The sequence below is a fragment of the Phaenicophaeus curvirostris genome, chromosome 14, assembly GCF_032191515.1.
Source record: "Phaenicophaeus curvirostris isolate KB17595 chromosome 14, BPBGC_Pcur_1.0, whole genome shotgun sequence".
In the NCBI taxonomy this organism is placed as follows: Eukaryota; Metazoa; Chordata; class Aves; order Cuculiformes; family Cuculidae; genus Phaenicophaeus; species Phaenicophaeus curvirostris.
Window position 1 is genome coordinate 8,335,103 of NC_091405.1, and position 57,304 is coordinate 8,392,406.

The following is a 57,304-nucleotide window of genomic DNA, read 5'->3' on the forward strand; positions in this document are numbered from 1 at the left end:
GCCGGGGGCGGGACTAACGGGGCGCTGTGATTGACAGGTCGCCGAGGCCCCGCCCCCGCGAGCGCGGAAAGGGGCGGGGCGGAGCCCGCCGACAGCCAATCGCCAGCAGCGAGCGGCCGGCCGGGCCAATCAGCGGCGCGGTGGGCGTGGCCGGGCGCGGGGTCAGGCCGGGAGCGAAGGCGCTCGGTCGCTCCTTCCTCTCCGGCTCCCCCCTCCCCCCCCCCATCTCTCGCTCGTCTCCGCGACTTCTCACCGCCGGGATCCCTCCGCCGTGGGCCGTTGGGGAGCGCGAGCGCGCGCGCGCGAGCGCCCGTCCTCCTCCGCCTCCTCGCCGAGGGATTATTTCCCGCGGTTGTGGCGGCGGCTCCGGTGGCGGCGGCGGCGGGACGGGCTGGCGCGGAGCATGGCGGCGGCATGAGAGAAGAAGGAGCCGCCTCGTGAGGGAAGCGAAGGAGCGCGGAGGCCTGCGCGGGCCGTGCCGGGCGGGGACCCCGCGTCTCCAGGCCGCGCCTCGGCGCTCAGGGGTGGCGGGGGCCTGGCCGCCCGGCCCGGGGCCGCCATGGTGGAGAAGCGGTGCCCGCGGCTGCAGCGGGACGGCGTGTACCGGTGGTTCTCGGAGCTGCCTTCCCCGCAGCGAGTGGAGTTCCTGTGCGGGCTGCTGGACCTGTGCATCCCGCTGGAGCTGCGCTTCCTCGGAGCCTGCCTGGAGGACCTGGCCCGCAAGGATTACCACTCCCTGCGCGACTCCGAGATCAAGGCCAACAACCCCGCCGACCTGGGCAGCCTCACCAACCTGACGGACGAGGTGGTGCGCAGCAAACTTTTGGTCTCGCTCGCCCTGCTCGGGTCTGCGCACCGGGAGGCGGCGGGGGTCCTGTTCCGCACCCTCACCCACATCGATTCCGTCATCAATAACTACGGGCTGCAGCTCAACGAGGGCCGCACGGGGGATGAGTTCCTGTTGCTCTTCACCATGGCATCCAACCACCCCGCTTTCAGCTTCCACCAGAAGCAGGTGCTGAGACAAGAGCTCACCCAGATCCAGAACATCATGGCCAGCACCAGCAAGAATCCCAGCACCTCTACCCTCAACACCATGGCAACCTATCCTGGCTGCCATAAGGTGGGTATCCCGCGTGTGCACAACGCGATGGTTACTGCTGGGGTGTGTCTTCAGCGGTGGTTTTAAGCCTTTCTTTCAGGACGGGTGTTCTAGTGATAAATAGCAGCCTAAGAGACTGGGAGAAATGGCTTGCTTGGTTGATGATGGGGTTGGCTATCTGAAGGTGAAGTGGTGCGTGGAGTTTTTAGGGGTTGGTGACCTTTAAATGAGAAGGGGTTCACAAGATGATCAACAGGCAGCAATATGAACCTTAACTGAGCGCATCTGCTGAGAGAACAGCCCCGCCAGTTGTATGGAAGACCAGTGATTCAGTAAGGGAAACACATGTAATATCTCTAGGTTCAGGAACAAGCATCTGTTTAAAAGTTTCCTTGGAAGAAGCTGAAAGGGAGGATCAGCTTTGAGAGTAGCTGTCCAGTGGCAAAGGCATCTTGGTGATTCTGGGTTTTGTTTAGACGAATGTGTTTTCAGTTTATGATACTAAACTTAAAGAAATGTTGTGGTTGCCCGTCACCCTGAATCTCTTGGGTATTGATTTGGGTGTCAGTGGTTCACCGTCATTAACTTGATGTTCGTTTATTCAATTGCCAGCAATTAAGCTAGACAGTAACATTTTAAGAGGTGCTGTTAGTAATTAGATCTGTTACTGACGGTTTAAGTGCTCTTAGCCTGCTACAAATTAGGGAGTCAAACTGTCCTCTTGACTGCATTTAACCTGCTTGGAAGTTTAAACTAAGTAACAGCTAAGCGGGTGCATGAGTTAACAGGCTGTAGCATTTGAGGATGTAAGGACTCAGTCAGTGAATAACTTCTTACCCTTCCACTGGGAAAGATGGTGTATAACTAAAAGCTACAAAAATCCCTGTGTTGGAGTAATATCCTAAATAAAGCTGTTCCTGAGGGCTCAGTACAGATTCCATGAAGCATTGAATTTCAGACAGAGACAGAAATCTATGCTCTGTCTTCCCCCAAATACAAATTTCCTTCCAGTTTTGTGTTTCTTTTAATACCACTGCTTTAATTGTATGATTTAGATGAGTATCATTGAACTTTACATTTCTCTCAGTCTTTCCTTCTAAGCCTTCAAACAGTGCTTGTTCCTGACCTTTTAAGGGGAAAGAAGAAGGTATGGGAATACCTTTTTGTTCAGTTTAAACCTCTATATGAATAAAACATAGAGAGAATATTTAACATAGAATGTAGAATGGTATAATCAAAACCAGAAAAAGCTTTCTTTCAGATGCTCACCTACTTGCAACTTCCGTTACTGTAATGTGTGCACTCTAGGTTTGGAAGGAAAGGCTGTACACCGTATACAAGTTTTCTCAAAATAAAGTGAGGAAAAAAAACAAACCACAAAAAAACCCAAAACCCAAAAAACCAAAATTACGCAGGCAGGAACATTTTTAAGAGTGCTTTCAGAGCTTCACAGCTAGTGCACAATTTATGTAGCCGGAAAACTCCGGCACTCTTTATGTCAATCTAAGATGGATGGAGAATCCATCCTACCATTTATTTGTGCCAGCAGTAAGGCATACAGGACAGTCATTTGATTTGTTTTTATCTTCTGAATTCATTGAAGGGCTGTCTCTTTGAAAATACATCTTTTTAAAGAAATTGGTGTTCAAGAATACTGGTTGCTGAATACAGAGTAGTTGAGAGGGAACAAAAAAAGGTGACTGCTTTCACAGTCACTTGAATGTGGACGTTGTTTGAATAGATTTCCTTTTTTTAAGATTGTTGCTTTTTTGCAATGTTGATAGCTGGGTAATTTTGCTACTTTTAAAGTAAGCTGTTGGCTTAAAACAGGAGTTGGATGAAGCAAGTGGAAAAAACAATTCTTTCTCCATTCAGCCCTGTTTAAATATGCACAAATAAATTCCAACGCTGTGGACTTGGATCTTTGTGATGTTACCAAGTTATGTTGTGACAATACTTGTGTTGTAACATCACCTAGAAAAAAACAATGCAGATGTCAAGGGAAAGTGAGCTGTACTGGGCTGCTGCCTGCCAAGAGTCCCGTGCTCTTCATCCTCCTCAGAATTGGAGGAGAATTTCTTGCCCAGAGCCAGCGCTTTCTCATGGCTCATGTTGCTTTGCTACAGCTTGAGCCTTTGCTAAGTTGGTACTTGAAGTCAGCACTGAATTGTGTAAATGCTGCTCCTCAGTTCTCAAGTGCAAATGTCTTTAAGCTCATCCTTAGAAAATGAGTTGGAGAAGTGGTCAACGTTTGAGGTCCTGAGAAGCTTTCGGAAGCTGGAATGGAGTGGATGTGTAATGGCATGCAAATAGGGAGCTCTTTGTGATGTTGTCCTTCAGCCTTTCCCTTGTGCCGAGTGTGGGACTAGGGACTAACACTTTTGTGACCACCTGTTTTTCTGTGTAACTAGAAGTCCGATACGTCTTCTGATTATTTAAATCTTTTTTTATGCAGGGAGATGCAATAGAAAAGCTGAACAGTGTTCATTGTTCTCTTTGCAAAAAGAAATGGAAAAATATGCTGCTTCTGCTTAGTCAGCCCTATTAACATATGATCCAACATGATGTTAGCTACAACTTTTTCCAGGGAATTGGTGCTTGCAATCCTCTTCTCATCTCCTCTCTCTTTCATATCTATGAAAGAGAAGTATCTCAAAGATGAATTGTGTATAATAGTGAAAAGACCGAACACTTAATACAGAATTACTTATAAATGCTTCCTGATCTTGAAGCAGCTTTGGGTAGGTGAACACATTTGAAGTTGGTTAGTGATGCCAACCACTGCTTTTTGCTCTTGTCTCTTACTTTCTGCTGCAATTGCTGACTACAAGAGGCTCAAAACAGCTGCTGATATATTTTCTAACTTGTACTTTTTGAGATTATTCTTGGGTTATATGAATCTTAACTTCACAGGAAAAGGTGGCCATGTCTGACTTTAAGTAGGTCAGTAATTATTAGATTCATGGTTTCTACTTGATAGTACAGAATGAATGTTAAGTTCCCTTGCCTTAAGCAGGGATAGCACTGCCCTCTCTACAGCAGGGTATTGCTTTAGTCTCTGTAAAGATGATCACTTCTGCCTCTTGTCTTGGCTTGTATTTTCTTCTGATTTTGAATGGTGCCAATGCTTGCAGGACTAGAGTCCTTTTTGCTTGTAGGCATAAAAGCTGAGGTGATTGGGCAGCTTTCAAAAACTGGAACAGTGCATATTGTCTTCAGATGAAGCTTGGGCATATATCTAAAGAATCAGGTCTTTAAAAACTTTTATTGCTGGGATTGACCACCATGGACTTGTTTTTAACTGGAAATGATGCAGCTGAGTTTTCAGGCTGGTTTTGTACCTTAAGATGCCTATTCAGCTGTCTTTTGAACCTTTGCCACGAAGGAGGTAGAATAGTTTTCTGGCCAGCATTTAGAGCCTGGCATCTGAAGGCTTATTTCTGTGCTGAGGTACAGTGCTTAGAGCTGCAAACTGCTGCTCTCTTTGTAGGGGAGACGGAGCTGGAGGCATCGGGGCACATGAAAACCGGTAGCCAAATGTTTCTTGCTGTGGCTGTATGGATCTAGGTGCTCAGATAGGCAAATTGCCACTGCTGAATTTGTGACCCACAGAAAAGGGAGAAATGTCTCAAAACCATTTCCCAACACTACAAACCACCCGTTGGGACTTATGTGCAGCTTGTGACAACGAGCATCTGGTTTTAGCTATAGCTGAAAACTTACTGTATTTATTCATTCTTGGTTGCTTTGGGCTGTAGTGATACTGTCTTTACAGAACCCCGTAGATTTCTGTCTTGTAGACAATGACATGCCGAGACTGACTTGTATAGTGGCGCTCGTCTAATAGGAATCTCTGTGCAGGATAACTTTTTCTGTTAAGAGGTCTATGTGTTAGTAACACTGGGGACATAACTTCCAGGACTGGAGAAGGTATTCACGAATCTCTGCCACCTTGTATTTCTTGGAATTGTTTCACCTAGTCATCGAGATCATTCTGTAAAAACAGGAAAATAAGATAATGCTAGGGCTGCTCAGCGCCTGCTCTGCTAGCTGCCTGACAAGAACTCTTCAGTGCAGTTAGTGCCAAGATCTGGTTGTGGCTTTAGCTGCAGAACCAGGGTCATAAATAGTCAGTCTGACTGCAGTTTGTTTGCAGCTGAAAGGAAATCAGAGTCACTGCCACTGTAGTTTTGTGGCTGTTTCAGGTTGATGTCTTGTGAATGGAAAAGGGTTTGGCCTAGTCAGCTTCCAAATACTGCGCCAATGGCTATTTCAAGTTTATAGCATAAGGTGCTATTTTTCACCCATGCTAATTCCATAGGCTTATCTAAAACTTAGAAATAACTAAGACTATGTATATGGAGCTGTGTAGAGCTGATGTTCCAAGGGGTTCATTTCAAATACCTTTATCTTTCTGCACTGTTTGCTACAGGTGATTGAAATTATAGATGCCATCTTCAGAGATACTCTGATTATTTCATCTGTGGAATGATGAGTTGGAAAAAATCTGTTACTTGTTGGTTTTGAACAGTCATTAAGTCCTCACAGAGTAAGCGATCTAGCTGTTAAGTGATCTATGTCAACTGCTTTTATGGCTTTTTTTTTTTGCTGGCTTTGTAAGGATAGAATAAATAATGAAAAACCCTAATTTTTAGCTTCCTAACCCGCTGAATGTATTTTGTAGCTTTAGCATATTACCATGTTAATAGTAGTTGCTAGCTGTGATTAGGGGTGTTTACTCACTGATATCAGTACTTGCTGCGTTGGGAATGACCTCATTTTCAAAACCAGATGAAACTAAACCCCTGGAGCTGTAAGGGCAGGTCTGGTAGCTTCCAGTTGGTGACGTGCCAATCTTTGCACCTTCTTTTAGTATTTTGGGTACCCGAGGCCACATGGATTACACAGTTAAGAAATGTGAGGCTTCCCATTCTGGTTTGTTTCTTGCCAATACTCTTGTTTGAAAGTTTTTGTGAATCTGATAGAATGGTTTGGTCTCAAACCTGCAGTTTTTTTCAGCAATGAGCTTAGGGATCCTTGAAAGGCAATGATCTTATGTAGTTCCAGGGTTAATTGCCACCAATTTTACTTTGCCTAATCTTATGTTACGTGATTAACTTGAATTCAGGATCATAAATTAGTTTGTTTGGGAAATGGACTGTACATCTAAACATCAGGGACAGAGCTGCCAAAAAATTGTGTTGAGCTAATATTGATGTTGTTTTCTCTGTGAGCCATTTTCCCATGCAGGCTGAATGAAGTTTTTGTTTTAAGAGTGCATTCTACTTCACTTTTTTTAATGTACTTTTTTTTCTTTTTCCTATTGATTACCTTGAAACTTCTAGTTGTAAGTAACTGACACTTAAGTAGGCTTCATCTCTTCTGGAGTAAAAATGCGTATTGTAAGGTGTTGGACGTCTTGAACTGTACCAGACTTGAAACCATTGTAATTGAGTCAGGGTACAAGCTGTATGCAGATCCTGCTTGGAGAAGCAGAGCCAGCAGTAGTTAACCACACCTAACAAGCATTCCAGTGTCTGACTTCAAAGGTACTGAACAGCATCTTTGTTTGGAAGTATTTAACCATTTGGTTTAGCAGGGGGTGTTAAAATGTTTGAATTGCTGAAACTGAGGTCTTGTCATCTTTTAGCTGGATATTGGATACAGTGCTGCCTCTTCCTAGCAGGGTAGAACTCTGGTTCTTCTGTGGACTTAGTGCTGCAGTACTGTGATACGTTTCCCTTAGGTGTGCTCTGGTAAAGGGACATCTGTAGTCATTTCTATATTCATATGCCACAGTGTCTATTTTACTGCTTGCTCTTGAGTGCTTCTAAAAAGGACAACAAAAAAGGCAAATATAGTAAATACAGATATCTTATTCCTGAGAATATAGATAAGGGTATCTGTGAATCTACAGATTCTTATTACAGAAATGCTCAATCAAATTAGTCTCTTGAAATGAGAACCATTGTCATGCTTAAACTAGAATTTTACTTTATTCTTTGATGAAAGAATTGGAGCAAGTTGAATTGAAGTTGCTCCCTGTTTAGATTTGAAATGGGTATTAAATCTTGCAAAGAGATGTTGATATGGTCCAGATCTGCATTGCTTTGCATGGCTTTTGTAATGAGCAAACATCTAAATTCCTTGCTTTTGCCTCACGCTAAAATAGAATTTTTCCTTTGGTTCCATTGTTAGGATTATTCAGTAACAAGTGTTGGAAGGTATAAACCCTTTAACAGGTGTTCTGGCCAATATAGGGTTTTAGGCCTGTTCTAAATAGCTGAAGTGATCCAGAAATAATAAGATCAATTACTTAAAAGTAAGATCTTAATTTTAATTAAAGTCCTGCCAAGTCATGATGATAAATACTGAAAGTGAACATTTTTCATGTGTATTATGAACTCTTTTCCAGTGTCTTGCTTTTTCCGCCATAAATAGTTTTATTACACCCAAGCATTTACTTAAGTGGCTGTTGAGGAGGGGAAGGAGGGGGAAGTTAAATTCAGTGAATTTGTGACTTGTCAGATTAGTGCTGCCAGCCTTGTTAATTTGTGAATTGTTGCAGAAGGGACCGGAGTGGCAATGAAGTGTCTCACCAGAGAAAGGCTTATAGTACCGTTGCTTGGATTATACCACAGCAGGTTTTAGAATTGCCTCTTTGCCAGTCCTTTTACCTCCTAAATATATGCACTGGTCCCCTGGGGGCAATTTCCCACACATGTGTTGGCAACATAAATATGGTAACTCTAAAAGCACCATAGTATTAAGGTTTTAAAGGCTTGTGTAGCAGGGAAGACCATGCTATACTGTACCTTACACTTCTCAAGATAATTCAATCTTCTCTTCTGGTGGCCATGCTTTTAGCTGTTGGTAGTGTTCAGGTGAAGGAACAGGGACCAGGAAATGGAACAGTCGCATCTCGTTCAAGGTCTGGTTATAAGCAGTTACCTGCTTTGATTTTGACGTGTTTTTAATTATTGATTTGTAAAATTTGGATTTTTATTTCTTTTTTGTTTTGAAGGAAAAATTAGATATCTATCTTGTCATCTGCCTCTTGCACTATGTGTGATGTACCCTAAGTCTAGAATGAAAGTACCTTGAATTAGCAAAGTGTGAGCGAAGTGGCGGCACTTGCAGCCTGCTCAGTGAGCTATAGTGGCTGTGGAAGATCAGGTAGATGAAACAAGCTGTTGTGTTGTAGCTTGTTGTATTAATACTTGGGTGTTTTTCTGTTGCATTTTATAGAGGTTTTTTCTTTAGGGTTCAAACTTCAACTCAGCGTATCTCTTCAGCGGGAAATCCCATGTATGCTGCCCTTTTGGCAAGCTTGTACGTTTGACTTGTATGTTGGAGACTGTGAAGTGGTGGCAGAAAACATTGCATTAGATAATACGAAAGAATTCTGAAGCTTCTTTGCACAGCTTCATGTCTTCGCCTTAGAATGAGTGCACATCTTTGCACAAACCAGAGCTGCTGAGTGTTTGCAAGTACTGCTTTTAACTCTGTCTTGAATGGCAGACATGCAGCACAGTGCAAGTCCAGTTACTCTATAGTAGATTTATGTTCCTAGTATTAACAGTGTAGTCACAATTCTTTAAGCAAAGGATTTTTAGTGGAAATGACTTAGTCTGGAAAATATAACACAGACTTTTTTGGTCCATCCGCTCTACTGAATTTATAATGGAGCCCTGTAGCCAGTGTGATTGTCCCATAGCACTGAAGTACTGCACGGCTCATTTCATTCCAGTAATAGTCTCAGAGGACCAAAGTATCTGATCTATTATCCCATTTCACTGTGAATTGCCTCTCACCCTTTGAGTTTAAGGATGGATACCTTTTAACCAACTTCCTATCAGAGTAGGTGTGGGACCTTTTGTAGCTTTGAAACATGGACACACCTGACTTGCACCTGGCATCTTCAGCTTTTCTTGGTAGACCCTGGCTGCATGGATTTCTAGCAGAAACCAAACACTTCCAGTTGCATTCGTGTCCCAGTCCAATAAAGCAATTAAACGCATCTTAAGTGTTGGGCAATGCTGAGGACTTTAAGAGGTACGTGAAAATTTGGTTGTGTTTGTAAGTGTTCCTTAAACGTCTTTGTGGAAGGGTGCAAATCTTCCAAAGGATGCCTTTAATCTTGTTCCTGTAGTGGGAGCACAGTCAGGTATTTGCATGTATAAGTAAATGCAGAACTGGTGCCTGAGGCTATAGTTTCACAAGCAGTGGGGCAGACTAATGGCTTGTTGCTCCTGAGAGGAAGATATTTGCTCAGTCTTGCTCCTCCTAGTTTTATAGTCGCAGTAGATTTAGAATTTCAGGCCCTTGCACTGGTTGCTCTTGTTTCTGGCTCATGCCTGTCCTATTGTACAATCTCATGTGTCTGTAGACTGAAATCTGAGTGTTAGCGATGCTTTCCCCCCCAGTTGTTTGGGCACCTGAGTTACATACATGTGTTGGGAAATACAGCCCCTGCCTAAGCATGTAGGGGCTGTATCCTTGCCATCAAGCTTCTGCTGGACCATTTTTGCAAACAGGATTACGCTGTGTTAAAGACCTTGGTGTTAACCTCAAAATAAGCTGCTGTTAATACTTACTAATATGAAACTGGCAGGGGCGAATGGAGATGACCAATGTTTCCCCCCTTGAGACTTCACTACTCCAGTTCCCGAATGCACTCTTCCATGTCAGTTGCATGAGTCTAAGTGTGGAGGTCAGCTTATGATTACAAAAAACCTTTTTTAATGGAGATTTCCAAAGCAACTATAGGTAGAAGCACTTCTGTGTGGGCTTTCCCAGTATATTATTGGGTGCTTTTGAAAACTGAATGTCCTGTGAAGAAGTTTTCCTGCATGATCAATGGGCGATGGGTTTGTATGGCTTTTAGCTGCAGACCTGTTATCTCTTTTCCTGTGTAATGCATTACCTAAATTTCATGCCTAACTAGGTATAGAAATCATATTTTATTCCCTTGGATCCTATATCATTGTTTCCTTAAATTATAAGTCATGTTACTCTCTAGATAGCAAGCTACGTTTATTTGTTAATATTGGCACCACTTCAAACCAAGTCAGCAAATACTTCACTATTAAACCACGTATTCTCTGTGTTCTATTTAGTTATTTTTAAAAGGAACATATAATTGCTGTTCTGGTAAAATTCTTACCACATTAAGTTTGACTTCTGTCAGTCTTGTTATTTTTATGAAAGACTTTGCTATGTTAATTGTTAGGCATTGTCCCCAGGGGGCAAAGCTAACGGATACTGAGTCTGGCTTCACAGATTGACCATTTTCCATATTGTCTTCCACTGCCTTGGACAGTGGCAGAACCACTTCAGGTAGCAGTGGCTGAAAGGGAGACATCACCTGTTGAAGTAACTGTTTCCTGTGATTTTGTTGTGACTTCCCCCGCCCCGTGTGTGCTTTTTGATGGAGTGCTAAGAAGAGTTTCACCTGGTAGTACATCTCGGATGCCGAGAAGAAAATCACTGCACTGCTGAAAAGATGTTATGGTTTGACAGCAGGTGAAAAGAGGAAAAGTGAGATCATGACTGAATTTCTAGCAAGATACCTTTACATATTTGTCCTTCATCCCAGAATCAAAGCAATTGTTTCTCTGCCTTGTTAACTTCTGGGGGTGAAGGGCTTCAGGGTGTCATTCTGTGATCCTTCTGTCCAATGCTTGTTGGGAAGGACGTGCTCTTCAGTAGCTAATACCAGTTTTGATACTGTCTTACTATGGAGAATGAGGCATAGGAGAATTCAGTCTGAGCCTCAGTTAGTCATCAGGTAGTGATGAATCGTCTTTGTTATTTTCAGTTATGGCTACAACTTCAACTCAAAATTCAAGAGAGAATCTGTGTTTTAATCCAAAAAATCAGAAGTTCATCTGTGAGCCAGATGCTTTGCTATGGAGGGAGTAGGCGCAACGTCAGAGTTGAAGAAAAATAGTTTAAGAATCTCTTCTGCACCCATTTGAGTGATGCATCTTCTGGAGTCATTGAATAAGCCTGCAGGCCACTCTTATTAAATAACAGTTTATGAATAATCTGATGAAACTCTGGATAGGTGCAACAAAGGGCTTTTCTTCTCCCTGGCCCTCTACAAAATCATCGAATCATAGAATGGTTTGCATTGGAAGTGACCTTTAAGGGTCGTCCAGTCCCACCTATCTGCAGTGAGCAGAGACATCTTCAGCTAAGATTAGGCATAGTGAAGAATATTTCTATTGCTTTAACTCTCTGGGATTGCTGTTGTATTCGATTAGTCTTCACAACATTAGTTTCTGCTGATTTCTCAAATAATTTCAGTTGTAAAATCCAGAGTCTTCTGTTGACGTGTCTGGTGCTGTGCCCTTGAATGATTCCTGAATTATTCTGTATTTATAAAATGTTACTTCTGTGGCTTGTTATGATACATAGCCTGAACGTTTATGGTTTCTGTGATGCTGTCCACCTGTTACTGCTTTAGAAAACAAGCTTTTAACAGTTCTTGAACAGCAGATGCTTATTCTTTAATGGCATCTGAAATTTCTTGAGAGATGTTACAGATTGTGAAAGGTCCAAAGCAATTTGCTTACAACGTCTCAATCTGTATCTCACTGGAATGCCTTATTCTTTATTCAGAATCTAGGAAGTACTTACTAGCAGTTGTTTGTGCCGAGTACCAGGACTGCAGTAGTGTTCAGATGTGGTGAACATTTCTTTCAGAGTTTACCTGATGTTGAGTTTTTGCAGTTGAATTTGGACAAGTCCTTTGTGAGCATCTACTGTTAAGCTTTTGCCAGTGGTTCTCTCAGTCTTCGCAGGACAGTTTCTTCTGCAGTTCATAGCTGATGGGTTATTGTTCCTCTGTTTTTTGCTTGGCCTCAAATAAAAAAAAAAAAAGAAAAAGACTGTTACTGTTTTGGAAAAAAAACCTTTGATTTGCGAAACATTTTTCATTATTTTATTTCTAAGCAAATCCAAAGCTGTGCAGTATTGGTATGTTTAAGTCAGTGGAAAAAATTATTAAAAATTTGGGCTGAAAGCTTTAAGCAGTCAGATTTTCACTGGTTGTAACACCATTCAGCTCACTAACAAAGCGCTCCATTTGGAACTAATCAGAGCTTTGTGGGTTTTCTAGGCCAATTTGAAACTGCTTTGCTTTGATGTGTGACTGAATCAGATAGTATAGGAGCTCAGTCAGTCAAGGCATATGGGCTAAATTAATCTTTACCGAGTATATAAAAATTAAATCTTTATGGAAAGAATTGAAGGTTATGTATAAACAAAATGCAAATTTTAAACTGCACGCAATGCTTATTGTAAGGATAGCAGAGAGGAGGGAATACGAGATAGGAGGCAATGTATTGTAACAAACTGCTTGGATCTTTCTGAAACCATGTGGCTCTGTTCTCACTCAGTTTCAAGTCCTGTTAAGTGTTTGTATTTGCTGATTGTTCTGAGTATTTGGAGAACCTGTTTGTGTTAGGATAACATAGTCTTGCCTGAATCTAATTTTCTAGCTGATCTGTTACTTGGTTGCTCTTCTGAAATCTCCCATTGCCAGGAGGGTGATGGTGTCACTGCTCAGTCCACTGGAACTTCCCCTCAGCAGCAATCCACTGGAGCGAGAGTTTAATGAGCTCCAGGAAAGAGACAGTGTGAAAAAAAATCTTTGGTAAAGACTGACTTTGGCAAGGAGATTTGTACTATTCCTCACCCTCCTCCCAAGGTTAAAATTGAACAGCGAGTCTGTCTTATGTGAAAGCTTAATAGTAAGTTTTTGGTTTGGTGGAAAGCTGTGCTGCAGAAGCATGCAAGTAAACTTTTTGATTGAAAAGTAGACTAACAGTGCTGAAAAGGTAAGCGGGTACTTGTAGTCTCGCTTTATTCTGACACTCATCTGTCTTTCTGGATTGATATCTTTGCACATACTCATTTTTTTATGGATGTCAAGTATACAAAGTGTTTCACTTGTGCTACTGCCTTAAACTGCCCATAAATCTATAAACGTTAGTCTTAAACTTGAGCTTACAATGGGTTATTGTATAGAAATAGGGATGTGCTATTTTTGACTTGGACTGTGTGTTCTGATTGATATATGGCCAACGGTAGGGTGAGCAAGGTATTGTTCTAAGCGTAAATTGCCCTAACTGATGGCACTGTCCCAGGTAATGAGGATCTGAGTGAGCCTTTTTCCTTACAGGGACCTGTAGTCGCTGGTATTAGCTACCATGAAGAAAGGATAACTTTTTTTGTTAGGTCTAGATGCACGTTTTCACCTGTGATTTGTGATAGGCTGAAATCTATGTTAAATTCTAACTACACTTCTCCATGCCAGGATTTCACATTGATTCAAAATATGGCAATTGAAATAAAAGTAATGCTTTAGTTAGTAGGAGTGCTTTTGTTAGTCTTAACTACCTTTTAAAAGCACGCTTTCCTCTTTAAGATACTTAAACCATTCTGTTGGGTACTGCTAATGTTAACTCTGCATCCACTTGTGCTTCTCATTACCTGAAAACAAGAGAGTAATTGCCTTAAGAGGCAGGCGTTGAATGTTATGCTACAAGCAATAGATGGTTTTATGTGTTGCTACACAATTGTGAATGCTCTGGTGGACAGCAGCTGAAGTGGATGCTGTTCTGTTCTTCTTTTTCTAATGACTTATACTTGTTTCTGTAGTTTTAAGTAATGGTGAAAATATGTTTTTTTAATGCTAAAGGCAGCTCTCAAGCTACATATTAGACCATGAAGCCTGTTTTGATGATGCAGCCTTCAGCTTGGGCATTTTTAGTGTGCGATTTTTCATTGAAATATGATCAGGGTAGCAGGCTTTGAAGTGGAAAAGAGAAGAAAATTAGTTTTTTGCTAAATTGGAATGCATTCAGTGTAGTCTGTGTGGAAATACTTTGAAACGCCTTGAATCTGCATCTGTGTAGATAAGTGACAAAACTGATATTTTCCAAGAGCCTCTGGATTTCTTTATAAAAAGTTAAGAACTGTAGTATGGAGAGTCTAAGGGTCTTGCAGTATCTCTGCAGTTGGCTGCTGTGTGACTATTGTTTAGAAAAGAATTATATTGTAAGTAGCTTTATAGATTAGCCAAGATAATCTAGATTTGTGAATAGCTGCTGACTAAAACAGCTTCCCTGAACAGTTACTTCTGAAATATCAGTAGTAACACCCCTTGGTTTGAAAAGAAGCAAACGCCTCCTAACTGACTTCACAGTGGTTCTGCAAGCTCCCGAGGAAGGTGTGATGTTTGCACATTCCCTCAGTTTATTTTATGGTATTTTTGTGTTTTTCATTTCCAGGTCACTCCAAGGTCCGAGACCCCCATCAACAGCGTCAGTAACAGTTTGGAAAATGTACTACATACATCAACACATTCCATTGAGGAGTCATTACCCAAGAGGCCTTCGGGGAAACACTCCAAAGGTGTGGCCTTTTCTGCATGCATACTTCCATTGGGGAATGAACTCGTATCACTTGATGGCAATTAGTGTTATTTTAATTGCGATTGGAGACTGGAAATGTAGTTCTTCTGGGTTGTGTTGAGCAAAGGAAGTCATAGAAGAAGTCATTTTTGTAGGACGTGTTAGCGTATCAGTGAAAAATGGTCAGTGAGAGACGAGCATGCTTATTCTTTTGTTGGGAAATAAGGAAGAAAATTCCTTAGGAGTTGAAATACCAGCTTATCTCTCATGAAATACTGTATTATCAAAGAGTGAATATCTCTGGCACTCCACCTTTCATCCTTATAGTAGCAGATTATTTGTTGAATGAAGTGTATAGTGATGACTGTTGTGTTACTGGGGAGAAGGTATTTAAAACAGCAATTAGGCTTCCACTTCCACCTTTCTAGGAGAGAGCTTGCACCTTTCTGAGCACACATGTGCACCCTGAATGTTGTTACAAAATAAGTATTTTGTAATATTATATTGCATGCTGACCTGGCTGAAAACTGGGCTTAGCAAATTTGAGTTAATAAACATGCATTCCATATCCGCTCTCCAGGCTATGATTACAAATGTTAAAATGTGACTAACAACATTTTTGTTTAATGCATACAAGAAGCACTGTTAAGTGAGGAAAGTATTTGAACTGTGAGGTGCTATTTGTGTAGAACAGCTTTTGGGCGCTCTTCGTGGTATTAATAAAAACAATTCTTTATAGGAGAACTAATGCAGGGGAAGTATACCGCTAGTATATTGCTTTCAAATGTCTTTAAAAATACTGTCATGGACTATATAAATTATTATTTTTTTAAAATTTGGAATTGACCTTCAGAATTCTGTTTCCTTCTCTGCCACTGGCTTGCTGCATAACCTTGCAAATACAGTTTAATAACACCTAAATTGTGATCAATAATTTCAAAGCACATCTTCACTCAGAGGAGCTGATGCAGATTGGAAAGGGTTAAACGTCCCAAGGAAATACTCTTAGCTACCTCCACCAGACCTCCTTTGCTGTGACATACCCAAGTATAATCCCAGTAGCTGTAAGTAGCAATAATTTTTTTACAGCAGAATAGTGCTGTAAGTAGCTATTTCTCCAGCTGTAAAAGCTATCAGGGTAGAAGAAAACGCAGCACTAAGCAGAAGCATGGCTAGGGTTGTGGCTTTCATTTGATTAAAAATGGGACAGGGTTCAACACTGTTTTCATTTGTACTCAGTGATTGCTATTCCACTACCATATATGCCAAGATTAGTCATGGTACACTGTGAAAATTAATTAGGTTTTCCTCTGATCTGTTTTTCTCTTATAGGATACCTGCTTAGTTTTCACAGAATTTAGTTTCTATGATTTATAGATTGCCTTAGTGATAGTTGGTAAAAGGAGCTGTGGAACAAATACAGTTTTCTTACTGATATTCTTCTTTCTGGTTCACCAGCAGCGAAGATTGTTGAGTTCTCTGTGAGACGTGATGACCTGTCTGGTAGGGAGTTCTGCTGCTTGAGGCTGCAGTACAACTGAAGAGTGTTTGCCAGGCTGGAGCCACCATTGGTTTCTTGCAGACTTCTGATTATCATAGCAAACACACATCTCAGTTTAGCAGGACTTGCTGACGTTTTGACTTATAAAAATGAAATTCAGCCATGAGAGTATGGGATGGACAGGTCGCTTGACTAGTTGTGTAATTCTTGTGTTGATGTTTTCTAGTGAGCCTTATTTCAGACAGTGGAAAGGGCAGGATTTCTTCTCATGTGCGGTCAGAAACCGTGAGCTGCCGAAGTTTGTCATTCTTCTCTTGACAAAGTACTGGAGCTGGAGCAGAAAAGTGAGAAAGCTCACGAAAGGTGCAGTATCCATTGTGCCTTTTTGGACTAGAGACAATTTGTATTAATCCAGTGAATGGGTTTAATCCTGTTTTGTAGAAACATCAGTAACAGAACACTCTGTATATAGCTGAACAGTGAGCAGGTTTGGTGTAGGCTTGGGCCTGAAAGCTATCGGTGGCTGTATTTTCCCTAATCCACACTTGAAAACTAGCTTTTAGCATACAGTACTTCAAGTTTCTACATGGGAGAGAGATGAGAAGGGTGGAGTATGTTGCTGAATGCTATTTAACGAACTGGTGGAAGTCTGTATGCACCTGTGTTTGGATTACACGGTTAACTGGAAGCATTCATCCCTGCTTCTTGTAGAGACTTGTCAAGTACGTAACTTCTGATTAACTTCACCATCCTATCTGCACAGAATATTGCTGCCTTGGGAAACAAATTTATGAAATGATTGTCAATCTGAGGACTCCCTAAACCTTTCCTTTTATCTCAGAGGTGTAGCTAACCATGGAACGCTGTCAGGCATTGGATCCATGCTGTAATGCCCACGTTGTTGGGAGTGGAGGTCAGCTGGGGGCAATCTTAAGGTTATGTAACAAAAATCACCAATATTTTTTTGTGCTGGCCCTTCAGTCTTACCTGAAGCCTCTTCTCCCTTCTGCTTTTATCAGTGGTAAAGCAGGATGAACCGGATGGTCATTTCTGCAACATAAAGAGTTGTGAAACTACAAAGGTCCTGTTCCTGTTGACATAAGCGTGTCAGGTATCTGTGCTTTATCTGGACTTCTCTTTTGTGGAATAGATTTGGCCTATACTAGTTTAGAAAAAAATCCCAACCCGGAAGTGACACACTAGGACGAGGACCTCTTCTGAAAAGTGTGATAGCTGTAATGAGCAGTAGAAATTGTGGGTTTTTTTTGTTTGGTGATTTAAGGTTGTCCAAACGTTTTTTTTGCAGATGTGGAAGTAATCTTAACTGGAAGTAACTTTGGAAACTGGAGACTCCCTAGTCTTATGGACTGTCTATAAGCTGCAGAGAGGCTTATTTACAGATTTCAAGACATTAATAGATCTCGATGGTCAAGCAGAACAGAGACAAATATGGATAGATTCCTGTGTTACGTATAACTGAAGTTCTAAGAGGGATGTGTTGCTAGATCTTCGTCTGTTTGTTTTTTTTTTTCCACTGTTTCAGAACCTGGCCAGGTTTTAACTCTGATTTTAACACTGATCTGAACAAAACAATCAAATTCAAATGAAAGCTGGGTATTTTATGCATACTGCCTGAGTTGAGTGCCACACTGTTTTCCTTGTGTTGCCCTGGGCTGCTTTCTGCAATATGACAAGAATTGAGCCAGTGCAAATACAGCTGCAGAAGGTGTCAGAGTCAGAAATGTTGATTCCATTCTCAACTTTAGCAACAGTGGAGCTGTGTACTGAAAATCCCTTCTATAGACAGATTCGTGTTCCCCAGCATAATGCCAACAAAGTAAGCCACCTTCCTAGGAGGTTCTCCTAAAGGCACCTGTGCTGGTTATCTGAAATTTAGGATATTACCCTACATTTTTTGGGGGGCCATCTCAGAGCCTTTTCCCAGAGTAAGCCGCCCAGGTGGTTAAAGAAGGTCTCTGGTTAAAGGTAGTATATTCACTAGCAACTTTTGTTTTGCATGTAGTCTTGTGCTGGTAGCTAGAGTAAATTCAGTTGTTGTGCCAAAGTCCAGAAGGAACTACAGGAAGTTCCATTAACAGAGCTAATTCGTAACAAGCCTATGGGTTGTTCTGACCTTGTGTGGCAGTTCCCAAAAGAAAAGAGTTACGGTTATCAAAGCTGGGTGAAAAATTCAGCTTATTTTGTATTTTTTTAAAAATATAGGAATTTCCCCATACACCAGAGATGTTACTCTTACAGCAGGGTTCTGAGCAGAACGATTTGGCCATTAGTTGGATAGCACTGTAGGCAAGTCCTGCTCTGTGCATGTGACATAGTTTAGCAATGCATTAAACATCATCTGTGACCACAGCATATTTTCCAAAAGCACAGTGGAATAAAGTACGTTAGACCAGATGTCGAAGTGCAGAACAAAAGAATCTTTATAATAAAGGCAATATAAGTCGTAAAACGTTACAGTATGAAGACTGTGCAGTCTTCGCACTGTAATTTCTCATAATACTGAGTAAAATTTTGATTTGTCACAGCCTCTGTTTTAAATTTTCTGCAGTGGAAGTTCTGTGTTGGCATTTGTAAGATGTTCATTACTGCTGTGGGGCTTTGCAAGTGGCCCTTACCACTGCTTTCTCCACAAAGCAGTCTGGAAGGTGGTTTCCTCGACTGAACAAGTCTCGTTTTCTGCAAAATAATAAAAATCCCCCTATTCTTGTTTCCTGTATATTTATCTTGCCTTTCCGCTGTTGCCACACAAAACCTCAAAATTGTCTCCAAGCCAGTCTGATCTCAAATGAAGCAACTGTTGAAATATGATCCTTATATAGTGAAGCTGAATCACAAGTCTTGGAACACATGCATCTAATCATAGGCACTCACTGCTTTCTGTGGACAGAGAGGAGTACACCTTTTAGACATCAAGTGGGCACAGTGGGTTTTATTCTGCAGTCTGTACTCCATTTAGTACTCCTGCTGAGCACAGTAAAACTTCTTGCTTAATTGAAGGTATGCTATCAGTGCACATACAGGGTTCTGCAGAGCCTCAGCAGCGTCCCAGGCTTGAATAAATACATAGAATAGCGCATGACGATGGACAAAAGGAGCTGCAGTCTGTAGACATGATAAAAATGAACTTCAGAGAAAATGCATCTCAGTAATGTATTGATTTAACTTTGGATTAATATTAGGATATAAAATATATCCTTGTTTGCAGTAATCCTGTTGACCTCAGGTAGGAAATGAGCTGCTGGCAGGTTAAGCTGATTGTTCAGTGCAGCAAGCTTTGGTATCTAAATTGTTTCATTACAATAGCCAGCAGAAACACGTGGTATAAGTGATCCAGAACTTTTAAGCACTATTTTTGCTACTCAGTTTATTTTCGTTGCTAAATGTATTTGTATGATCTTGTACCTTTCTGTCTCCTGTTTCCTTAACTCATCCTTTTTCCGCAAGAAACAAGACTGCAGGAGCTGTGTCAGTTAATTAACAGCCTTTTCCCCCTGAAATGTTTGACACAAGTTCAGCCTATTGAAGGTAGGGAGAAAAATACAGCAGGAGAAAAAACTCTGAAATCCTTTTGGTTCAGAGTCCAGACTTTATAGTGCCTTGTTCTGCATCAGTTGTGTAGCTGGATTATTCTATTTTTAAATAAATACATCATCCCAAACAATATTGGGTCAACTCCTGTTAGTGTAGGGCTTAAAGAAATATTTAGGCTATGATAATCCTTAAGGAAAAATCTACCCCTACCAACTGTATATAATTTTTCAGCTGTTTGTATATATCTTAGTTCATTTTTTCTCTGAAGAACGCTGCTTCTAAACTTCAGCAATGTAGGTTGTTAAGTCATGCACAGGGCTTTGCATTCCCAACTTACTGTCTCTAATATACAAGTTGTTTGATGAGTACCAACTATTTAGAGTTAATTCTAACAATCAAATTCAAGGATTAGCATACTTCAGAAAAATGTTTTGATGTTGCGTGTTTTCCCCTGTGCTGGAAGATTGTGTATTAAGAAATTTCTTGAAGCCTGTATGTTGTATAAATCATGCAGCTTGGTCTGTAGTTGGAGTTCAGTTAAGGTTGGAGGTTTAATTTTGCAATAAAGACAACGCTCCTATGTTTTTTCCTAATTTGCGTTTAAAAAAAAAAAGTAAAAAACATTGCATTACATCTCAAGTTTCTCACTGATGGTGCAGTTGTACTCCAGGTTTATGTAGGCAGACACAGAAGCCCATTTGATGTCTCCAAAGGCAGAGGTGAGGTTAAGTAACTCTCCCTGGGGCTGTGTCAGAAGTGGGAGTAGAGTTCCGTGCTCCTGGGGCTGCATTTGGACTCTGGCAAATTTATATTGTTAACTGTTAATAAGTCTGTACTCTAGAGGTTGGAGTCAGTGTTTCTTTGTCATCTTTGTTACTTCCCTTTCCACCTAACAAGACTTGTCAGCGGAGACCTGGGATTGATATGAGAGGATACAAAGGGGGAGAAGGGGAAAGTGGCACAAGGACTCTTCTATCTGAATGAAGAATAGGCTTCTAAGCTGCCTACTCACGCTAAACTTGTCATAACCTTTTTATGCAAATACTTCAAGGTGCTTCTTACTGAAGATTGTAATTCTTGGCCTGGATTCCTTCACAAGGGCGGCTCTTTGTGGTTTGCAGGGACTGTACATGAAGACTAAAAAGACTTGGCGAAAAGCTGCAGTGAGTTGGCTTCAATGTAGATTTATACTGTGTATGTTTACCGTGGTCTCTTAGTGTATTCATATGGCAGAAGAGTCTCTAATGCATATTTTCTTTAAGCAATTTTAGTTTTATATCTACTATATGCCTTGTTTGCACATTAACATAGAACAATGCTTGTATCAGGTGTATGCATAGGGGCATTATATTCAACCTGCCGAGTGGTTCTTTTTACTTAGTCTTGTTTATATGTCTTGCTTGTCTTCCCTAGGTAAAGGTGATGGAATCATTCTGCTTGGGCAGCTCTGCCCCTGCCTTATTAATGGTTGAGCCTGTTGACTAAATAAATTCAAATTTGGCAGGAGTATTTGGAGTTGCTACTTATAGTAATCTTTGGATAGAAGAGACTTGCTCGTGCATCCATCAGGAGGAGAGGCAAGAACAGTTCAGCCCTTAACCTGTTTTGTCTGCCCAGCCACTCACTGAGTTTGTTTTATCTGGACTAGAGGCAATTGGGGGGATTGTTGCCCCAGTTGGCAGTCCAGGAGTCCTGTGCACATCACTGTACGGATGCAAAATTGAACTGGCATCCTGCAGAAGCAGATGGGTATGCAAGGGAGACAGGTGTCTTGCAATGGTAAGTGTGCTGGTTATGTGTGTATGTTTAGGAAAGTTAGATAGATATGGAAAGTAGGATTGTTGTAGCACTGTCCTAAGGGATATGAGGCTGGAGTCTCCACAGAAGAGGGGCATGGGTCCATGGAACATAAGACTTTGTTTTGCTCCTTACTAACTAATTTTATTTATATTTATTCTTACGTTATATAAAGACTAGCTCTGAATTTGTGTACTGGGCAGTATAGTTTTCATATTAAATGTCAAAAAATGACCAGCTTTTGGCTGAAGTAAGGTTTGATAACGAAGCACTTTGTTTTGAGTAGTCTGAAGCCTGTTCAATTTGGTTTTAGTGGACGCTGGAAGATACCTTGGTTTATATTGCCATGACTTAGAATCAAGCTAGTCTGAAAAATAAAAATTCTAAGAATAGAATGCTGTTAAATTCAACTGTGCCAAGGACTTTACTTGACTGTAATGCATTCCTTGGGCAGATTCCTGACCTTAGATAATGACAATGTAGTTATCAATATCCAATGTGAGAGGATAAACTCATATTTAACACTATTTGCCTTTTTCTGTGATTTCAGAAGCACATGAGGGAACACTTAAGCATGTGTGTTCCTAGAAGACTCTCTTGTATTGCCAGTTCATGCCCATGAAATCCTGGAAGTGCCTGCTGTGGCACATCAGTTGTTAATGAAGATGCAGTTAATAGCCATTACCTCAACAGCTATGGAAGCAATAGCATGACCTTCTGCCAGTAATGGAAACAACATAAGCTACTCAAGCTTTTAATTAAAATTGCATTAAATGAGCAAATCCGGGTTTTCTCAAATCATTAGATTAATGTAATGGCTTAATGCAAAACATCTCCTGAAAAAAACGTAGCAGTGTCAGAATAGAATGACTTGTGAAAACTTTACCTGGTATTCATCTTGGTCGAACCAATGCTTAATTCTGCACTTATAATGTAAATCCTGTGTAATAAAGATAAGGAGTTGGGGAGAGAAGAAATTTGAAATTTAAAAACCTGTGGAAGGATAGATGATGTCATACAGGACTTCTAGAAAAAGTGAAGGTAAACGTTAACTGCTGATTCTTGTCTCTGGGCAATTCCTGCTGCAACCCGATGGCAAATAGCTCACCAGGACTGGACATTTCTGTGTCTGCTGCTTGAAGATTAAGGGATGTGTGGGACGTGTGAAATGTTCATAAATGCTGAGCTGTTCATTGCATCTCTTTAGAACTTAACACCTTTAACATCTGAAAATGTCTGGTTTGAACTTACCCATTTCGCTGCCACATTAAACAGATGGATACAAGAACATAAAATGAATGGCTTCCTTATCCTGCCTAAGCTTACATTTCCCCTAAACTAAATTGGACAAATAAAAACCAACGCTTTATAGAAGAAAAGAGAAATGATTCATATGTATTCCTAGAAAACCATCATGTCCTTGCCCATTTTTTATATACTGTCACAAGTGTACTAATGACTAAATAGCAATTTTCTTGTGTATTGTGTGCTTGAAATCTTTCATAGCTGGTTAGTTGTTAGCTGGTAGATGTTCTTTCCCTTCCCTCATCAGTTCATTGTGAAGTCTCCTGATTTATCTCTTGATTTTCCAAAACATGTTATGTTTTCGTAGGCATTTACATTTAGATTAATCCTGTTCTCCAAAAGGTAGCTTCTCGAAGGCAGTAGATTTAAAGTAGAATAAATTTGTTAATAGGGAGCTGGAGTTTTTACAGATAGTTGCATGTACGAGTTAGAAATATTGTCCCTCACGGATTTTTGAGTCTGGATCTGAAAATTTGTGAGAACCTTAAGTCTTAAGAGGTGTCTTGCTTGACTTTTGTTAGGATTTTCACACGAGCTTTTCTCTGCAGACACGGGAGGTTGGCAGTTTTCAAAAGAATCAGACTACAGTAGGGAAAAGATACCAGACATTGCAGGACTTGAGATAACGTTAGAGAATTTGTTGATATTGAGAATTAGAAACAATATATTCTGCTTTCAAGTAGGGCAGTGAATCACAGGAAGAGATGCATTATCCTTGGTACCGAGCACCGACACATTGGTCTGGTTGGGAAATGAGGAGGTGGGTGTAGAGGAAGGATGAGAACATTTCACAAGAAAAATTGTTTACTTTGCCAGCAATTTTCTTTGCTTCCCCTACTACTACAGCAAATATTTTACTCTGCTTCATTTCTTTCTAGTCTGGAAGTGACCTTATTTAGTAAATGACAACAGTTTATTTCCATGGAAGTGATGATTTCTCACATTCAGGATCTGGCACAAGGGAACAGATGGACTGCAGAGAAGAAACGACAAATGGAATAAACTTACTCTAGTGAGAGACCTTTTGCAAATGGTAACTTGTGAGTCTAACTGCAGGACATGTGCAGTTAGAGGGCAGGAAATTGGTTGTGGGTTTAACCAGTGTTCTCCTGCACATTGACTATGAGATGGTGCCAGCCTTGATTCATAGGTCAGAAGGCAGCAGATTCAAACGTGGAAGGAGTTAGTGCTTCATGTCCTTAGAGAATTACTCTGCAACCAACTCCCGTGTTCTAGAGAAGGCTTTGCCAGTGATTTACTGTAGAGTCTTGTTTATATATCCATAAAGTCGGGCAGTTGAGATCAGGATTGACTTAATGTTTGTATAGCTCTCTGAAAACAGCTCAGCTCTATGTCAAAATGTTTGGGATTTTTCGAATTGGTGGTCAGAAAGGCTCCTTGGATGTGCTTCGTAGGCATAAGCCCTTTGTTTTGCTTAAACAGTGAAATATTTCTTTCCTAGATTAAATGTGTCTTCACTGGCTTATATGTCCTTTTCCTAAAAAACAAACAAGAAAATGGTGATATTAACATTGAGTTCATCATCAATAGAATCAAAATGAAGAAAGAATAAAGCTGAGAACAATCAAAGCAGTGGAATTCTGTTTTATTGGAGTTTTTAAAGAAAGTTGAATTCTTCTGTATAGTGCAGGCTTAATGTAGCTTTCATAAACTGCATCTGTTGAAAAATGCCAGAGCAGGGCCTGATATTGAGACCTGGATTAAGAGATTTGACAGCTGTATGAAGAATGGAAGCATCTGAAGTTCGTGGGTTGTTGCTAAGATGTAATTTGAGAATAAAATCTTATTTGGGGATTGCAGATGGTGGACATCGGGGGAACTTACAGGGGTCATAGTGTCCCAAACCTGTGTATGGTAGAGTATCTTGTACTTTCCTTACGCATTTGGTGCTGGTGCTGTCACATGAGTTCTTGCACTAGAGGATTGTGGCTCTGATCTGTGTGGTGTAGCTGTTACTGTGTGCCAGACAAGTAGAGGAGGAGACAAGTCATCAGCTTTGGAATTGTTGAGGTGCTTTGTCAGATTTCATTCCTAATTTCATTTTCTCTTGCTCTTTTAGGCTGGAAAGTCATAGCTGTGATTATGCAAACCAATGGTTTTGATTACAGTAAATTTTATTTCTGAGGTGCTAAGTTAAAAGGTTAATGTTTCATTTGCTTTTTCTGACTTAGTTCTTTTGTTTTCCTGGGAAAAAAAGCAGTGGACTTGCTGCATTACTCCACTGCTTGGAGTGGATGCATTTCATCAGTGTAGGGTGCAGATGCTATTTTTAACTGTAACTCAAAGGGGTAGCCCTGCTAAAATTACATTACTAATATACACAGCTGAAAGGAAATGGCATAAAACACAACAGTAATTTAGAAGATTATCTCTATCGTGTGTTCAACTTCTGTGAGTGAATTATTCAGTATGTATCATTCAAGCAGAGATTCAGGTCCGTGCTGCTTGCAAAGCATTCAGACTTTGTTTTCTTGCAATGAGTCCTGTGGAAGAGTATAAAAAAATTTATTTTGGCTGCAGAAACAGTAGGTATGAAATAGGTATTAGTGGCTTGGGGAGCTCAAACTTTGTGTTCCTTCCTGTCTCTGTTATTAAATGGTTCAGGGTTTTGCTCAATATCCTACTACTGTGAAAGTGTTTTGCTTCGTCTGTACTGCATACTGAAGAACCTAGTGGTGAGTCACAGCTTCAAGCCATTGGGGTTTTAGCAGATGGAGTTTTACTTTGTTGCTGTTCCTTTACTTCAGTTCCTGGGCATTCTCGCTGCCTTGGCAAACAGTAATAAAAATCTACTCTGGCCTTCTCTTCACTTTTGTATTTGTTTCGTAGATGTATTAGAGAAACACTTGTCTAATAGTTGTGTACATTGTTTCAAAATAAGCTCAAATGCTGTATTAGAGTTTTTTTCCTGTCTCTTTGAATTAATGATCAGATTTTGTCTGAGGTCCAAAATGAAAGAACGATGATTTATATAAGAGTATATAAGAGAACCAGAATATTAAAGCCTGAGCCCAGAGACCTGAAAATGCATAAGGACATAATTGCCAACAAAAAGAGAACATCACGGAAGTGGTTGTGCAGAGGGATGTTTGTTTCTCACTAAACTAAGCACTTGAATGCATTTGTGGCTCTTGGCAAGACTGTATGTACTCAAGATTTTGCCTATTCTGGATTAGTACCTTAGTTTGATGTTTTTTCATAGTATGCTAACAGAATATTTTTTTCATTGTTAACAAAGTTTTCATGCTATAATTCTTCAAGAAAAAAAATTGCAGCTGGTATAGAATTTCTTCATCCTTGCTGCTCGTGCTTGCTTGTTGTTGCAGCCTCAGTCATGAGTTTCAAGTTGCTGATACTGCTTTCAAAAACGGAGAAAACAGCACGTGCTTATTTACATGAGCTTTAAACTATGCTGGGCTGGAGTAGCCGTCTTCCAAGTCAGGCTAACTGCTTGTATTCATCTGGCTTTGAGTTTGAAATGCACAGTTCTGCTGTATTTTTGCTTCAGGGTTGGAAGCTCTTAACTCCTTTAGGTAGCTGAAGAAATCCTTCAGCCAAGATTGGAGCAGCCGGCCATCTGATCTCAGCGCTCTGGTGTTTTATCGCCAGATTGCCCTTCATGCCAGGGCATGCTGGCTGAGCAGCTGCTGCGCTATAATCGCACTGACAGGGACCCAGCTATGCCGATATATGGTTACACACTGCAGCCCACAGTCTCTGCTTGCTGTAGAAAGAATTGTATGTAAACATGTTTGTTTAATATGTATAGTTAATATCTATATACACATGTTGTTCAGGTCCTGATTTGGTGACTTTTAAGCTTAGTGTTGCTGGGCAAATCATCTTTGGATGCAGTTGTGATTGATTACAACTGTAATTATTTTTATGCAGCAGGGACTGTGTCTTTTCCATAAAGCGTAAGAGTGAGTTATGATCACTGAAGTGGGACCCAGAAGATTTGAATAAGTGTTGTGTGATGATGCAAAACTAATGGGTAGTAGGCAACCTTAACTCGGTTCTAATTTTCCTCATCCCTCCCAAAAGGTGGTTTGTTGCTCATTCACACTGCATTCACAGGGTGGCATCTTGCATTATTTCACTGATGGGTCTGGTGTATTGGCACGAGACTGGATTTGTCCCTCTGTGTTTAGGACATTGCTCAGAACTTCAAAGCAAATGCCAGCTCAGATTCCCAGCTGTGGTGACTACCTGAATGTGTCATGCTTTCCTCATCTGGTTTCCTTTCAGGGTGAAGGGCAAGGCCTGTGTTCTCTTTCTCAGCTCAGGGTATGTGTCTGTCCAATGCAGACACATGGACTTCAAAGGCTTCAGCTGAGCTGAGTTTGTTTCCTCTGATGTTTGGGATTTAGGGAAGCCTGGGTTTCTGGGGTTTCGTACACTTTAGCACAAAACCTTTGATTAGGGAAGGGACTTCGCTGCCAGGAATGTTTTCCATGGGAAACTAGGTTTACAGTTAGTTTTGTAGGGGAATGTAGCATTCGGATTAGAACCAGTCATCTGGCTGGCCATGGGTTTGCAAAGATTCAGTGAATTGTATGCCAGAGAAAAATCCTTTCTAGGGAAGCATAAGGCATCTCTCAGATGAGCTAGCTTTCTCTTAAAAGTAAGAGTCAAAGCCAGTATTTTGGAAGTGATCTAACAGTAAATAAAATAAATCACTTGATCAGATAAAACTAGACTAAATATACAACTACATGTTACTAAAAGTATTTATATACAAAGTTGGACATCTCTCTTGATTGCAGAGATATTTTTACTAGCATGGGCTGTGTAATTAGATATACGCAGCCTGCTTATTCTATTTGCCTATACAGGAATGTATGTTAATGGTTACTGAAGCTGCCTTAAACTAAGTGTTTGGGCTTATGGTCACTTTTGCAGCAGTACTTTTCAAAATGGGCTGTGCACTCCTCCAAGAAGTCTGCTCCAGTTAAATCGGAGAAGGGAGATGAGATGAGTCATTGGGCCGGATTTCTGAGCAAATTAAGTACACAGCTGCATTGATAACTTACACATGCTTTTCTGAGTTGCATGAAAATAGCTAATTAAAATAGCTGCTCTTACATTTAGAATTAGCCAGCTTGGGGAATTGGGCAGTAAATATATTTTACAAATTAAATTCTGAAGTCATCAGCCCCAAGCAACAAAATCTGAGCACATGTTTAGTGTCAGACACTGTGAAAAGTTGTTGTACAATACTTTGTTTTGCTTGTGTTTACTTAAAATTGTGGTTGAAAATGCCAGTGTTTCCATGATATTAAAAAATGTAGTTAAGAATTCCCATTTGGATATATTCTGCCTGATTTATAAAGAGATGTATCTTTGCTTGGTTAGAGCTGCTTGATATGGAATGTGTTTTACCTGTTGCTCAATTGTCCCTAACTAATGTCAGACTCTTGCAGCCTTTCTTGTCTCTGTGTTGTAGTTCTCTCTGCCCAGAGAATTAGTATATGTATTTCAGCAGCATCTCCTTGATGAGTTTACGTTTCAGGGCACAGCACTTGTTTAGTGATCTGTGTGGGTGCTCAGATTTAGTGCAGCAGTGGAGCTATTACACAAATGTGTCCAATACAGTAGTCCTTTCTGGATAATTCTTTTCTGCAAAAGCTTATTCTGGCATTAGAAAAGAAAAAAGGCAACTTGTAAGGCAGTTGTCTATTCAGTGGCGATGGCAGGCAGTTCAGCAGCACTAATGCAGGCGCTAGTGCTCTTGGCCTGAAGTATTTGGTAAGAAAACCCTTCAAATTAGTGCTTGAAGCTGTGTCTTGATTTTGAAAGCAGCTGACTGATTCTTCTGGGGTTTGCATCTTCCTGTCCAGATGGGAGTTTTCTTCAGCCCTCAGTGCAGCCAGCTTTTTTGTTTTATCGAAGCTTTTGAATCCAATGAAGTTGCGAAACCGTTCTTTAGGTTGATTGACTTTTGTGGTTGGCTAAAGTGCTGACAGTATCATTCAGTATTACACAAAACAATGTATGAATTCCATTAAAATCTTAAAAGCTATGATATACAGACTTCTTTTAATATCTTCTTTTTTAGATGAACCTAAGAAGGTCACTTTGTTGGCAAGTTAAATAAACCAAACTGAGGAAATAGCAGGAATATGAAAACTACTAGTTTGGAGGCAAATGATACAATCCCAGCATATTATTGCTTCCTGTAGGCTGCCAAGTATAAGCTGATGTCCTTGATTTTTAAAAAAGCTGGGTAATTATTTCCTGTGGAATACTGCAGTTCATAGTCTTCAGTCTGGCTTTTAATTCAAAGGATGATTAACTTCTTACCTAAACTCGTGTTATGGGTATGTGTTGGTCTTGATCTTACGGGTTCTTCCAATTTAGAGAATGTTTGTTTCTTGTAAAGAAAAATGACAGTTCTGAGAGCATTTCTTCTGCTAATGTTGCTAACAGACATTTTTCACTATGACCATGAATGTCCAGTGTCTTCCTATGTGTTTTTGTAGAGGCAGCAGCCAGCCAGAAGACTTTCTTGTGAACTAGTAAAACTGTTCTGTTTGGTTATGAGTTTTTTCCTAGCTGTAGCTTCCTTTTTAACCAGACACCATGGAAAAGCTGCTGTCTGCTCTTCTGCTTTTAATATTAAGAGATACCAGCAGAAAACTGGATTGTGGACCAGGTTTGGAGGCTGAACTGGGTCCTAACAAATCAAACGTTCCTTAATCTTGAGTTCTGTTCTCTGTTTTTCTCCACAAAACTTTCTGTCTTATGAAAAGAAAAAGATAAGCTTAGCTTTAATTTTCTTTTTTTGCTAAGGAACCACAAACTCTTAAGATTAAGAGAGGTAAAAAAAAAGGGAAAAAATTCTTCACTGAAAGGGTCGTTAGGCACTGGAACAGGCTGCCCACGGAGGTGGTTGACTTGCCTTCCCTGGAGGTGTTTAAGGTGCGGGTGGATGAGGTACTGAGGGGCATGGTTTAGAGATTGGTGGGCATGGTTGGACCCGATGGTCTGGTGGGTCTCTTCCAACTTGGTGATTCTGTGATTCCGTAAAACCTGAAAAGGGGAAATGCAGGGAGCAGCGAGCACGCTGTGCTCAGTAACTGCTGTCGAGTAGTTCTTGGGCCATGTACTGTGACAGAACCTGCTTCATCAGCTTCAATCACAGGAAGGGGAGAGAAGCAGAGGCCCCTTTTTGTCCTCTAATTTTTCCCTCCTTTGTTTTTCTAAACGAAAGCTGTGATGATGATTAGTCCTGTCTCCTGAATTTGTGTTGGCCAGGCAGAATTAGTTCCTGCAGGGTACTTGGTTTCAAGAATTTGGTAATCAGAAAATGACAGCTCCATTTGGAGTCCCAAGTGAATGTGTGAATTCAAGAGTGTTTCAATGATTTTTGTATTTCTGTGGTCCTCGCTAAGTTTCAAAGGCTTCATGTAGTATTTTGAAGATGCCTGATATGGGACCAATAAGCAAACATCTTGCTGTAGTTTCCTATCAACCACAACTGTTCTGCCCCCTTTTGGAAGGGGAAGGTAAATGCCCAAATAACTTATAGTTCAATTTAAATATTTCTTAGCAAGCAGCAGTTTTACATTTACATAAAGGTTGGGGATCACTTCGGTGTCCTAGTTATGCCTCTTCACAATGTTTTCTCAATCTATAACTACTGCATTAAGATCCTTTTCAAAAAGAAGCACTTATTTCCTTACCTGTTTTATCTCACTTTTAAGGAAATATTCTAAACAGTTCTTGACAGCAGAAGTATTTTGCCCCTCTAGGCAGTTATAGACAGACAAGCTTATAGCTGAGTGATAGGCTCTTCTCACTTCAATTAAATTTACCTCTAATACTTTTTAATTGTTTGATATGCTTACACTTTAAGAGTGTATTACATCCTGATCTTTCATGTTCTTTCCATCCCCAGCAGCAGTTTCTGTAACTACAAGCAATACATACTGGCAAGCATCTTGTGTTATTATATTGTTTAGATTCTGGCCCGTCAATATTTTGATGCAGATTGTGTCTCTACTAAAAGGAGCAGTTTGCTTGTGAGTTAATGTGTCATGAGAAAAATCCAAGGTGTGCTTTTGCTGGTTGTTGAATAGAGCAAAGTTCGAGTTGAATGGTTTCTGTGTCATTCTCTTTGATTCAGAGCTCATTAGGTCCAAGTTTGAAAGTTCATCTGATGAGAGCGCAGCCTCGGCGAACCTCTTCCAGAGGAATCTTCCTCTGAAGAAACCTCAGGGATGGATCAACAGTGCCAGCTCTTTTTTTTTTTTTTTTTTTGCTTTAACAACAAAACTATTACAAACTAATATTGTAGTCATCTGGTTTATTGAAAGGAGTTGTAGTAAATAAACATGAGATTGGTATGATTTGAGGTCCTGGGACATATCATTAACTGCTCTCGGCAGCCTGGAAGATGCTGATCAATACCCAGCTTATTTAGATCTCAGTTCTCACTAATCTGCTTATTTTGCAGACTCTGCCCAACCATTTCTGTATGTGATTTGAAAACCTAATATTTGATTCTGCAACTTTTCTTCAGGCCTTCAATGTTCCAGTTAATGAATAATTTAAGTTTTAAGAAGTAGGAGGCTATGGAAATAAAATAAATTTAGTGGATCAGAGAAGTTAGTCTTGTGTGTTTGTGGCAGAACAGGATCAATGCATTTGCTGGTAGGAAGAGTGTATCTTAGGCATTTTTCTCCTCTATCATAGCCCAAATAAAAAGCTTTAAAAATATCAGAACTGTGAAAGCAGGAAACTTTCTGAAAAATAGGCAAAAAACACTTAAGCTGATACTTAGAAGCAGTTTCTCAGCTTCAGATCACTTGATCGGTTGATCATTCTGTTTAACAAAAGCCACCACCGAACTTCAATTTCATGTGCTTTTTTTCCATAAATATGCTTTGAAACTAGTAACAACAGTGACAGAGTAATGCTGGTTTTGAAGTATTTCTTTTAGGAAAAACAAGAGGAGGTGGCATGTGAAAGTCTTGGTGTTGCATTTTTGGTTACCACTTCTGTGTAAACAAGGATGTGGAAAGTATTTTATTAGTTCCCTTTTGTTAGGTAGACCTTTTCAGCAAAAAATCAATTGCTGTATTTGTGTTTGAATGCTTATTTCCATGAAAGCACAACTTACGTGAATGAAAATAATAGATCTTTAAATCTAGAAGCATCAATTGTCTTTATGTACTTGGCCTCCTGTATAACACAAACTAAAGAATTTTACTTATGATTTTTTTTCCTGTTTAAAAATCAATCATAGTGTTTCTGTTATTTTGTCAAGTACCAGGTCTCAAAAGCTGCGTGAGTTCAACCCGATCTCATGACACTCAGGTTTTACCACCTGAATGCTGGAGAACAATCTTTGTGCCACATGCCACAAAAGCTGAACCTACATGCAGTGATTTAATAAAAAGGAAAATGTCTGGCTAGGGATGGAGTAGAAATGACTCTTTTAGACTGTGTAGTTAATTCTTCCTGATAGTTCCAGTGTCATTTACTTTAATCCAGTCGCTCAGCTTCTGTGCTGTGCTCCTCTGACCTGTACTTTTTATCTAGTGTTGTGCAAAAAAAAAAAAAAAAAAAAAAAGCTCTGGATGCTCATGAATGTTTTCTTTTGGTAGAGAAAATTGTGGGGGTGATAAAAGGTGCTCTACAAAGCTATTAATGAAATCAAAGGGAAATGATACTGGTACAAATTATCTTGATTTGCACAGTAAGACTGGTAGAATAGGTGTTTGCTTTAATGCTGAAGTGCTGGTGTTAGTGCTGAAATATTGGATATCATTGAAAGGGGCTATCCTTCAATCAACATTTGCTGTCTTGAGGTTCTGAAGTTCTACGAAACTCCTTTGTATTTCTCTACCCCTTTTATATATTATTTATTAGTTCATCTGACTGTCTCACTTACCTGCCTTAATTTAGCAGATAATTATGGATAGATCTCTGCAAACTCTTCTGTGCCCTTCTGCAAGTGCAGCTTAGAAAGCCGAGCAGTGAGGGAGGCGCATGCACATACACCAACAAGCATTGTTCTTGGATCGTTTTACAGGGAAGTGCTGGGAGGGAGGAGCAGACAGAAAGGTTTGTCTCGGAGATATTTTACCATGGCTGATGCCCTGCCAGGCTGCTCCTATGGGTTCCATGTTCTGTGCACAACAACAACGCCTAACGTGAAGGGCATGGCTGGACTGCTTGTGGCAGAGTTCCCATTGATTAGTTCCAGGCCTAAAGCTCAGATTTAAGGTAGTGCAAATGAACTTGCTCTAGCTATCTCCTGAATTAGAAACATTAACTGTTTTTTCATCCCCTGGTTGGAAAGCTTGAGTTTTGCTAAATTCAACATCGTGAGAAGACAAACAGTGTCATGTGTCCTTAATTCTGTACAAAGGTTTTTCTGGTCATGGAATCATTCATAGTGATATTGGGTAGAGTCAGCTCTTTAAGGAATTTCCTAGGCTTTTGAGAGTAAATACAAAAAAAATCCCAAACCAACCTCTTATTTTTTTAACTTTATAATTTGTTAGACAGCAAATATAATGTCATTCACTCCTGCTTGGTAGGTGACACCTTTTTCTTGAGTTTTGTATGATTGATTCTCTTGAATAAAGTTAAGTTTCATGTAGGTTTAGGAAGGCTATTTTATTAAAATCAACCACAAGTTTAATAGGAAGAGTATGTGAGGGGCTACATAACAAAAGTGTACAACTTGACCCATTAAACAAGAACACCAGAACTTCTTAGATGATATTTTTCATGGTATTGGAAGAAAATTACTGGAGTGTTTTGTGTAACATCAGAAGTGATCCAGTCAGTTGTCCCTAGAAGCAGATCGGTGCTGTGCAATGAACTATTATTTCATGCTCTAGAACAGATCTACTCTTACAAGATTCAGTTTAGGATCACTGCAGTCAGTGCAGAAATACCTACTTAATGTTTCACTTTGCTAATTGAAATAATTTTCCAGAGGATAAATTGACTGCAGCAGATTATATTAACTGGAGAAGTTCAGACCAGAACTTTGGCCTGAAAAGGTCACGTAACTGTCAGCACAACAAACTCCATAATGTGATTTAAAGTTTGTTATTAACCTGTGTAGTAAAATGGAAATGGCTTCATTTTATATTCATACGTATTCCTGTTTTGCCGGAATTGCTGTAGAGGAATGATGAGTAGATAGAGGAGATGGTATTTGGATGCTGTAGAAATGCCAGTTATAAGAACCGTTTTTGTAAAGTAAGACTGGATTTACTGTAAACAACAAATGCTGAGTAACACTTGCTATGTCTTTCTGGCTTTCTTTGTCCTGCTCCAAAACCAGATGTTGCAGCAGTTGACACCGGGCTTTCAACAAATTATTTCCTCATCCTTCAGCTGTTTCACCAACATTATGGTGATACCTCCTCTCAGTATCCACTTTACAAGTTCTTTCTAATTGTAATTCCAATCAATATTTGGTACATTTTCACTGTGATCACAAGTAAGAGTGCCTTGAATTTTCTTAAATAAGCATACTGAGGTATTTTTTCTTAAAATAGCAAGAAAACCTCTGAAGCACCTGCATGTTTAAATCTTTGTGCTGCTGTGGACTGTCTAGATAGCACATCAATATCTGGCATGCAGAAGATTTACTCCTGTGGTGCCTAGCAGGCAGTGTAACAGTATGGTAGTACTGTAAAGTCATTTCCACTGAAAATGTTAAGAGAGGCAAGTCCCTACAAAAAGCACAATATGCATAAGAAAGTAGAGAGTAATGAATTGAGGCTATTCAAAAGCTGAGGGATTTATGTTATTGTAATTGGGAATTACACAGAGAAGGAGCAGCTGAGATGATTGTAAAGGCAGTGCTAATTCTGTATTGTAAAGATGAGCATGAACATCTGCAGATCTATTTAAAACTGGCTAGTTCTAAAAATTTCAACTGCAAATGAGTAAGACTCAAAGAGGAAGTCTTTAAAACAGCCAAAGCCCAGGTTGTAGCAGTTCTAAATGAAGAAAACGCAACAAAAATGTTGAAATGGTCACAGTGAAGGCTTCAGGTCATGACTGCTTTCAGGTAAAGGATCAAGCTCCAGACTGGCAACAGGTTGGCTTTGGCTGAAGCCCCACTGTGGGGAACAAGGAGATGTGATGAAACAGGTTGCCTGTTGCAATGTTGTCACTATAACTTTTGCACTGTAATTGTTTTGTCATGCAGTTATGTTTTGAGGAAGTTATATGTGATAAGCATAGGTTTGAGTCTTGGAGGTAATACAGTGCATAAATAGACCCGAAAACAGGTAAAGGTCTTGTAAATGGTGATTCCCCCAAACCAGAATGCTGCAGCTCTGTATTTTGCTTGTTAGAACTGCTAATTGAAAACACAACATATGCAGCTTGCAGCAGTTCAGACACTTGTTGCTTGGAGGTAAAATTCTAGTGACTTTGTGCTGGTATAATTACTTTTGAATTTGTAACCCAATGTGAATTGGCTTTTATAAGAAAAATTCTGTGTGTGTATCCCCTTGTGTGCAGTCAAAAGGCAGAAGAAATTTGCAGGAGAACTAGAAAGTCAGTAAAATAATCTTTATAAAGTTTAGCGTGGTGGAATTTCTGATCTGCCTGTATTGGGAAAGGAGTCTCCAAGAATTTAGAGTATCAAATATCTGATGCGTAAGGTCGAGTCGTTAGAGACTGCATATCATATGTAGAGGTGAAAGCAGTGACCTGTACCGTTACTCAACCCTTCCCACAGTAACATCCTGTTTTTACTTACAACTTACTCAAATTGCAGTGACTGAGACTGAAGTTTTCCATGAAACTGCAGTCAAGGGGAAGTCATGAAGTCAACACAGCAATAAAACCACACTGAACTCCTTGCAACATCAGCCCTGAAAACATGGAGACTTTTGCCTGTCTTTGTTTCTTTATGTGTGCCAGTTTTCCCTCAGAAGGATGGTATTCGCTACCTGATGTTAAGATAAATCCATGCATGTTTGTGTAGCATTCTCTTATTATGCTGATGAGTGGTATGATAAGGCCATGAGGAAATAAAGAACTTTGCATTTAGTGTATTGTTTATGTAAGTGTTGAAAGGAAGCCTTGGGTAGAAAACATCATGGAGCGGTGGTATCAGCCTTCCCATGTGCTGAGCAAGGGCAGGCTGAGATGTGCACCTGTAGTGCTGCCACAAGACGGTTGCTCTCAAACCAAATCCTGGCACTACCCAAAGTGATCGCTTCTGCATGCATTTAAAATATCCTACTCATTCTTCTCATATTTTTCTTTTTTTTCTGGTTTGTTTTTTTTTTCTTTCTTTCCTTAGTGAGTGTTGAAAAAGTGGAATTAAAGGGACTGGCACACAAGAAGAATGAAAGAAACGTTGAATATTCCTTTGAGGTAAGTTTTAGTGACTGGGGAGTTTCATTACGAAAGAGAGGAGGATAACACTTACAGAGGAGTTTAAAGGAATTCTTAAACTTTGTTGTTAGGTGCTAGTGGAGCTCCTTAGAGGTAGACTCTAGTCATGTTTTTATAATCACTGCTTTGGAAGTAGTCATTAATTTCCCCTGATGAACACATGTGGATGATGCTGAGTGTGACACAGGCAAAGTAAAATTATAGAATCATAGAATAATCAGGTTGGAAGAGACCCACCGGATCATCGAGTCCAACCATTCCTATCAAACACTAAACCATGCCCCTTAGCACCTCGTCCACCCGTGCCTTAAACCCCTCCGGGGAAGGTGAATCAACCCCCTCCCTGGGCAGCCTCTGTCAGTGCCCAATGACCCTTTCCGGGAAAAATTTTTTCCTAACGTCCAGCCTAAATCTCCCCTGGTGGAGCTTGAGGCCATTCCCTCTTGTCCTGTCCCCCGTCACTTGGGAGAAGAGGCCAGCACCCTCCTCTCTACAACCTCCTTTCAGGTAGTTGTAGAGAGCAATGAGGTCTCCCCTCAGCCTCCTCTTCTCCAGGCTAAACACCCCCAGCTCTCTCAGCCGCTCCTCATAAGGCCTGTTCTCCAGCCCCCTCACCAGCTTTGTTGCTCTTCTCTGGACTCGCTCCAGAGCCTCAACATCCTTCTTGTGGTGAGGGGCCCAGAACTGAACACAGGATTCGAGGAGCGGTCTCACTAGTGCCAAGTCCAGAGGGAGAATAACCTCCCTGGACCTGCTGGTCACGCCGTTTCTGATCCAAGCCAAGATGCCATTGGCCTTCTTGGCCACCTGGGCCACTGCTGGCTCATGTTCAGTCACTGTCAACCAACACACCCAGGTCCTTCTCCTCCAGGCAGCTTTCTAGACAGACTTCTCCTAGTCTGTAGCGCTGCACAGGGTTGTTGTGCCCCAAGTGCAGGAGCCGGCATTTGGCCTTGTTAAACCTCCTGCCATTGGTCTCAGCCCAGCGGTCCAGCCTGTTCAGATCCCTTTGCAGAGCCTCCCTGCCCTCCAGCAGATCAACACTTCCACACAGCTTAGTGTCGTCCGCAATCTTGCTAAGGGTGCACTCAATGCCTTCATCCAGGTCATTGATAAAGACATTGAACAGGGCTGGACCCAGCACTGAGCCCTGGGGAACCCCACTTGTCACTGGCCTCCAGCTGGATTTCACACCATTTCCCACCACTCTCTGGGCCCTCCAGCCAACCAGTTTTCCACCCAGGAGAGCGTGCGTCTGTCCAGGCCAGAGATGACAGTTTCCTAAGCAGAATGCTGTGAGAAACTGTGCCAAAGGCTTTACTGAAATCCAGGAAGATACATCCACAGCCTTTCCCTCATCCAGCAGCCGAGTCACTTTGTCATAGAAGGCGATCAGGTTAGTTTGGCAAGACCTGCCTTTTGTGAACCCGTGTTGACTGGGCCTGATCACCCGGTTCTCTTGCATGTGCTTCATGATAGGACTCAAGATCATCTGCTTCATGACTTTCCCTGGCACTGAGGTCAGACTGACAGGCCTGTAGTTCCCTGGATCCTCCCTGCGACCCTTCTTGTAGATGGGCACAACATGAGCCTTCAGTCCAGTGGGACTTCCCCAGTCTTCCAGGACTGTTGGAAGATGATGGAAAGGGGTTTGGCCAGCACATCCGCCAGCTCCTTCAATTCCCTTGGATGAATCCCATCCGGCCCCATAGACTTGTTGGTGTCTAGTCGGGCTAGCAAGGCTCTGACCACCTCCTCTTGGATCACGGGAGCCTCATTTTGCTCCTCTAGCTCCTGGGTTTGTACACAGACAGAACAACTTTCTTTACAATTAAAGACTGAGGCAAAGAAGGCGTTAAGTACCTCAGCCTTTTCCTCATCCCCTGTCACTGTTGTTCCTTCTGCGTCCAATAGGGACTGTATGGTCTCCCTAGTCCTCCTTTTATTATTTATGTATTTATAGAAGGATTTTTTGTTATCTTTCACAGACTTTGCCAATCTGATTTCTAATTGAGCCTTAGCCCTTCTGATTTTTTCTCTACACAATCTCACTTCCCTCCTGTAGTCCACCCAAGAGGCCTGTCCCCTCTTCCAGAGCCCATAAACATTTCTCTTCTTCTTGGTATCACTCAAGATCTCTCTGTTCAACCAAGCTGGTTTTCTCCTCTGCCAGCTTTTTTTCCGGAACATGGGGATGGCTTTCTCCTGAGCTGCTAGGATTTCCTTTTTGAAGAGCTCCCAGCCCTCGTGGGCTCCCTTGCCCTTAAGTACTGTCTCCCATGAGACTTTGCCAACCAGCCTTCTGAAGAGTTCAAAGTCTGCCCTCTGGAAATTTAATGCTACTGTCCTACTAACCACCCTCTTCACTTCACCTAGAACAGAAAACCCTATCATCTCATGATCACTTTGGCCTAGGCGTCCACCTACTGCCACATCCCCCACAAGGCCTTCTCTGTTCACAAACAACAGGTCCAGGAGGGCACCCTGCCTTGTTGGTTCATTCACCAGCTGTGCAAGGAAGTTGTCTTCCACGCACTCCAGGAACCTCCTAGACTGCTTCCTTTCTGCTCTATTGTACTTCCAGCAGATATCAGGAAGATTGAAATCTCCCACAAGAACGAGAGGCATTGATCTAGAGATTAACCCCAGCTGTTTATAGAAGAGCTCATCAGCTGCTTCTCCTTGGCTGGGTGGTCTGTAACAGACTCCCATCACAAAATCTACCTTCTGGTGGGCTCCTCTGGTTTTAACCCACAGGCGCTCAATCTCCTCATCACCACAATCCATCTCAATGGTGTCCAAGTCCTCCCTTACAAAGAGGGCTACCCTGCCTCATCTCCTACCCTTCCTATCCCGCCTGAAGAGTTTGTACCCCACCATAGCTGTACTCCAGTTATATGAGTCGTCCCACCATGTTTCTGTGATGGCAACGACATCATAGGCTCCTTGCCCTACGACAGCTTCCAGCTCTTTCTTCTTATTCCTCATGCTGCGTGCATTGGTGTAAATGCACTTCAGCTGAGCTGCCGAGCCTTCAGCCCTCTTAGAGGGAACAGAGTTCATTCCCAATTGCCTGGTAACTGGAGTAGCTAGCTCCAGAGTGCCTATATCTCCCTTAGCATCCTCAGATGTGTACTCCCCCACTTCCTGTGTGGTGAGGTACTGGTGGTCCACACCAGCACACCCTCTCTGAATCACCATTGCCCCACGTCCAGGCTCATTCCTGTCTAGCCTGGGCTCAACCCCCTCCCCCTTCACATCTAGTTTAAAGCTCGATTTATGAGCTTAGCTAGGTTTTTAGCAAGGGCTTTAGTGCCCCTAGGAGACACACGTGTCCCATCCTTAGCAAGAAAGCCTGGGGGTGCGTGAGCAACCCCATGATCAAAGAAGCCAAAGCCCCTCTCCTCACACCAGGCTCGGAGCCAGGCATTAATCGAATTCTTCTTGTGAGAAAGTGCATATTTAGGAGAAATGGAATGGAATGCTGGAGTGCAGAAACTAGAAAGAATTTAAGTCTTCATCTTGACAAACGAGAATTTAGACTCCTAAAGAAAAGAGGTAGGATGGTCATTTATCTTTGCATTCAGCATTGAGGGGAGTGTGAGATGGTGGCATATGGTTCAGGCGCTACTGGTTTGAAAAGGGATGTTGAGAACACAAAATAGCAATGGAAATTATTCAAGGCTTGAGGAAAATGCCATGTAGTGAGAAACTTAGAGAACTTAACTGAAAGATGACTTCAATATCATATAAAGTGTTTTCAGAGGGAAGAAAATATCCTATGGCAAAGGGGACATTAATCTAGCAGAAAACAGGAAGCTTTGTCTGAAAACTGAAGGCAGACTAATTCAGAGTGGAAGTGAGAATAGCTTCTTTGGAATGAGAGTGGTTAGCCGCAAGCTGCTAGGAGAAGTGGCTTCCCCCTGTTTTTACACAGCTTTTGGAGGTTTGGTCATTGCTCACAATTTCTGTGGAGGGATGACTTCATTCCCTGAAAACTTGAGTTAACAGCAGAGATTGGATTCTGGGTGCTGGGGAGAAAGAACGACAAACGGCTTTTCTCCTGTCTAGTTGCAACGACGTATTCCAAAATTCAGAATGCAAAGCCCAGAAAATGTCTTTGGTTTGCTTAATGAGGCAATAGAGCCAAACAGTTGGTGAGAAAAGGAGAACTCAGAAGAAAATGGGCAGCTGAATTTCAATTATCTATGACTTTTATCAAAAACAAAGGTTTTCTTTAAAAGCACCACCCAAGACAGAGCGTTATTTCAGCTGCTTCTTGTGATATTGAGAGCGTTAGCCTCTGCATGACTTGATTCATGGATCATGTTCTGAATTTTCTGAATCCCATGATTGTTCCAAATGTCATCAATATTAGAAAGGATTTCTTCAAGGACTTGTAAAAGTCTTTATGAAGCATGCAGTTCTCTGGACTCCAGTTACATTTAGTATCTTGTGAATCATCTTTTCCTATTACAAATTTTTCTATAAATACCAAAAATTACTTTTACCAGTATTTCACTTGACAGCTTGTAACTGCAAGAACAGTGCATAGTTTAGCCGAGCTAATAAACTGCTGTGTGCTGGGTTAGAAACCCAACTATTAATTGTTTTGTTTAGTAGCTTGGGAATAGAAGGCCAATAGATGGAGCAGTTCAGTGTTTTCAGCATCGCTTGGCAATGCTGTTGTTCCCTGCATTTATGGGTCACATTATTGTTTTCTAAGTACTGAAAAATACAGCAACTTAGAAAAACATAAGTCATAACAAATATCAGGTTGTTACAAAACAAGAAAGAAGGTGAAATTTCTGAAATTTCCCATTATTCTAAAAAACCTATTAATTTAACATGAACTTGAAAAAAACACACAAAAATCCCCCATAGGCTTTGCGCAACCAGAAACTACTTGATTTTTCTTTCTTTTCTTCCCCCCCCCGCCCCTTACTTTTTGTGTAACAGCTCTGCTGAGAGGAAATTCCTCCATTATGTAATGTATTTTGAAACACTCTTCTCTCACCAGTCTTTTTGGCAGCATTCTCATGGCTCGAAAAACTGTGTGTATGTTTTCAGTTGTCATTGAGACTGGTGTCATGTGAGAATGATCTCCTGATTCTTAAACACATGAGCCCAGCTCCTTCCCCTATAGAACTGCTGGAGATCCGTATGCCTTCCAAACGCTTTGAATGAGTATCTTAAGTCTGAAAGGACTTGATCGTTGGCCAGGCTCACGCTGATATTCTTCATGCCAAGAAATCCTGACTTTTGGCTCAGTTAAACTAATCACTTACCCACCAATAAATGCCTCTTGTAGCTGAGAATGTAATGACTTAATGCAGAAAGCATATGGAAAGAGATACAGAACTCTGTCCTTTTTCTTGGCTGCATACAAGATGGTGTATGAGGAGTGTAGCTAGGAGAGCAACTGCAGGTTTCATTTCTAAGGTTCTGCCTTCTTTTGCAGTGAGATGCTTTGCTGCCATTTTCAACTTTATATGGCATGTGGAGTTGATTAATTATAAATAGGCACTGTTGTGCTTTGGGGAGTTGTTCATCTTGTACATCGGATGCTACAAACCAGCTGTTTTCTCTAATAATAAAAAGAAAAAATTCCATTACTTACTTGCCTGTTTCTTAATATTGAGTGTCTGCAGTGTGCAGTGGCTGTGTAAATGATGAAGTGGTTTTTTTAAGCCCTCAGAATAGGTGTCAAGTTTAATAACAGCAAGAATCAGGCAGCAAGGGAACACTGAATGATGGTTACTTGTGCACAAATAAGTTTTTCCTTATTGATTTCACACGTTAGAAACTTTCTTGCAGTCTGTGGAGGACATTCTATGCCTATTATTGATCTGTTGGAAACAAACTTAAATCCCTGACTATTAGTTACAAAACTGAATACCTTTTACCTCCTAAGGTCCTGTGGTCTGATTCTTCAGTGACGTTGGTAACCAAATCTTCCGCTGAAGTGACTGAATTTATTTCAAAGGTAAGGGCAAATAAAAAATACTTTGAGATGTGTTTTATCCCTATATGTAATTTTCTTCAGTGACATTTTTCAAAGTGTACTGAGGTAATACAGATAGATTGAATTTCACCAAATGTTTAGCTTGAATCTTGTATGAGTAACAAGTCTTCTTTTCACTTACTGCTTGTAATATCACCTGCTTTTAGCTATCGCAGCTGTATCCAGAAGAAAACTTGGAGAAATTCATTCCCTGCCTAGCTGGTCCAGATTCATTTTACCTAGAACGGAATCACATAGACCTGGAATCGGACCTTAGGTACGCTGGGGTTTTTTGTTTGTGGGTTTTTTTTATCTTGACACTCATCTTTTTTCACCAAGTAGAAGAAAGAATAGAGAAATATAAATATTATGTTCATATTCTAAATTACTTTCAAGCAATAACAGCACGATCCTAAGCATTATTTCTTGATGTTCTACTAATTCTAGTGCATTAGTGTTTTTCAGGAATTCTTTCTTCAGAAATACATATGGTAATAATATTCTGTATTAAGTTTCCTGGAGAACTGACATTTCCTCATTCCTTGTTAAAAACAAATAGAGGATCATTGGCTTTGCAAAAGCTTGGTTTGAGCTAAAAAAATGGCCAAAACTGCTTAAAAAATCCCCCGAAACTCAGGAAAAAATAAAACAGTTGCCCAAGTAGTCAGTCTTCTGTACTGAGAGGTGGGTTGTGAGGATTTCATCCACAGAGAATTTTGATTGTCTGAGTTGTTTTAGGTTGTTGTGGTATTTATTTTACTTTAATTTTAAAAAGCTGTGTGTGTATGTATGTATAGATCATAGCCGTTAAATTTTTGGAAGCTGAGAAGTATTTGAAACCTTAGATCGTACCTCCTCCCATTGTCACAGATTACCTGGCCATTGTCTTATCTAAATCACTATTTTAAAGATGGTGGTAGGGCACATCAGTTCGCTCTTTCTAAATACTGAAATAGTTTTGCTAGAAGAATTTGAGGGGCTAAAAGGATTTTCAGCTGCTGCTGTCTTTATCTGTCCAAAGTGTTAACTGGCATTTGAAAATTTCTCATTAACATTTGGTAGAGCTTGTGCCTAACACCTATTTTTCCCCAAGTCAAAACAGAATTCTGCCTACCAGTTCCAGGGCCGCAGTGAATGTTGCTTTTCCATAGTTAGAGCCAGCAGGTGCATGCCTGGATCATTTTTCATGGCAAACAGCGTTAACATTTCAAACAATTCCTTCTATGTTTTGACGCTCACAGCCTCTTGATGAGAATTAGGGGAGGGTAAGAGAGAATGCTTGTTGCTGCTGCTGCTCTTCAGCTAGCAACAGTCTCTACAAATCTAGGTTAATAGAGCAGCAATCTGTGTTTACACAGCAATGGTTGTGTCTTAGGAGCAGAGAAAGTAGCTGATTGGTTAAGTGCTACATATCTGAAACATTCAGAAGTGAACTGGGATTTTTCAAGGTGGAAAGCATATTTTTGTGTGTATAGTTGAATTATTTTTTTACACAAGGCCTTTTTAAAATTGACAAATAACAAAGATATGGTCCAAATGCTGTCTTGATTTACCAACTTCTTTTACCTTTCAGATCTTTAGAAGATTTGGCAAAAGGCGGTCAAATTTGCATAACAACAACAAGTTTATTAATGTTGATAGAACACACTTTATACATTGCAAAGTTTTAGGAGAGTGCCAGTTTTTCCCCTAGAAAAGGCACAGTGGTTCCAGGGAAAATTTGACTTAAGTTTTATAGCCTTGTTGCCTACGCTACCAGACTCTGTATCTGCTGTTTCTGTCAAAAGAGAAGAAAAATTAGATAACAGATATATCTAATTTTTATGGTCTTCGGGTTCATGAATTTGAAAGGAAATTTTCAAGGTTATATTTGAACATTTTCTGCCTTACAAGTGTTCAGTGTTCCTAAATTAGGCATCTTTACTGAAACGCTAAACAGAGTGAAAGCAGCACAACGGTATCATGTATTTAAGCAATATTAAGGATCAGAATATCTGTACCTTTCAAGTCTACTTTGAATGAGATTTGCATGGAGTGGTTAATTCGAAAGATCTTTTAGTTTCAAAATTTCAAATTCAATTTCAAAATCTCGTGCACAGTCTATGATGATGATTGCACGGGCAGCTGTAAATCACATCTAACAGAATGGGGGGGGTTGTTTGCTTTTGGTGAACACGCAGGTATTTGGCACCGTTACCTTCCCATGTGGTGAAAAATGACCATGTTAGGAAGTTCTTCAGTACTTCATCTCCTTCACAGCAACTTCAGAGTTCAAGTAAGTTTAAATGAAGTTTAAAAATGATTTTTTTGTGCTGATGTACATTTCATAAGTTGATGCTATTTTTTATCTTCTTTTCCCCTGTTTTTAGATCCTGGCAACCCCTCCCTTTATAAAGTAGGAAATACGTTGGGAACGTCTGGAAGGTGAAATATTTATTTTGTTTACATTTGTTCTGGTTAGTTCTAAAACCCAATTACAGAGGATATTACCTGCCTCTCCTTTGGGATTTATTTGAGTCTTCACTTTCCTATTAATCTGTAGAAGATTTTAAGGAATTTTAGTGGTGGTGTGTGGACTGCCCAGCAAAGACAAATGATGAAAATACTGGTGTGCGGTACCAGTGTTCCCAGTGTTGTCATTTGTTCATTCTTTAAATGCCTTAAGAAAACACATCTTAAAATAAAACTGTAAGAGCTCAGTATGAGTAATTGCTGGAAGAAAAGTTTTGCAGTGAGTTGATCACAAAGACAACAAAACTGAGGTACCAGGCAAATTGCAAGTTAAATTTTAACGTGATATAATTACTGGAAATGGAAGATAGAGTTCAAGTTCAGCCTTGGACCAAACTTTCTAGCATTGTGATAGTGGTTAGGAGAGCAGTAGTGGCTCTCTTGACCTAAGAATTGTGTATGTTTAGGGAAGAACTTAGGGAAACCTTTTGACCAGCATGACGTGGAGATGAGATCAGACCATTGCAGTGTTCCTGCTGGCAGTAAAACCTATGAACACCCTTTCTAAGCACTGTTTCTCAATGTGTAAATACCAATCACCATCAACACTTCAGTGCTGAGCTGTGGTGATGGATGATTTCTTTGAGATCTGCTGCTTACTGCTTAAGTCATAATGGTCTCAATCACATACTTAAGAGGAATAATGAGCATCCAAATCATAGGCATGGATCTGGTCATCCTTAATATAGGTCTTTGGGAGCAAAGGAGACTGGAATATCTCTGAAATGTTTTTTTTCTTTCTACAGCGTGTTTGAATGTTTCCTTAAACAGCAGGGGTTTTCCTTTCAAAGAGAGGAAGGAGACCTTTTCCAAGGGAGCAGAAGTTAGCCTTGAGAAAAGAAGGAAAGAAACTCTCTTGCTTTTGTTAGGATATAACAAACTCAGAACTCGTTTCCTTAAGAGGCAATTTTTATTTTTTCCAACGAAAACCAGAACTCTCCAAGGAGCCAGTATTGTGGGTTAATTTGCCTTTTCCGCACATAAAAAAAAAATTCCACAGGGTTATATTTGGACTTCTTTTTAATAATGCAAAGCCAAACCATGGCCATTCTTTCTAAACCTTCTTTTAAATCACAGAGAGGTAGTAGAACATATGTTACTGGTGATTAGAGAAGAAAACCTTTACCTAAGCTGTAGATAAGGATACTGTTTGCCATAAATGGCACTGTTTTCGTTGTGCTGTTGAACAGCACAGGTACCAATCTGTAACTTGGATCAGAAAATCGTGGAAGTGATAGATTTGATGCCCATAGTAGCTGAACTGTGCATGAGACAGATTCAATGTGCTAAATCAAATCATGTTACTATTTTGCAGACCTATATGTGGAGTAGCTGGCGTTCAGTCTTCTCAGAACCATGTTCAGCACTCGGCTGCTGCTCCCGTTGCACTACCCCACTGTTCCCACGCAGGAGGCACTGGCTCCTCGCTGGCCTATCGCACCCAGATGGACACCTCTTCTTCACCCATGTTAATGTCTTCCAGTCCACAGACCCCTCAGACACAGGAGCAAAACGGGATCTTAGACTGGCTCAGGAAACTGCGGTTGCACAAATACTACCCTGTCTTCAAACAGCTCACAATGGAGAAGGTAGGTAGGGCAGTAGATTATGGAAAGGGAGCCGGCTTTAAAATTATCGTTACATTCTCTAGTGCAGAAGTTACTGGTAAATGCTGTAAAGGTTTGTGCTTTTTTGAAACGATAAGATTTTTATAAAAACCTTCTTATTTTTGGCTCGTTTTGTGGCCAGGGCCTTGTCTGTTCAGCAGCTGCTGTCTGTTCCAAAACTGAAGATCCAAGTTCCATGCTGTCTTAGGAGCACTGCTTTGCTCCCGGTTCACTGCTTTGGTGTGCAGTAGACAATGACAATTTGTTTATTTTATTTATTTCTGCTTCTTGATTGATTTTTCTTCCCCAAGTATTTGCTTATCCTTATTTTAACAAATAGATTCCCAGAGACATGAGACACGAGCGTTAGGGTGCACGCACCTGAAAGTGAATGTGAGGTTTTTGTTCTCTGCAGAAATTCTTGTGGCAATATAGCCACTTCTGTACTGCATAGTGAGACTCACAAGATGTAATGGGTGTGTGTTGGGTCTTATCTTCTATTGCACTTATCCAGCTCCATCTGTGCAATGCTTGTCCTGTTGCTGTCTTTTAGCCTTGAACGCCCTCCAGTGGACTCAGTGCTTAGGTTCAGCCAGGTCTAAATTAGAGTGGCTTTGTGTTGGTTATAGTATGTTGCATGTATTTAATTATGGTTTGTTACCAGAGTCTTCTGATTTTATTTTCTTTTTTATGTGAAGGGTGGCATACAGTGTCTTTTTTTCTTTAATGAAGTAGTAAAACTGTGTATTCTAGTGTATTTTTAAAAAGCCTGTATTATGTATACTTTGCTGGCTTTAATTTTCATTACATGGTGTTATAAATGTGTGTATTTTAGTTGCATATTCTATGTCTTCGTTTTAATATGAAATTTAATTCTGGAGTATATTTTCCAGTTAAACTGATGAGATGACTGCACATTGGTTTCTGTGTTAAATGACACAACTAGGAACACTAGGGTGATTTTTTTTTCTTTAATTTTTTTTAGAGAAAGAGATCCTTAAATACATTTATAGCACACATTTCTCTTTTAATATGTACACAGGTTACTTCATCGTTATTGTGAATAGTTAACACAAGCAGACACTTAATTGAGTTTAATCTACGGGTGTTCTTCCTTTCATTCCAGTCTCCCACTCTTTTACTCAACACTGATTCTGTAATTTAAAACTGGAGTAGAAAGTTTATCTGAATTAACATATGTTAAAAAATATCTTTCAGTTGCTTTTCAGATTTTATCTTTACTAAAAATGTACACGTTTCAGGCTGTAAAACTCAGCACGCTTTTTTTCTTTACAAGTTTCTGAGTCTTACTGAGGAAGATCTGAATAAGTTTGAATCCCTCACCATGGGAGCAAAGAAGAAGCTCAAGACCCAGCTGGAGTTGGAGAAGTAAGTGGCAGGGAAAGGCTGTCTTTTTAAGGTCATAAGATATTTAATGGAAGTTTTACAATGATCTTTGCTTTTCAGACCATAAATGTACCAAGATTTTCACCTGTAAATATGGATAATGTTTATCTCCCTTCCTCTGCAGCTGTGTTAGTTACTTTGAAAAGCCCTTGAAACTGGGGTGTAGTAGATAAGATTGAGTACCTGCTGGTTTCCTGTTGCCTGTTAGGGTTGTGATAACGATAACCAAATGTAAAGAGTTTGTGAAATCTGTTTTAAAAGGATATGTCAGCTCACTTGTAATATAAATGCCAGTCTTCACCTGTCCCCTTGGCAGCTTTCTAAGGAGGAGGACGGTTTTTAAATACTTTACAAAAGACACGTACTGTTGCTTAGGGTATTTTTAAACTTCTGTAACAGTTATTGTAAGGCAGGTGTGCAAAGCCCAGATGGTGAGCCAACAGCCTGCCTGAGGTTCATAGGGTAGAAGGGAATCAGGCAAGCAAGCCACTGGGCCCAGGGTTTGCAAGGTCAGGTGATGCACACAAAAACTCAGGAAGCCCAGGAAGACTTTTTCTTCATAAGACCTGACAATTTTTTGGCTTCCAGTCAGTGCGGACGGAGCACAACTCGCTGTGAGAGCCTCCTTGGAATCCTGCATTGACCCAAACCAGCTGTGGCAGCTGCCAGCACTAGGGTGTGGGTTGCCAGATGATACCTGTACAAGATCTGGACTTCTGCCTTTGTATGGGGACAAACCACTGAAAGTCAGGGCTGTTGCAGGTAACTCTGGTCTCAGGAAAATCACAGCTTTATGTGGTGGAGGTGATAGGTCACAGGTGCTCTGTGCAGCCTTTTGGAGAAACCAGTGCAACAGCTTGTCCTATTTTTCCTGTCTCTACTTAGAGGGAGGTGTTTGTTCTGAAGCTAGTACAGTTAATTAAAAAGCAATTAAAAAATCCAAATGTATGCCCATTTATCTAAGCTCCTGGATAGTATTTTCCATCAGTCTTAGTTTTTCCAGGGTGTGTTTGCAGAATGAAAACTTTGGACTGTTTGACTTCTCTTTGGGTTTGGTATGCCAGGTTTGGGACGTGCTTTCTTAATGTGTGATAGAGTTTAGTCACCATTTGGTGATGTTTTGCCTTATACTAATAAAAGCATTAGTATTGTAATCAGATGGCAAGCAGTCCAAATGTAATTGCTGGCAAGAAGCTATGGTCAAGATTGGTGTAATTTCCAAGTGTTTCCATTTGAAATTAGTGTAACATTTCGGTGGATTATTTAGTGGGCTTTGTCTGCTTCAGTTCCATTCAGAAACTGATTTATCCTTTATTTTAGCCAGTTTTTGTTTCTTCATATGTATCTCCATCACCCTATAGAGAGAAGTCAGAGAAACGGTGCCTAAACCCCACAACACCTTCTTCGATTACCAGCAGCGGTGTGGCCAGGGTTCCCCCTACTACACACGTAGGGCCTATCCAGAGTATTCGTGGCAACCATGCTGCAGGTACGTAGGAGGAGCAGAGGACACCGCTGTGCTCTCGAGGCTGAATATGCCCTTGGATAAGAACAAGATCATTCTTGTACTGCTTTTATACCAACCTGTCATAAGCTTTATCTTCCAAAATGCCATCAGCTTAATAGAGAGCCATCAAAAAGTCCGATTCCTGTGTATATGGAGTGCAATAAAAAGTGGTTGCCTCTTCATGGCTTCTGTGTGAATGGGTAACTGCACTGGTCAGTGACCGTTACGCTTCCAGGGTCCTGCTTCTTAGCCAGTGCACATCTCTGTAAATCTTGAGCATTGCTGTGTGTTAGATGGTGTCGTGAAACAGTTGTAATTAGGTCCTGTCAAGTTACCACTCTTGTTTCACATTCCCTGGTTGCTCACACACCCTTTATCTGCAGAGCTGCGAGTGGATGTGGATCAGCCTGCCCACCCAGTGCCCAGGGAGGGCAGCTCTTCTGAGTACTCCAGCTCTTCTTCCAGCCCTATGGGAATCCAGACAAGGGAAGAGAGCTCAGATAGCGCCGAGGAGAACGAGAGACGTAAGTAGAAACAGCCAAAGAATGTGCCTGTGTAGGCCAGATTTTTCTGGTGAAGCGTTGTATTTATGGATGTTTCTGTCCCTGCATTTAGAGATTCATTTGGACGGTTCAGAAAAGGAGAAGCCAGTGATGTTACTGAATCATTTCACTTCGAGCTCTGCCAGACCCACGGCTCAGGTCTTACCAGTGCAGAACGATGCAGGCTCCAATCCGTCCGGCCACCACACTCTGCCAATGCAAATGATGTCAGCGGCCTCTACTCATATCACTCCCATCCGGATGCTAAATTCAGTACATAAATCAGAGCGTGGCAATGCAGACATGAAGCTACTTTCATCGTCTATGCATTCACTTTTATCGTTAGAAGAAAGAAATAAAGTTTCTCCTGGACCTAGGGGCAGCATAAAAATGGAAAAGAGCTTTGGAAATGCAGTGGTGGATGTGATGTCTGCGTCTTCTCCCCATCAGCCCTTGCAAGTGCTGTCCAGGGCTGCTGAGAACAGCTCACCCACATCTACTATGAACTTTGGTCCTCGAACCAAAGTCGTACATGCTTCGACCTTGGATAGAGTGATCAAAACAGCTCAGCAGCCAGGATTAACGGTAGAAACGAGTACTGCTGCCACTGTAACATCCAGCACAGTCTTCCACGTGGCTCGTCCACCCATCAAACTCCTGGTGTCTTCATCTCTTCCTACTGATTCTGCCATTGCCGGACAGACTTCCTGCTCCAGTAATATGCAAATAACGGTGTCCCCTGCAATAATAAATCCCCGGACTGCTCTGTACACAGCCAACACCAAAGTTGCCTTTTCTGCAATGAGCAGCGTGCCAGTGGCGCCAATGCAAGGCAGCTTCTGTGCCAACAGTAATGCCGCCTCCTCCAGCAGCCACCCCTCCACATCGTTTGCAACCATGGCGAATTTGCCCAGCTGCCCCGCACCCAGCTCCAGCCCCACGCTCTCATCTGTCGCCGAGAACAACTTCTACAGCAGCAGCAGCAGCAGCAGTAGCAGCAGCAGCAGCAGCAGCAGTGGTTCCGCAGGGAGCATCCCAGTACCGAACCAGAACCATCACCACCATCACCACCAGCAGCAGCCGCAGCCGCCCGGGTGCATGGTGTGCAGCTCCTGTGGGTGTAGCGGGAACTGTGGTTCGAGCGGAATGACCGTCAGCTACGCTAACTATTTTCAGCACCCATTTTCAGGACCTTCCATGTTTACTTTTCCATTTCTGCCCTTCAACCCTTTGTGTAGTAACGGCTACATCAACACGCAGCAGTATAACAGCAGCACGACTTTCCCCGTGGTCCACACCGCTTACAACAGCGGGATAGCTCCAGACTCCGTAATGACCGGGCAGTCGACATTTGCGGTACCGCCAATGCAGAACTTTATGGCAGGGACAGCAGGGGTTTATCAGGCACAGGGAATGATGGGAAACAGCAATGGTTCAAATCACAAAAAAAACGGGAATATCTCCTGTTACAACTGTGGGGCCAGTGGTCACAGAGCTCAGGACTGCAAACAGCCTCCCATGGATTTCAATCGACAAGGTAAAAGCAGGCAGAGGGACCAGTGTACATGCAGGTCGTGGCACTCAGCCAGGGGGAACGGCTGCGTACCCTGGGGGCAGGAGGAATTGTGATAGCAGGGGTAAATCTTTTTGTTTCTGGCTTGCATTTAAAAATCTTCTTCTTGAAAGCTCGTGGTCTGAGCTATGTTGGGAAAAGCTGAAACTTACTTTTGTGCAGACCCAGCATGAGGACAGGGTCCAAGTAAGGCCCTGGGTCAGATCTGGACGCTGTGCGGGGCTTGTGCTGGTTTCTGCGAGGAAGAGAAATGTGTGTTGTGGGAAAAAAAGAGAGAGGGAGCCTCTGTGAGCAGATTGCAGAGGAGTTGCTGCTGCTGCTTATACCTTCAACCAGGTCATCTTTGGGTATGACTTCAAGTCCCCGGGAGGTTTACAAACCAAACATCTCTGTTCCCCCTTCCCCACCTCCCCCAAACTGTAACACAAATGAAGAATCACTATTCAGATGCTTGTGAAGGTCCATGTTTTCTGCTATAATTATTTCTAGGCTGTGTTACTTACACAGCATCAGCTTCTCCAGGAGAGAGATTGAATCCTGAATAACTAAGGGAGAGAAACAACTAAGAAAGAAATGTTGCTTTACCAAGAGCACTCTCTAGGCCCATTTTTCTTTTTTTGTTTTGATTGACCTATTGTGCTGAGATAAGATACAAATTTTTGACTGGAGCAGACAGCACTGAGTCTTACATTTTACATTGTTTTGCCTGTAGCCTGTGTCTGTATTCGTTTTTCACAGGGTAAACAAGATCTCAAGTATTTGGACACTATAAATTACCAAGTGACTGTTTTTGAGGCAGCAATTTACAGCAGTGCTAAAATGTAACTCAACAGTGGAGTTTCTGTGGCTAATATTTTGATAGCGGGGAAGAAGTGACACTGCCTGGTCAGTCCTCATTTGGAGAACTTCAGAAACATCGTCTGTTGTCTTTTTAAGCTGAATTTCATTTGGTTAATTGAATTTCCATTTAAACCATCCCAAAAGAACTCTTGCCAGCCTTAAAACTACACCCAAGCTGGTGACTTTTACTGTGTAAAACTACACCTTGATTTTCATTTCCACCAGGCACGTGCTCGTCAGCTTCTTCTGCAGCTTCACCATGGGGCTGCAAGCTGGTGTTACGCTGCAATATTGCCTTACATGTCTAATAAGTAGGTTGGTTTAGGAAGTTCTGAGAAGCAACAGATGTGAGAAGGTTGATGATGTTTAATTCTTCTGTTTCCTCTCCCCCAGGTACGTTTAGGCTCAAATACGCTCCGCCCTCGGAAAGTCTTGACTCCACAGACTGATATTTTATCATCTGGCAAGAAAATACTGTAAGCCATGGAGATATAAGGAGATTGAAATTCAAAACTGAGATGTCCAGTTGCTGTTAAGCTTAATGTATTTTTTAATCCAAAGGTGCTTTACTTTATTAGACTAGGTAGAAAATCTAGCTTAGGGGTGTGTCAAACCCATTTTTGATTGCCAAATTCAAGCGTGGATCTTTTTGTTGGAACTTCTGACCACGTGTCATAGGACCGATGCATACTGGGTGGATGGTGGAGCTGGCCAGCTGCGTTTTCTGTTGCAAGTACAACATCCAATGTACTTTTTGGCTGGAGAATGTTGCCATATGTGGACTTTCTAAGGTGAAACGTCTGACTCCAGGGCAGCTACATTCGGGGAGGAAGCTGGTGGCTGAAAGTAGGAGTGGCCGTTCGGCAGAAGGACTTTGGCACCCCTGGGCTAGGTAAAATGTCTACTTTTTTTCAAAAGTGATCAGGCACTAATCTCTGGGATTTTTAAGGATTGCACTACAGAAGAATGTAAACTCTTCAAGCTTTCTGCACTTTTAGCAGACAGTGTCACTCAGACCAGTGCAAGAGGCAAAGAAGTTCCAACTTTTAAAAATTGGCACCAGCAGGCTATGTGACTTATCTACACAACAAAATCTTAAGTAAGTCTCTCCTTTCCCTTCCTAAAGAACACACACAGCAGTTTCAATTCCTTCTGGAAACAAACTTGTGCTTCGTTGTCTCACTTGTTAGTAGATAGTGCTGGGTTCCCAGCAGTGGAATAAACTTAGTTTCCAAGGGTCCAAGTCCCAGAGACTCCAGAGTCATAAAGGCTTCAAGGATATTTTCCTGTAATACACAAAATGACCTTTACGTCCTGTTACTGTATATAGGTCTCTTCCACAGAAACCTTATTATTCTACTTTTGTAAATGGATTTTAAACCATCCTTAAAAAAAACAAACAAACAAGAACTCTGGCAGCAGAGTTTGTAAGCTTTTGCTTTACTTTATATAAAAAACCCCCTTTGATTCCTACCCCAAGGCTTTTGCTACACGATTCAGAAGTGGTAGAAGTCAAACATGTAAAAGGTAGTAAACTTCATTATTATCAAGGCTTTGAAGGATTTCTTGTCAGCCTCCTTCGTTGCAATAGATTGTAGATGATTAGCTTTGGTGTTAACTACTTAGCATAAATAATTTGTGGGTGACAAATCTAAATTAGGACTTGAGAAGAAGCCAAACAAATCTTGAACTGCTAATTTGAAACAGTTTGGTCCTGTCTGGTTGAAAGAAGATACTAATCCTCATGGCTCACCCGAGGAATCTGACAGCATTAAAGGGGTGAGGCTTTCTCTTTAATATGTCTGACAGAGAGATATTTGCATATTGTAACTTGGAAGACACATTTAAATTCTGAAGCCTTGTTTACACTTGGAGGTATTTCTTCCAGCAATTTAAACCACACCAGGATGTATTTGTAGTGGTGCGGCTGACTTTCACTTGGAAGTGAGGGAAGTCATCTTGGAGAAGGAGGTTTTCAAGTGGTGCAGAGCTACCCCAAGGAGGTCGGGCCTTAGCAGTGAAACATCAGTGTGAGGGGGTAATGCGCAACAGTTGAGACCTTCCTGGACATTGTTCATAGGAAAGAAACGTTCTGGGCCATCCTTCAGTCCCGCTTTCTCAGTGGCAGTCGTCAGCCTCGACAGGGAGGCTAATAGGATAAATGAGCATCACCGGAGAGGCACGGTAACGTGGGATGGCAAGAAACCAAACGCAGTCTGGGTAGTGAGCTGCAGCTTATAGTGAATTTGGCTTTGTGGAAACCAAAATTGAAATATTCTGTCACATTTCAGTTAAAAAAAAAAAAGGTATTTTTTTATTCCTATGCAATGAAAAAAAAAAAAAATCAGCTCTGTGTGTTCCCAGCCCAGCTCAGTGCCCACAGCATCGCTCATGCTCTAAACCACTCCTGTGGCTCTGCCCGCGTGCGAGGTGGTCTCCTGTCCCTAACGAACAACCTTCAGGCCTACAACACTACAGTGAGGAAAACTGACAATGCAATTTACTTTGCCTTAATGAGCTTGAGACAATAGTAGGAACGCAATCGGTCGCTCTGTCTGACGCTAAGGAAATGTGCAGTTTTCAGTGATGATGTTTACTCTTTACAGCTTCGAGGGTCTCTCCAGTGGCCTGGAACATGTGCTGAAAGCCAAACCTTAACATGGGTTTTTTTCCACTTTTTTTAAACAGTATTTTAAAACTGAATTGTATTTAAATAAGCTGTACTTCAACACACGTGCAGGTGTTAGAAACCCTCTCAAAATAGCAAAATCAACAGCAAAAAAAAGGCAATTTGTGCTCTATTTTGTTTTAATGCCCAGGGCTGGGCACAGTCTTGTCTAATGCTCATCACAGAGTTGAAAACGTAACAAAAGGAGTGTAAAACTGAACTTCTGTCCAGCAAACCGTTCCATTCCTTTCTTCAGAGCTTTCTTTGGGATCCTTTCCTTTGTGTGAAGTTAAGGCTGATGTTTCTTAAAGTGACTTATGTGTACTTTTAGGTAACATTTTTAAACGGTGAAGTCCGGTTTTAGAGTAAGATTAAATTCAGAAGTCTTGAACCTTTAAGCAACACAAGTGTCATAGGGAAATGTTTGATGAGCCAGCAGTAACTGCCGAGCCTTCCTGAAATCAGAGGGAGCAGTGGCTTCAGATCTGCTGTCCGCTTTGTACCAAGAAAAACCAAAGTTGCGAAGTCCAAACAGAGCACTTGAGTTCCGTAAAATAATCCTTCATCTGTTTTTAAAAGGCACAAATCCCATCTTTTCCCTGGAAATTAAGGCAGCTTGTTTTAACATAGTAGTTCCAGCTTCACTGGCTGAAAGAACCAGTTCTTAAAACCTATTTTTATACATAGAAGGATGGAGATTATTCCTGTCTTTGTCCTAAAGGAGAGTTAGTTCTCAAAATGGATTTCACTGTGGAATAGGAAGGACTGTTAAGTGTAAGATGGAAGGGAATCCCAAGTCATCTCCCTACAAGGGCACGGAGAAGTCAGCCTTTCCTCGGGGGAGTGAGTGACATGCCATGCAGTTTCAGAAGTGTTTTCCATTTGGGAGTGTTGGTGATGGAAATCCTCAAAATAGGATGGAATTTCCAGCAACTCCTCCTCACCATGGCAGTCTGCAAATTAAGCACTAATGAATACGCCAGGCTGGATGCTAAACAGCAGGAGAGCGAGGAGGGAAGCCTCATTTTAGCAGTGAGGTATTGATCACAGTTCCGTGATGCTTTCCCTTAAAATAACGTGTCATGCTCCACTTTTTGTGAAGCTTTTTATACCACAGTCATTAAATCCTGGCAAATTAAGCACCAGACTCCCAAAAGTAACGGTTTAACACGGACCTTTGCCGTTGCCCAAAGTTCTGTTCCATGCTCTGTCTCGCTGGCAAGCTTCAGGGTGCAGGTACTTCAAATCTAAACACAGTCTGTGGTATTTGGCAGTGCAGCGCTCCTTAAAACACCGATAGCATCATCCACCCCCCTGGGCTGGCTGGTCTAGCGGAGGGCACGGACACTCGGAGCTGTGGATTCGGGGGAGGCCGAAATGCCCGTTAAATGAGGCAGATGGGGGCAAATCTGGTCAGAAATGCATGTAATCGAGCATTTGCAAAAGTCTGGAAAACCCTTGTGCTGGTCGAGGCCCCGGTAACCCTGCCCGCCGTCTCTTCTCATAAACCCTTGGAACTACCTGTTTGCTCTCTTTAGTTTTCCTTATGGAAGTGAGAAACACGTTGGTACTGAAGCAGAAAGCAAATCCTGTGTGTTTTCAAGTGCAGATTAACAGCTTCTCTTGGACATAACTTTCCACTAGGAATGAAGGAAACTCCTGCTCCCGTTTGAGCCATTTCTTTTACTTCAGTCAATTCTAGTATTACAAATTGTGCATGTAACTTTATAAATATTTTAAATAGTTTTGTAAATATTTAATATTCAGCTAATTTGATTTTGAATTGTAAATGTCAAGTATTCTGGTATTGGGATTTTTATGTTTTATTATACTTTGTTAAAAGTAAAATTGTACATTTTTAGAATGTTTTTATCTGAGTAAATTTAATGTATGGAAAATAAAGAGTTAAACAGAATTCCTTTGCATTTTTTAATTGAAAGGGGACTTCATCTGTGCGGAGGTTTCTCCCACCTGGCAGCTACCAGGAGCTTTGTTTTAATTCCTGTTATTACTTTTGCTGTCTCTCCACTCACACAGATCTGCTCCTGAATCTCGGATCGATTGCAGCGCTTGCAGTCGTTCTCCTCTCCTTGACTCAGCTCCTGCCTGAGCCAAGGAAGCCGAGCTGCTCCGAAAAGCTTTGCGCTTGCTGTTTGTTACCGGGAGCAGCCAAGGCCTGATGCCACCCAAGCCCACACCTGATCTCCCAGGTAAAGGGGAAGGAGGAGGGGAGGATGAGCAGGGAAGTTTTGTGCCCTGTTCCACAGGGAAGCAGCAGCTGAGCCTCCGGGCTCTGCTGTGCCACCTCCCACAGGGTCTGCGCTGATTGCAGAGGAGTCCACAGATCAGGGTAAGCAAAATGCATTGCCAGCTTGCTGTGTCTTTAAACCTTTTGTGGCTGGTGCCTTGGGTCGTTCCTTCAGGAGAGCAGGAGGATTCTGAGAACTTGAGGGAAAGGTCGGTGGAGCGGGAGCAGAAGCAGAACAGCCATATGGAAACCTGAGGGTGCAGGGCACTCGCGTCCGTACCCACCGACAGAGCAGAACTGTTTAACCGG

At 41.3% G+C, this 57,304-nt stretch overlaps 1 protein-coding gene across 2 annotated transcripts; it reads left to right on the top strand.

Annotated features, from left to right (window-relative positions):
• Positions 1-350: 350 nt before the first annotated feature.
• Positions 351-53,632, top strand: ZCCHC14 (zinc finger CCHC-type containing 14). Of its 2 annotated transcripts, none has more exons than XM_069868670.1 (13): positions 351-1,123; positions 14,404-14,527; positions 35,994-36,067; positions 42,003-42,074; positions 42,260-42,369; positions 44,273-44,367; positions 44,462-44,516; positions 46,087-46,192; positions 47,508-47,599; positions 48,979-49,106; positions 49,508-49,648; positions 49,740-51,203; positions 52,473-53,632. In XM_069868670.1, the coding sequence occupies exons 1-13, from the start codon at positions 560-562 to the stop codon at positions 52,526-52,528; spliced, it is 3,081 nt and encodes a 1,026-aa protein (XP_069724771.1). In that variant the 5' UTR covers positions 351-559; the 3' UTR covers positions 52,529-53,632. The 2 variants fall into 2 exon arrangements, with proteins under 2 accessions (XP_069724771.1, XP_069724770.1); XM_069868669.1 differs by having other exon boundaries at positions 352-1,123; positions 45,919-46,192.
• Positions 53,633-57,304: the final 3,672 nt, after the last annotated feature.

Excerpts from the sequence above, each read along its gene's own strand:
- ZCCHC14 (XM_069868669.1), top strand. The coding sequence starts at position 560 with ATGGTGGAGAAGCGGTGCCCGCGGCTGCAGCGGGACGGCGTGTACCGG. Across the intron at positions 14,528-35,993 it reads TTCGGGGAAACACTCCAAAG|TGAGTGTTGAAAAAGTGGAA; the intron begins GTGTGGCCTTTT and ends TTCTTTCCTTAG. Across the intron at positions 46,193-47,507 it reads AACAGCTCACAATGGAGAAG|TTTCTGAGTCTTACTGAGGA; the intron begins GTAGGTAGGGCA and ends TTTCTTTACAAG.